This window comes from Ranitomeya variabilis, chromosome 3 (genome assembly GCF_051348905.1).
Source record: "Ranitomeya variabilis isolate aRanVar5 chromosome 3, aRanVar5.hap1, whole genome shotgun sequence".
NCBI lineage: Eukaryota > Metazoa > Chordata > Amphibia > Anura > Dendrobatidae > Ranitomeya > Ranitomeya variabilis.
In genome coordinates this window covers 461,388,783-461,460,871 of record NC_135234.1, presented here as the reverse complement: position 1 = coordinate 461,460,871, position 72,089 = coordinate 461,388,783, and the positions used below count along the sequence as shown (strand labels likewise).

At 43.3% G+C, this 72,089-nt stretch overlaps 1 long non-coding RNA gene across 1 annotated transcript; it reads right to left on the bottom strand.

Annotated features, from left to right (window-relative positions):
• Positions 1-34,560: 34,560 nt before the first annotated feature.
• LOC143818308 (uncharacterized) lies at positions 34,561-43,030 on the bottom strand. Its single transcript, XR_013224449.1, has 3 exons — positions 42,778-43,030; positions 36,995-37,145; positions 34,561-34,636 (listed from the first exon to the last, which is right to left on the bottom strand). It is a non-coding gene; the product is annotated as an uncharacterized LOC143818308 (long non-coding RNA).
• Positions 43,031-72,089: the final 29,059 nt, after the last annotated feature.

Sequence of the window (72,089 nt, the reverse complement as noted above, 5' to 3'; positions counted from 1 at the left end):
TTTCTTCAGCAGGGGCAGGGAAGATGGTTAAAATTGATGGGAAGATGGATGGAACCAAATACAGGACCATTCTTGAAGAAAACCTGTTGGAGTCTGCAAAAGACCTGAGACTGAGACGGAGATTTGTCTTACAACAGGACAATGATCCCAAACATAAAGCAAAATCTACAGTGGAATGGTTCACAAATAAACGTATCCAGGTGTTAGAATGGCCAAGTCAAAGTCTAGACCTCAATCCAATTGAGAATCTGTGGAAAGAGCTGAAAACTGCTGTTCACAAACGATCTCCATCAAACCTCACTGAGCTTGAGCTGTTTGCCAAGGAAGAATGGGCAAGAATTTCAGTCTCTCGATGTACAAAACTGATAGAGACATACCCCAAGCTACTTGCAGCTGTAATCGGAGCAAAACATGGCACAACAAAGTATTAAGTTAAAGGGGCCGAATAATATTGCACGCCCCAGTTTTCAGTTTTTGAATTTCCACAAAAATGTAAAATAACCAATAAATTTCGTTTAACTTCACAATTGTGTTCCACTTGTTGTTGATTCTTCACCAAAAATTTACATTTGGTATCTTTGTTTGAAGCATAATATGTGGGAAAAGGTTGAAAAGTTCAAGGGGGCCGAATACTTTCGCAAGGCACTGTATGGTAGAGCCAAGATGCATATACCGTATATGGGGGGCAGAACAAGTGACCAAGATGCATATACATATATGGGGGCCAGGATGGATATATATTGGGGAGCCAGGATGGGTATATATGGGGGGCCAGGATAGTTACATATGGGGGAGCCATGATAGTTATATATGGCGGCCAGGAGGGCTATATGGGGGAGCCAGGATGCATATATAAGTGGGATCAGAATAGATATATGGGGGGAGCCAGGATGGATTTATGGGGGGGGCCCAGACAATGGACCAGGATGGATATATGGGGGGCAGGACAAGGGACATATGGGGGCCAGTATGGATAACTGGGGGGCAGGATGGATATCTGGGGGCCAGGCTGCACAAGGGACATAGGGGGGCAGGCTGGGACTTATAAAATAAAGGGGACCAGGCTGCGTGAGATTATTAAATAAAGGGGTCCAGGATAAGGGACTTAATTACTATTTGGGGGCCAAAATGAGGAACATGCTATATTAGTTTATGGTGACAAGTGGGGAGCATAATTTCTTTAGGGTCCAATTAGGGACAATATTACTACTGTAATATAATTTACTTTTTAGGAAACCGTTTTTCATGGAGGGCACAAAATGGGGGTCCTGTTACTGTGCAGAGTGGCAATACATCAATTTTTTTCTTCATCAGACATAGTGTAGAAGTCAGGGAAAAAGTAGGGAAAGTGCTCTGGAAGCGATCAGCAATTGATGACTGTGTGTTATTTTTTGCAAAGATGAGTCCTGGCTGGAAGAAGTGATGGCAGTCTGTCCTGGCTGAAGAAAAAAAGGGAAGAAGAAGGACTTCAACTAGAGACGTCACCGGTGAGTCAGTGTATTACATGTACATGCACACTATACACTATATACTGTGTACAGAGTTCCTGTGTATAATGTCAAAGGTGATCACTGTATTACCTGAACACTGCCCCTATATACAGAGCTCTTGTGCATAATGTCAATGGTGATCCCTGTATTACCTGTACACTGACACTATATACAGAGTTCCTGTGTATAATGTCACTGGTGATCAATGTATTACCTGTACACTGACACTATATACAAAGCTCTTGTGCAGAATGTCACTGGTGATTCCTTGTATTACCTGTACACTGACACTATATACAGAGGTCCTGTGTATAATGTCACTGGTGGTCCTTGTATTACCTGTACACTGTCACTATATACAGAGCTCCTGTGTATAATGTCACTGGTGATCCCTGTATGACCTGTACACTGACACTATATGCAGAGCTCCTCTGTATAATGTCACAGGTGATCCCTGTATTACCTATACACTGACACTATATACAGAGCTTCTGTGTATAATGCACCAGTGATCACTGTATTACCTGTACACTGCCACTTTAAACAGAGCTCCTGTGAATAATGTCACTGGTGATCCCTGTATTACATGTACACTAACAGTATATACCGAGCTCTTGTGTATATTGTCACTGGTGGTAATAACACTGTTGTTAGTATTGCGGTTTGTATTCATGATCAGTATTGTAGTATTCAGTCACTATGTGATGGTAATATGTGGTCTGCTCACAGTGTGGTGGTATTTATCTCCTATATGTGGTATTATTCGGTCACTATGCGGTGGTAATTTGTGGTCTAGTCACGTTATGGCGGTATTTATCCCCTGTATCTGGTATTAATATGCGGTCACTATGTGGTGGAATATGTAGTCTAGTTATGGTGTGGCAGTATCTCTCCTTGTAGGTGGTATTATTTGGTGCTTATATGCTGGTAATATGTGGTGTTATTCAGTCACTATGTGGTCTGGTCATGGTGTGGTGGTATTTCTTCCTGTATGTGGTGTTATTGGTCTTGGTATAGTGGATTGTGTTTTGTATGGCGGTCATTTGTTCTCTCTGATATTAATTAGGAGAAGATTCTTTATTTCTATTAGAGATTAGATACTTCGATCACAGTGTCAGAGATGCATTTACAGGGGTTCTCCTGTGAAAAAAGTAATCATCTCTCCACAGGATTAGTGATAACGTATTGATTGGTGGTGGTCTGACTGCTGATACCCAGTCGGCAGAATATGGAATTTTTATCCCCATTAGACTGGAGCTGTATGTCCGACTTGACCACTGATCCATTCAGTCACTCTGTGGCTGCGAGAGCTGCTCTTGTTTTTTTCTGGAAGCCCCAAAGAAAATGAATGGAGTTGCGGTCATACATCTGAACTGCTGCTGCATTTTAAAATGGGGATAAGTGTCCTGTCATGGATAAAACTTCCTCATTCTTCTGATTGGTGTAGTTTCTAATGGTCGGACCTAAACGATCACCTATCCTGTAGAGCCCATGGATCGGTGATAACTTGTTTTGGCCATAGAACCTTTAATGTAAAATACCGTAATACCGCAGTTGTGGGGGCGCACAGTAGATGTGCTGGAGCCCCCTGTGTTTTACAGTCAATGATCCACTATAATGGGGATAACGACTAACAGATATTTGCATATAGGTGTAGGGTGGGCCCCTAGAGTCCATTCCCCTGGTGGGCCCCAGACACCCCAGTCTGACCCTACATTCAAACATAACTTCCTGTCCACAAGCACATTTTGCATTGCAGAAAAAAAAACAACTTTGAATTTTTATACAAATAAAGCTACAAGCTCATTGAATTTGGGACTATTTCTAACTAGTGCATCAAGATTCTGCATTATTCTACAGATAGCACCACCCCTATGAGCTTGACAGACATGTCTCTTCTGCACTCACAGAATCCTAGCGATGCCATCATCTTTGATAAAAATACCTCTTCTATTTTTAAATTATTTTTATTTGATAACATACCATAACACTGGGTAAAAACTAGTCCATCTAGAAATGTACAAATCCAAAAATAAAAACAAAATGAGCAAATAGCCTGCAGTAAATAAATCAATAAATGCAATAATGCATGAAAATAACATAGGGTACTTAGTTAACATAATTTTCATAAACAAAATGTAAAAGCTATCCCACCTTGTCAAGGTGACCCTATTCGGGACTGTCCTAACCCCTAGTATTAAAACGTTACCATATGTAAAGTGACGTTATTGGGAATGGAAGAAGCGCCAAGCAGGACTGTCCCGAATAGGGTCACCTTGACCCAGTGGGATGGCTTTTATGCTTTTTTTAATCAAAATTATGTTAACTAAGTGCCCTATTTTTTTTCAGGCACCATTGCTATTTATTTTTGTATAAATTTACAGCAGGGTATTTGCTTATTTGGTCTTTATCTTTGGTTTTGTCTGTTTAGTGGCCATTGTGAAGTCCCCTGCTGTCTGCTTTGCCTTAGCTGTTTTTTAAAAATGGAGGGACCACCCAAAAAATAACCAGCTAAGGCAAGACACACAGCTGGAGGCTGATATTAATAGGCTGGGAAGGGCCAGCCCCAAAAATGGCGCATTCATTAGAATCTTCAATTCTGGTGCTTAGCCTGACTCTCCCGATTGCTCTGGTGCGATGGCATCATCGATGATCGGGTAATAGTTTTTGGGGTTGATGTCAGCTGTGTAATGTCCACTAACATCAAGTCCACAGGTTAGTAATAGATAGACATCAGACACCCCCATTACTAGACCACTAAGTAAAGAGAAAAAAACACACATAAAAAAATCTTTGAAAAAAAAACCTCTCCTATAATTTCCCTCCTTTACCCATTTATTAAAAAAAGCACACACCAATCCATCATAGTCTAAATGGAGGTCCCATGCCAGTCTGCTGTAGTCCACATGGAGGTTAAGAGAACCAGGCTCCATAGATAATAGCAGCAGTCACTGCTGGGTCTTGCAAAGTTCAGCATGAGAGCCGGAATGACGAGCGGTGACATGACAGCTAGTGACCTGTGGAGCCTCATTCTTGACATAGATGACATTACTGACGTCATCGCCCATGAGACATGACCGTGAGTGACCTCCATAGGTCACTCGCAGTCATGTCATTGTTCATCATTCCTGCTCTCACGCTGTACTTTGCAAGACTCAGAAGTGGCTGCTGCTCCAGTCTTTGGAGCTTCATTCTCACTGGAAGATAGAACAGGGGATCATTGATGGACCTCCATTTGGATTACAGCAGACTGCTGTGGATTTTCTTTTTCAATAAATGAATAAAAGAGGGAAATTGTTGGGGAGTGATTTTTACACATAAAGGACTTTTGTGTGTGTTTATTTCTTTTGACTACTGCGTTAGTAATGGGGTTGTCTGTTAGACGCCTCTCCATTAATAACTTGTGGCCTTGATGTCAGCGGACATTAGACAGCTGATATCAACCCTACAATCCCATTAAACTGATTGCCACTGTATCAGGGCAATCAGGAAAATCCGAGGCTAAGCTAGTGGATGTGCTATTTCTAGGGCAGTTAAGGGCTGGTGTTATTAGGCTGTGAAGGGGCCAATACCTATGATCCTTCTCAGGCTAATAATATCAGCCCCCCAGCTGTCTGCTTTGCCTTAGCTAGTTATTAAAATTAGGGGTGAATACAGGTCATTTTTTAAAATGATTTAATTTACACTGTCCTTCACCCGAGCAGCATTACCACCCATGATCCGATGGTTATTCAGGGCGGGTCACGAGTGGCATGGCTATGATGGCTCAAGAAGTTCCCAAAGTTTAAAAGCTTTGTTCATTGGCTGCGCTTCTGCCTTTTAACAAGCTTTATTAAGCATCTGAACTCAGACTTCTGGGGAGAAGTCCGTGTTTGGAGTTCAGCACCGCAAGTCAAGTATCCAGTACGAACCCTGAACTTTACAGTTTGGTTCACCCATCCCTACACCTTATGTTATTTTCATGTACTGTTGCTATTTATTTATTTATTTTCTGCAGGGTATTTGCTCATTTTGTTTTTATCTTTGGCTTTGTCTGTTTAATGGCCAGTGTGAACATGCGCCTACACGTTGCATGCATACCAACTTATATTACAGTTCATTTCTGTGGGTTTTTGTCTAAAATGTATTCTTAAAGAGGTTGTCTATTGAACTGAGTGAGAGCTGAGCTGCCATGCCAGAGAACTGCCACTACACAGAGTACAAAAATATGGTGTGCAATGTTTACTTTCTGCCTCTGTGGGGCAAGCACATCGGTGGAGAAACTGAGCGTTAAGGCCCCGTCTCACTAAGCGATTTACCAACGATCACGACCAGCGATACGACCTGGCCGTGATCGTTGGTAAGTCGCTGTGTGGTCGCTGGGGAGCTGTCACACAGACAGCTCTCTCCAGCGACCAACGATCAGGGGAACGACTTCGGCATCGTTGAAACTGTCTTCAACGATGCCGGTCCCCCTGCAGCACCCGGGTAACCAGGGTAAACATCGGGTTACTAAGCGCAGGGCCGCGCTTAGTAACCCGATGTTTACCCTGGTTACCAGCGTAAATGTAAAAAAAAAACAAACACTACATACTCGCCTTTCGGTGTCCAGGTCCCTTGCCGTCTGCTTCCTGCTCTGACTGAGATCCGGCCGTACAGTGAGAAGTGAGAGCAGCAGTGACGTCACCGCTGTGCTCTCACTTCTCACTGTACGGCGGCTCAGTCAGAGCAGGAAGCAGACGGCAAGGGACCTGGACACCGAAAGGCGAGTATGTAGTGTTTGTTTTTTTTGGTAACCAGGGTAAACATCGGGTTACTAAGCGCGGCCCTGCGCTTAGTAACCCGATGTTTACCCTGGTTACCAGTGAAGACATCGCTGGATCGGTGTCACACACACCGATTCAGCGATGTCAGCGGGGCCTCAACGACCAAAAAAAGGTCCAGGCCATTCCGACACGACCAGCGATCTCGCAGCAGGGGCCTGATCGCTGGTACGTGTCACACATAGCGAGATCGCTATGGAGGTCGCTGTTGCGTCACAAAACTTGTGACTCAGCAGCGATCTCGCTAGCGATCTCGCTATGTGAGACGGGGCCTTTAGACCCTAACCTGTCTAATATTGATGACCTATCCTGAGGATAGATTACAATATCTAAATCGTGTGTAACAACTGTCATGACAATGGTGAAATCGACAATTCACCCAGTACTATATCAGTTCCAAAGTCATTCCTTCTTAAGTCTTTATCATAGCTATGATAAATCTCTTCTAATAACATATTCATACAGTAATAAAATGTTGGTGAATACAAGATATGACAGACCCGGTACCAAAAGCATGTAATCTGTGATTGCTTTGACATCTTTCATTGTACCACACAGCAATCACAATATTTGAAGAGACAATAAAGTTGAGGACTGCAAGGGATGAACTTGAGAATATTTAATTGAAAAGTGTATTTAGAACATGGGTACAGAACCTTTTATGGTCTGAAGGCTATATTGTCACACTGAGCTACTTTTATGGGACAGAATAAAACTGAATGGTGTATTTCCTTTTGATAGGTTTATGGGGCAACACCTTTGCTCAGTGGTTAATACTGTTTCTTTACAGCACTGGTTTAAATCCACCAAAGAGAATATCTACAAGGAGTTTGTATTGTAAGATGTCTGCCGGACTAGTCCTTGAGGGGAGATATGTGTCATCGCCGCTATTAGCTGCGGTGATGTGAGCTTGGAAGCATGTCCCAGCACACGTAGTGCTGAGAGAGCTATCAGGCCATTCCAGGGCTGGATTTTACAAGCAATCATAAAAGATGGGTGGGAATGACTGCTCACATATCCCAACCCCAGGGGCATGGTTTGACAGATAAAATGGAGGCTGAATGTCTCATTCAGTGTCTGGGGCTGGAGATATGTGGATCTCCTGTTTGTTGGTATGTGCAGAGGCCTAAAGAGCTAGACACTATCCTGAGGGGGCTGACCCACTATATGTTGTATAGAGTTATTACTTTATGTTTTCACTTTGTGCCGGAAAAGGCTGTTCTTTTGTTTTGCCATCCTGAGCAGTTGTTGAACTTTGCATAAACTTGCCTGGACATTGCAGCAATACCGCTTCCTGTGCCTACCTCAACCGCAGCCGTGTGAGTACAAACCTCTACAATTGCTGGCGAATGCGGGCACGAATCCCAAGGGGCAGTGTGACTGCTGCACAGATATCGTATGTACTGGATGGAAGTGGCTGCAGGAGCGAAATCTCACAACATGGAAGAGTTGATAAAGCTACTTGTGCAGGCTATTCTCCAGCAGCAAGAGATATAGCAGCAGCAACATCGACAACAGCAGCAGTGGCAACAGCAGCAGCAGCACAGGCAGCAGATGAAACTGTAGCCGAGGCAATCCAAGGCAGGGCAACCGGTCCAACCCCAAATCCAAGTGATGACTCTCACATGAGGAAGACGGTAAGAAGATCATTGCAAAAGATGATCCCGGGTGATGATGTCATGGCGTTCCTGGCGGTGTTTGAATGAGTGGCGGAGCAGGAGAAATTGCCTCCGGAGCAGTGGGCAGAGGTTCTGGCACCATACTGTACTTAACAGGGGAACCGCAGAAGGCTTATTATGACTTAGCATTGCAGGATGCAAAAGAGTACCCCAAGTTAAAAACTGAGATCTTTGCTCGCTTAGGAGTGACTCTGACTGTCAGGGCACCATGGGTGCACTAGTGGACCTATCACAGTGACAAACTTCCCCGGTCTTAAATGTTTGACCTTCTACCTCTGGTCCAAAAATGGTTACAAGCTGAATCCTCCTTCCCAGCACAGATGGTGGAGAATGTTGTCATGGACAGGTTAATACACTCCCTACCAAGGCAAGTGCAATCCTGGGTTGCCCAGGGAGATCCCACTAATGGCGATAACCTAGTGAGCCTGGTGGAGAGGTACCAGGAGGTTCCCAAAGGGGGGCAGACACCCAAAAGAGTGGGGACGTCCATGAGCCCAGGAGGCATCTGAATCAATGGCCCCATCCAATAGTGTAATTTGTTGGAGTTGTCATACCCCAGCTCACATAGCCGCCCGTTACCCCATGACCACTGGACTGCAATGCCAATGGACTGCAGCATAGGATGGCACTGCTCATATTTTTGCATAACCCGCATGCAGTGCTATCCCTCAACCAGGTGAGGGACCGCAGGCATGCCCCGTGACAGTGGTACAGAGGTACAAATGACTGGTTTGTAGGATTCGGGGAGTTTGGTATCCCTAGTGAGGGCCACAATTCCCCATCCACTGATTCATGAAAAGAGGGTAGGCGTCCACTGTGTCCATGGCGACGCTACAAAGTACCCCGTGGCCCAAGTGGTCATAAACAAACTGTGGCACCAAGTCCCATGAGGTCGGTGTGGTCAAGGACCTATTGCACCCTATTATAATAGGGTGGAACTTTGCATTATTTTGGGACTTGTGGGGGAAGGGAGGACATCTGGTTGTCCAGACAACAGCCAGGTTGCTCCTAAAGAAACCTCATTGCAGGCTGCAGATCACAGTTTTCCGTTTTGTGTGCTTGTTGGCGATGAGGGTGAGGATGAGGATGAGGGTGAGGCAGCTTCCACTGAGGCCAACGTCCGTGAGCTGGAGGTGTCCGTGGAAACTTTGGAACCGCCCAACTCAGGGATTAACTCTAAACGGGCATTTGATAATGTACTAAATGGTATTGCTCAAAATATTGCCGGGGACTGACACCTGATACTCATATTTTGCCATGAATGGGGAGTTAATATATCGGGTCACCAAGCTGAGAGGGGAGGTAATTGAGCAGTTACTGGTTCCATGGCCGTACAGAAGCAGAGTGTTTGACATTGCCCATACACATGTGTTAGGTGGTCACCTGGGCATAGAAAAAACTCAGGAACGTATCTTCCAGAGGTTCTACTAGCCCGGATGTCACTGTGATATTGAAAAATATTTAGAATTGAGAGTCCTCTGTGATATTGTAAATTTCTGTAGGTCCTCTCCCACCTGCCAGCTGACTTTCGCAGTGGCCCATTTTCATAGCCCCTTAGTGCCATTGCCCATTATTGAGGTGCCATTTGATCGCATAGCCATGGATCTAGTGGGACACCTAGTCAAGTCCGCCAGAGGACATCAGTATATCTTGGTGGTACTGGACCATGCTAAGCGATACATGGAGGCCATTCCACTAAGTAACTCTTCCGAAAAGTGTATCTCCCGAGAGTTGGTCCATGTCTTCTCTAGAATGGGGTTGCCTAAAGAGATCCTAATGGATAAAGGGACCCCGTTTATGTCAATAGTGATGACAGAGTTGTGCAAAACCCTGCAAATCACACAACTTCGGACCTCAGTCTACCATCCACAGATGGATGACTTGGTCGAAAGATTCAATAAAACCTTGAAGGCCATGTTGAAAAAAGTTGTAGAGAAGGACGGCTGGGACTGGGACTGTCTACTACTGTACCTTCTATTATTGATCAGAGAAGTTCAACTGGCCTCTACTGGGTTCTCCCTGTTTAAAATCTTGTATGGCTGACACCCCCATGGGCTGCAAAAGAGACATGGGAGACAGAGTCTACACCCTAATGGATTGTGATCGACCATATGGCCCAGATGCAAGAGAGGATTGCCAAGGTGATTCCCCTCATGAGAGAACACCTCCTCAAAGCACAAGAGGCACAGTCAAGGGTGTACAATAGGTTGGCAAGGGTGAGACAGTTGAAACCTGGGGATCGAGTACTGGTACTGATACCTACTGTCGAGAGCAAATTCCTGACCAAGTTGCAGGGCTCCTTTGAAATAGTTGAAAAGTTGTAGATGTCAACTATAAACCAGGGAGAAGGAAGCCCAACCAGGTATATCACGTCAATCTGATTAAGCCATGGCGAGATAGGGAGCCCATGGAAGCTCCGTGATTGGTGGTTAAACCTGAAGTGAATGTGGAGGAAGTTAAGGTGGCAGGGACACTGTCACATGCCCAAAAGCAACAGTGCTGAGAGTTGCTACAGTGGAACAGGGACCTGTTCTCGGAGCTGCCAGGTTGTACACAGGTCATAGAGCATGAGGTCCTGATGGAGCCTCATGTCCGGGTCAACTTAAAGCAATATCAGATTCCCAAAGCCCGCTGAGAGATGATTTCAAAGAAGGTGAAGCAGATGCTGAGCCTGGGAGTCATTGAGGAATCCAAGAGTGGCTGGTCCAGTCCAGATGGAGAATGGCAGTTTTGCAATGACTATAGGAAGCTAAACAAGGTTTCTAAGTTCAATGCATACCCGATGACCCAGGTTGATTAATTTATTGAGAGGCTAGGGCTGGCTCGGTACATTGCGACCCCTTGATCTCACAAAAGGGTGTTGGCAAATCCCCATGTCCCAAGACGCAAAAGAGAAGACTGCCTTTTCAATGCCAGATGGATGCTTCCAATACACAAGGATGCCGTTTGGGTTACAAGGCGTTCCAGCAACATTCCAGAGAGCCATGGACCAGATTCCAGCTCCCCACAAGAGGTACGCAGCTACCTACCTGTACGATATTGTGATCTTCAGCCAGGATTGGGGAAGCCATCTGAGCAAGGTCCAGGCAATATTTGATGCTTCCTCCATTCCCCAAAAAATGTGCCTTGGGAATGGAGGAAGCTAAATACTTGGGCTATGTTGTAGGCAGGGGTGAAATAAAGCCCCAGATAAAAAAAGTTGAGGCGATCCAGGGCTGGCCACAACCTCTCTCAAAGAAGCAGGTCAGGGCATTCCTGGGCATTGTGGGCTATTACCGCCGATTTATCCCAAACTTCATCATGGTAGCTGCCTTTCTGACAGATCTCCTTAAAGGGACAAAGTCGGCTATGGCTAAGTGGTCTCCGGAAGCTGAGACGGCCTTCCAGGAGCTGAAGCTGGCCCTATGTAAACAGCTAGTGATGGTAGCACCCGATTTCTCAAAGAAGTTTGTGGTCTAGACGGATGCATTGGATGTTGAGTTGGGCACTGTCTTATCTCAAGAGGTGTATGGGGAAGAGCACCCCATAATGTATCTTAGCTGGAAGTTGTCATCCTGCGAGAAAAATTATTCTATAGTAGAGAAGGAATGTTTAGCCATTAAATGGGCGTTGGACACTCAAAGGTACCACCTCTTAGGCAGGAAGTTCAGAACAGTGTCAGACCATGCCCCACTGAAGTGGATGAGGGAGAAGAAAAGGAACAATGTCTGAGTGACCTGGTGGGTCCTAGCACGTCAGTATTTTAACTTACATGTGGAGCATAGGCCAGGGAAACTGCATGGTAATACTGATTCTTTGTCGAGAGTCCACTGTTTATTGGCAGAAGGTGCCAAGCTCCCCAAATTTGGGCAGAGTGGGGGTATGTAAGATGGCCGCCGAACGAGTCCTTGATGGGAGATATGTGTCATCGTGGCTATTAGCTGCAGTGATGTGAGCTCGGAAGCAAGTCTCAGCACATATAGTGCTGAGAGTTATCAAGCCATTCCAGGGCCGGATTTTGCAAACAGTCATGAGAGATGGGTGGGAATGACTGTTCACATATCCCAACCCCAGGGGCGTGGTTTGGCAGATAAAATGGAGGCCTAATGTCTCATTCAGTGTCTGGACCCAGAGATGTGTGGATCTCCTGTGTGTTTGTGCTGAGGCCTAAAGAGCTGGACACTATCCTGAGCGGGAGGACCCACTATATGTTGTATGGACTTATTACTTTATGTTTTCACTTTGTGCCAGAAAAGGCTGTGCTTTTGTTTTGCCATACTGAGTGGTTTATGAACTTTGAATAAACTTGTCTAGACATTGCAGCAATACCGCTTCCTGTGCCTACCTCAACCGCACCCTGTGTGAGTACAACCCTCTACAGCAGGGGTGTCAAACTGCATTCCTCGAGGGCCGCAAACAGGTCATGTTTTCAGGATTTCCTTGTATTGCACATGTGATAATTTAACCACCTGCACAGATAATGATTCCTGCACCTTGTGCAATGCTAAGGAAATCTTGAAAACACGTATGGTTTGAAGCCCTCGAGGAATGCAGTTTGACACCACTGCTCTACAGTATGTTCTCCCCATGTTTGCATTTGTTTCCTCCTGGTACTTCGGTTTACTGCCACATGTCAAAGACAGACTAATAGGTAATTTATTTTGAGCCCCAGTGGGGACGGCAATGATAATGTACAGTACAGACCAAAAGTTTGGACACACCTTCTCATTTAAAGATTTATCTGTATTTTCATGACTATGAAAATTGTACATTCACACTGAAGGCTTCAAAACTATGAATTAACACATGTGGAATTATATATTTAACAAAAAAGTGTGAAACAACTGAAATTATGTCTTATATTCTAGGTTCTTCAAAGTAGCCACATTTTGCTTTGATGACTGCTTTGCACACTCTTGGCATTCTCTTGATGAGCTTCAAGAGGTAGTCACCGGGAATGGTCTTCCAACAATCTTGAAGGAGTTCCCAGAGATGCTTAGCACTTGTTGGCCCTTTTGCCTTCGCTCTGCGGTCCAGCTCACCCCAAACCATCTCGATTGGGTTCAGGTCTGGTGTCTGTTTAGGCCAGGTCATTTGGCTTAGCACCCAATCACTCTCCTTGTTGGTCAAATAGCCCTTACACAGCCTGAAGGTGTGTTTCGGGTCATTGTCCTGTTGAAAAAGAAATGATGATCCAACTAAACGCAAACCGGATGGAATAACATGCCGCTGCAAGATGCTGTGGTAGCCATGCTGGTTCAGTATGCCTTCAATTTTGAATAAATCCCCAACAGTGTCACCAGCAAAGCACCCCCACACCATCACACTTCCTCCTCCATGCTTCATGGTGGGAACCAGGCATGTAGAGTCCATCAGTTCACCTTTTCTGCATTGCACAAAGACATGGTGGTTGGAACCAAAGATCTCAAATTTGGACTCATCAAACCAAAGCACAGATTTCCCCTCGTCTAATGTCCATTCCTTGTGTTCTTTAGCACAAACAAGTCTCTTCTGCTAGTTGCAGTGGTTTCCTGCAGCTATTTTACCATGAAGGCCTGATGCACAAAGTCTCCTCTTAACAGTTGTTGTAGAGATGTGTCTGCTGCTAGAACTCTGTGTGGCATTGACCTGGTCTCTAATCTGAGCTGCTGTTAACCTGCGATTTCTGAGACTGGTGACTCGGATAAACTTATCCTCAGAAGCAGAGGTGACTCTTGGTCTTGCTTTCCTGGGGCGGGCCTCATGTGAGCCAATTTCTTTGTAGCACTTGATGGTTTTTGCCACTGCACTTGGGGACACTTTCAAAGTTTTCCCAATTTTACGGACTGACTGACCTTCATTTTTTCAAGTAATGATGGCCACTCGTTTTTCTTTACTTAGTTGCTTTTTTCTTGCCATAATACAAATACCAGACTTCTGCACAGCACAACTGATGGTCCCAACCCCATTTATAAGGCAAGAAATCCCACTTATTAAACCTGACAGGGCACACCTGTGAATTGAAAACCATTCCCGGTGACTACCTCTTGAAGCTCATCAAGAGAATGCTAAGAGTGTGCAAAGCAGTCATCAAAGCAAAAGGTGGCGACTTGAAGAACCTAGAATATAAGACATAATTTCAGTTGTTTCACACTTTTTTGTTAAGTATATAATTCCACATGTGTTAATTCATAGTTTTGATGCCTTCAGTGTGAATGTAGAATTTTCATAGTCATGAAAATACAGAAAAATCTTTAAATGAGAAGGTGTGTCCAAACTTTTGCTCTGTACTGTATGTAAAGTGCTGAGGAAAATGATGGTGTTATATAAGCAAAGCATAGTAAATAAATAAACAATGGCAAAATAAAAGTATATGCCGTAATTGTCTAAGAGATGCAGGTTTCACTAACAGGTCTCCCGCATATCTGGAAAATGGTTGTCCTAGGCAGGAGGAGATCTTATACACCTTTATGTTTCTACATTCAAGATTATGTATGTTCTGCTAACTGACTGCATTTTACAATTCCCATAAATTAAAATGCTGAGAGTTGCATGCATAGTCAACCCGCTAACTCCCATATGCTTTTCTGGAGTGCAAAACAAGGGTTTAAGAAACCCCAATCTCTTAATGTATGGGAAACAGATATGGTTATGCAGTGCTCTGTTCTTATTCGTCCATTCCTGGTACTGAGCAGAGTGTTACGTTTCTTCCCTCTAAAATACAAAATGTTTGATATAGAATGTTGGAAGCCAACAAAATGGCATAACAGGTTGCGCACACATTTTCTATAAGACTTGGTATGTGAGAAATCTGTTTCTTTCTTCCCACATTCTGATTGTCGACTATGGAGACACGGGAGGGGGGGGGGCAGTGGGTGCTTTTGTCCACTGACCTGAGACCGCGTGGACCAGGCCTCAAACTACTGAACACCTGCTCTCCCTTCCTGTGGGCAGAATAGTACTCAGGCTACACAGGATAAGAGTGAAACAGCGTGGAAATATTTTATTGAATCACCAAATAGACAATAACATATTGAATAGTCCCAGCAAAATACCAAGATGGTGCAAAACTACAGAGTCTCACCCTTCAGCTGACTCACTGGGATTAGAGCATCTGCAAGTTTGGGGCTTCTAGGGCCGACTACCCCGACCTGTGGCACCCTGCTTTTGGCAGGCACCCACAAAAGGAGGTAACTGTTATGATCCGGTGACCTTGGAGCCGCATAAGAGACTCTCTCAGGAGTAGGTGGTACCTGTACTGACCGCAAACCCTAAACTAACACCGCAACTAGAAGTAGCCGTGGGATGTACCTAACACGTCCTAGACACCTCGACACAGCCGGAGGACTAAATACCCCTATAGATGGAAATGGGAATTCTATCTTGCCTCAGAGCAGAACCCCAGAGGATAGGCAGCCCCCCACAAATATTGACTGTGAGTATAAGAGGAAAAACACACGCAGGCAGAAAAACAGGATTTAGCAAAAGAGGCACTTCTAGCTAAACAGAAAAGGATAGGACAGAATTCTAAGCGGTCAGTGTTAAAATCCTAAAAATATCCACAGCAGATAATACAAATATACTACATCTAACTAAAGACATAGAAAGTATATCTGCATCTCCTGAGAATCCAGCATGACTGAAAAATCCAAACAAAGTCTAAGCTGGACAAAAACACAATGAATTGCACTGAATTGCAAAGCACACTGCATGTGTGCACAGAGACAAAAAACCAGACACTTATCTTAGCTGAATTGGCAGCAGGGCTTTAGGAGCCAGAGAGAGATGCAATCCCTCCAAGTACAATGGACAACTGGCGAGGACTCATGGATCCTGCACACCTAAATACCTAATAGAGCTGAAATCAGCAGAAACACCTGCCCAGGATTACAACCCCAAGACAACTGCACTACCACCAACAACCACCGGAGGGAGCCCAAGAGCAGAATTCACAACAGAGGTAACTACAAGCCTAGGAAACTGACAGTCCAATGAAGCACATGGCCAGGCGACTGGAGGATCACAGTCTGGCTTCTCCGAATGTTTCCATGGGGCCAGGTGAACAGAGGGTCCCAATCCTGTCTCCTCTGAACATCTCCATGAGGCCAGGTGACTGTTGTGTCCCAATCCTGGCTTCTCTAAACACATCCATGGGTTCTGTGATGGTCAATGGAGCAGAGCTGTATTCCTCCAGCTACTGTAGGCCTGAGGTACCTTTAGCTGGAATCATGTAGAATGTCAAATCTGTGTTCCTCTTGTTGGTGCCATGGTGCCTTTAGTGTAGCTCTGTAGTTAGAGTCTCTTTTTGGAACCATGATGTCCTGCCTGTGTTTTTGCAGTGTCTTTTTCCTTTTTCTTTGCAGAAGACTAGAACTCCCATTTTATAACCACATATGTGGTTCAGGTCATCATCCACAAGTCCGGGTGATATGAGTTTAACTCTTATTGTTTGAGTATTTAATCACACTACTTAGTTCGTCCTTCACTGTTTTGCATTTCAACACGCTACATGGCCTGGTACAATGGGTAATCAGCATATTAGCAGACATCATTTGTTCATTGACCCTGCGTCCCTGTGCTCCAAATATAACCACACAATAAACTGTAGGAGCTGATATAAGAGGTAAACAGCAGCCATTCATCAATTTCAATAGTCAACTTTAAGACTCATATGACAACAGTCTGGGGTTCTTCACACACTAAAGAAAAAAACAAATTCAATAGTCAACGTTCAGACAATAGCCTGGGCTGTTGAAAATAGACATATTTTTGTTTTGAAACCAAGTGTAGGTGATATAAAGATTTAGTCACATAACTCAATCTGTCACGAGACTACGCTGTCCTGTTAAAGGTTATTATCCCAAACAGCTCTACACTCTACAGGGTCAATGATTGTCAGTCCTCCACATAATGAGGTAAGCTTTGTCATCTTAGCATCTGCATATGCAAAGTGCAGTAGCAGATGACAAACTCATCTCCACTTCTGAGCTCTGCATAAGTCACAAATGAGATGACAGAAGGTGAGCAGCTAATGAAGAACAAAGAAGATATTGATGCATGTGCAATACACATGTGCTGCCTTATTCTCTCCTTCATCTATCTGCCTATCAATTCAATTTGTAATTTTGTGAGAGAAGAGAAAGATACTTGCCAGGAGAGCTATGCCATTTTTTTAAAGTGTCCTCTTAGAAACAAAGCATTAAGATTATTATAAATTTTAAATGTTTGCACACCGTTTTTAACGCTAAGGTAATTGTTGGGTCTAGGAAGAGGGCAAGGATAATAAAAAAAAAATTAATAAAAACTAAAACATAAAAATTGTAGTAAAAATATACAAAGTAAAAAAAATTATTATAACAATGTATAACTTCTTATTTTTCAAGTTTTATTACGACTTCACCAAAAAAGCAGAAAAGAAAAAACAAAAGGGCCAAGCTATAATTTAATCACTATTTTTTTTTATACAATACGTGTGCTAGTGGAATACAGGGGTTCAATAATGAACTAGTGGAAGGGACTCAGGAAGTGCCAATGGGTAGAGATGGGCAAACCCGAACAATAAAGTTCGGCGTCCGTACTGAACACCTACTGTTCAGGCATGGACATCGAACACGGACTTCACCAGGAAGTCCATGTTAGGCCGGAGTCACACTCAACGTATGAAAAAAATCGGTCCCATATTGACCTCTGAGAATTGCACCTATGTTCTCCGTATGGTGATCCGTATGTAATCCATTTGCAGTGCGATGATGCCATTTCCTCACATCTAGTATCCGTATCACATCCGTATGCAATCCGTATTCAATGCGATTTTAACATTCATTGACACATCATTATATGTATGTATATATATATATATATATATATATATATATATATATATATATATATATATATATATTGTAACAACTCTGCTGGCATTATGGCATGGCCTCTCATCTCTCACAGTATCTTATCCACTGCTCCAGGTCATGATGTGGTTTCTGTTTCTTGCCAGCTCCATATTCTGTGCCTCTGCTCTCTGCATGCTTCCTGGCTGTGTGCATAGGGGGGCGGTGCCTGAACTCTCTGGTTCTTATAGGAATCAGGTGCACCTGTCTAATCTGTTCCTGACTAATTACCAAGAGACCTCCAGTATTTAGTGCAGCTCCACCCAGTGGACTGGGCCTGTGCAATGTGTTAGCTCAGTTTGTGTTTAGCTTCTGAGTTTGCCAGGCCTTGCTCTGTGTTACTCCCTCTCTAGAGGCTTTTCTCAGTGTTCTTGCCTTGATCTTGTTGTCCGCCCTCCAGGAGGCAGAATATCCTGGTCCCTGTGTCTTTGTTCTTGTTCCTTGTCTTGTTCCATTACCTTGTCTGAACTTAGTCTTATCTCAGACTCCTTGTCTGTGGCTTCCTTCCCTGCTGTGTCTTTCCTTGTGTTCTCAGTCTGCTTATGCGCCGCACTCTTGCGGCTCTGCCTGCTCTTAACCCTTGTGACTTTGCCTGGGCTCCGCTCTTTTGCAGCTTTGCCTCTGCTCCGCACTCCTGCGGTTCTGCTCCGTTCTGCTCTGCTGCTGCAGAGACCTATTGCTGCAGCTCCTCTCCGCATTCCTTGCAGTTCTGCTCTGCTTAGCTTTTGCTGCTGCAGAATCCTCTTGCTGCAGCTCCTCTCCGCATTCCTTGCGGTTCTGCTCTGCTTAGCTTCTGTTGTTGCTCCATCTCCTGCTGCTCTACCATTCCTATCCGCAGCCTTGCGGTTCTCTTCCTGTATGAACAGGTCCCAACCTTTTCCTTCCCACTCCATTCCTTCCTCCTTGTTTCCGTACCTGCATCTCCTGTGTGAACAGGTTCCAACCTGTTCCTTCCCACTCCATTCCTTCCTGCTTGTTTCCGTACCTGCATCTCCTGTGTGAACAGGTCCCAACCTGTTCCTTCACACTCCATTCCTTCCTGCTTGTTTCCGTACCTGCATCTTCTGTGTGAACAGGTCCCTACCTGTTCCTTCATACACCACACCTTCATACACCGTGCCTGCCTGCCCTGTGTTCTCTGCCATGCCTGCCAGCCCTGTGTTCTCTGCCGTGCCTGCCAGCCCTGTGTTCTCTGCCATGCCTGCCAGCCCTGTGTTCTCTGCCGTGCCTGCCAGCCCTGTGTCCTCTGCCATGCCTGCCTGCCTACTCGTCCAAGTTTCAGCAGTGCTCATCTGCCAGTCGCCCACACCTGTCCTAGTGTTCCTGTCTCGCAAGTGGGATCAGCAGCCACAGCCAGACATCACCCTGGAGTAGCACCTGGCAGATGCCAGCTGCAAAAGCCTGACCTCACCATCAGAGGCTCCACCGAAAACCCAGGCAACTGTCATAATCAGTCCAGTAATTTGCATACGCACTGTACTAATTGTATTTGTCACTGACATCTATATATCTCTTCTATCCTGTCGGCTCCTGCAGTGATTTTACAGAAGCCAACAAATTAATTACTGGCTTTTCTTCTATCTTTCTGTGCAATATCAATAGTTACTGACGTGTAATATATATATATATATATATATATATATATATATATATATATATATATATATATATATATATGTATGTATTCTATGTGTATTTTTCTATTCTATTTTATTCTCACCTGCCAGTGTGATTTTACTGTACACCGCACATGAATTACTGGATTTTTAAAGGGCACAGATGCATAAAAATCGGACAAAACTTGCATGGTGCGAGTGCTGTGTGATTTTTTTCTTGCACCCATTGACTTGCATTGGCGAGACTCAGGCAATATACGCAGCAAATCGCAGCATGCTGCGATTTCACTCGCACGTATAATACGGCCGAGAAAAATAACATTGATGGGAGCTGCCCCATAGATAAACAGCGGTCTGAGTGCTATGCAATTTTTTCTCTCATAGCATTCGTCCGTATTCAACGCTATTGTTACTCTGGCCTTACTGTTAGGGTTCAGCTGCCCAAGCCCTCAGTGTTTGATACGCTGTCATGTGCATGGCAGCGCGGCAAACACTGCTTCTGATTGGTGGTAAAATCATCACCGCCGGTCAGAGAACCGCGGTTCCCAGGTTGTCAAAAAACAGCGTGAGCGTTCAGCTGTGATTGGGGTTATAAAGTTTACCTCCAGTCACTGGTGTCAGCTGATGGGACTACTGCTCCCATTATCCGAACCTGCTGCCGCTAATAACAGCGAGAGCAGGAGCAGCTGATGGGAGGATTCATCACACGGCTACTGCGCTGGAAATAAATAATAATAAAAAAAATGGCATGGGTTCCCCTGTATTCTTGATAAGCAGTAAGGCAAAACTCACAGCTGGGAGCTCCAACCATTCAGCAAGGCTGTTTATCAAGAATAGAGGGGTCCGCACGCCGTATTTTTTAATTATTTAAAAAAATATTTAAAAAAACGATGTGGGGTCTCCCCCATTTTTGACAACCAGCTTTGAGAGAGCTGGAGGCTGGTATTCTCAGGCTGGTAAGGGGCCATGGATATTGCCCCCCCCAGTCTAAAAATAGCAGCCCGCAGCCTCCCAGCAAAGTCATATCTATTAAATGTGCCAATTCTGGTGCTTTGCCTGGCTCTTCCCACTTGCACCGTATCGGTGGCAAGTGGGGTTAATGTTTGCGGAGTTGATGTCTCCTTTGTATTGTCCGGTGACATCAAACTCACAGATTAGTAATGGAGAGGCGTCTATGAGGGTATGTGCACACGTTGCTGATTTTACTGCTGATCCGCAGCGGATTGGCCGCTGCAGATTCACAGCAGTTTTCCCTGAGTTTACAGTACCATGTAAACCTATGGAAAACAAAATCCGCAGTGCACATGCAGCAGAAAAAAACACGCAAAAATGTAGTGTTGTTTATTCCGTAGCATGTCAATTCTTTGTGCGGATTCCGCAGCGGTTTACACCTGCTCCATAATAGGAATCCGCAGGTGTAAAACCGCAGGTGGAATCTGCACAAAATCCGCAAAGAAATCGCGGTAAATCCACTGTAATTCCGCAGGAAATCCGCAGTGCGGTTTACCTGCAGATTTACCAAAATCAGTCTGGAAAAATCCTCAGAATAATCCGCAGCGTGTGTACATACCCTAAGACACCTGTCCATTACTAATCCTATAGTTGTATGGTAAATAAACACAAAGCCAGAATAAAGTATTTTATTTGAAATAAAACAAAACACACTTTTACTTTTATTTAAAAATAACGAACAGTTATGCTCACTTAACCCAAATTCCTTCCTGTAAGAAAACAAAAATGAAAAGCAACAATATCCCTCACCTATCCATCTTTCTGTCCCTCACCGTAAGGCCGGGATCACACATACGTGAGATACGGCCGAGTTTCGCAGGTGAAATCCCTCCTCTGGCGCCAGCACTAGGGGTGGAGCGTGCAGCTCCATGTATTGCTGTGTGGCTGCACGCTCTGCTCCGGAGTGCCGGCGCCAGAGCTGGGTTTTCACCTGCGAGACTCGGCCATATCTCGCGTATGTGTGATCCCGGCCTAATCCATGTTTTCAACCTGGACAAGATGCGACCGTCCAGGCTGAGAACCACTGGTGACTGAACTACTGCGAGCACAGCCTCCGTGAACGGCGGTGACGTAATCGAGGTTACCTCCAGTCATTGAGACTGTGTTCCCAGCCAAGCTGAGCTGCCATTACAACTTTTTGGAACTGTTCAGCCGAACCCGAACACCCAGGTGTCTGCCCATCTCTACCAATGGTAGGGGGCATAAAATATTTGCTTTGCTGAGGGTGTTGGCAACTCAGACTACACCATCGGCGGAATGCAATATTCTTTCTTAGCAGCTATTTACCAGAGAGCAAAATATATTTTTTTTCACCTACATTTTCCTAGCTGACCTGTTAGGCCGGGATCACACACAGCGAGATACAGCCGAGTCTCGCAGGTTAAAATGAAGCTCTGGCACTGGCACTCCAGAGCGGAAAATGCGGCCGCACAGCAATACATGGAGCCACACGCTCCGCTCCGGAGTGCCGGTGCCAGAGCTTGTTTTTAAACTGCGAGACTCAGCCGTATATCGCTGTAGTGTGACTCCGGCCTTACTCTTATAAGCTACCCTTATGAAAGATCAACCTATTATGGTAATAGAGCTACTTTAACCACTAAGTGACTGAGCCAATTTTGACCTTAATGACCATGCCAATTTTTACAATTCTGACCACTGTCATTTTATGAGGTAATATCTCTGGAATGCCTCAATGGATCCCACTGGTTCTGAGATTGTTTATTTCATGACATATTGTACTTCATGGTAATGGTAACATTTTTTAGATATGACTTGCGTTTATTTCTGAAAAAAATGGAAATTTGGCAACATTTTTGAAAATTTTGCAATTTTCAAACTTTTAATTTTTGTGCCCTTAAATCAGAGAGTTATATCACACAAAATAGTTACTAAATAACATTTACCACATGTCTACTTTACATCAGCACAATTTTTGAAACAAACTTTTTTGTTAGGACATTATAATGGTTAAAAGTTGACCAGCGATTTCTCATTTTACCAACAAAACTATCTTTTTAAGGGACCACATCACATTTGAAGTGACTTTGAGGGGTCAATATGTCTGAAAGTTCCCAAAAGTGATATCATTCTAAATACTCCACCCCTCATGGTTCTCAAAACCACATTCAGGAAGTTTACTAACCCTTCAGGTGCTTCACCAACTGAAGCAATGTGGAAGGAAAAAAAATAACATTTAACTTTGTTCACAAAATTTACTTGAGACCCAAACTTTTTTATTTTCACAAAGGTAACAAGAGAAAATAGACTACAAAATTTGTTGTGCAACTTCACCTGAGTACATTGATACCCTATATGTGGGGGAAGTCCACTGTTTGGGGGCATGGCAGGGCTCAGAAGGGAGGGAGCACCGTTTGACATTTGAACGCAAAATTGTTTGGAATCGATTGCGGACACTATGTCGCATTTGGATACCCCCTGATGTGCCTAAACAGTGAAATACCCCCACAAGTGACCCCAATTTGGAAACCACAACCCTCAAAGATTTTATCCAGGGGTATGGTGAGCATTTTGAATGTACGTCACAGAATTTGATAACATTAGGTCGTCATATTGAATATGTCGTCATTGGTGGTGAGCGCAATTGCTCGCCACTCCAGTTTGCACTGGCTTCATGGGTGATCGAGTGACATGCTCAGGTCCCTGCCTCGCATGCTGCGTGACTGTTAGACACCATAAAAACACATGCGGAGATCTGCGATACTCGTTCCTTAAGGGGTTAAATGAGTTGTTCACTACAGCACCTTTTTAATAACATAGTTGTACTGTGCTGCACTAAATAAAAAAAACTGTAAACTGACACACTTACCTCCTAGACCAGTATCATTCCTTCGCTCTCTGTGCTGTCTCTCCCAGCCATCTTGTGACCTCCACAGGCTTCCAATCTGACAGAATAATGAAGGGAGTGAAGGCTACAGTCGATTAGCTGCTGCTATTTGGCTTCAGTAGTCATGTAACATTATTTATGTCACATCACGGCTGGGAGACACAATGCAGAGAACGAAGGAATGGTGCTGGTCTGGGAGGTGAGTGCAGTTTTACTTTATGCAGCACAGTGGAACATTTAACCCCTTAAGGATTGAGGAAGGTAGAAGAAACCCAGCATCCAGAACTTCAAAAAAATAGTGTTTATTTAACAGATATAAATTTAGGGGATTATATATACTGTGTGTATATATATATATATATATATATATATATATATATATATATATATATAAAGTGAAAAAATTGGAACAGCATCAAATTACTACCTTACAAGGCATGCAGAGCTCTTCCGACCAGCAATCCAATGGTCAAAAAGTAATAAACTCAAAAAAAAGGAAAAGCAGCTGCTTTTCCTTTTTTTGAGTGTGTATATATATATATATATATACATATATATATATATATATATATATATATATATATATATATACACTCACCGGCCACTTTATTAGGTACACCATGCTAGTAACGGGTTGGACCCCTTTTGCCTTCAGAACTGCCTCAATTCTTCGTGGCATAGATTCAACAAGGTGCTGGAAGCATTCCTCAGAGATTTTGGTCCATATTGACATGATGGCATCACACAGTTGCCGCAGATTTGTCGGCTGCACATCCCAAAGATGCTCCATACAAGGCAGGATGGATCCATGCTTTCATGTTGTTTACGCCAAATTCTGACCCTACCATCCGAATGTCGCAGCAGAAATCGAGACTCATCAGACCAAGCAACGTTTTTTCAATCTTCTACTGTCCAATTTCGATGAGCTTGTACAAATTGTAGCCTCAGTTTCCTGTTCTTAGCTGAAAGGAGTGGTACCCGGTGTGGTCTTCTGCTGCTGTAGCCCATCTGCCTCAAAGTTCGACGCACTGTGCGTTCAGAGATGCTCTTAGGCCTACCTTGGTTGTAACGGGTGGCGATTTGAGTCACTGTTGCCTTTCTATCAGCTCAAACCAGTCTGCGCATTCTCCTTTGACCTCTGGCATCAACAAGGCATTTCCGCCCAGAGAACTGCCGCTCACTGGATTTTATTTCTTTTTCGGACCATTCTCTGTAAACCCTAGAGATGGTTGTGCGTGAAAATCCCAGTAGATCAGCAGTTTCTGAAATACTCAGACCAGCCCTTCTGGCACCAACAACCATGCCACGTTCAAAGGCACTCAAATCACCTTTCTTCCCCATACTGATGCTCGGTTTGAACTGCAGGATTGTCTTGACCATGTCTACATGCCTAAATGCACTGAGTTGCCGCCATGTGATTGGCTGATTAGAAATTAAGTGTTAACAAGAAGTTGGACAGGTGTACCTAATAAAGTGGCCAGTGAGTGTATATATATATATATATATATATATATATATATGTATATATATATATACAGTACAGACCAAAAGTTTGGACACACTTCTCATTTAAAGATTTTTTTTGTATTTTCATGACTATGAAAATTGTAAATTCACACTGAAGGCATCAAAACTATGAATTAACACATGTGGAACTATATACTTAACAAAAAAGTGTGAAACAACTGAAATTATGTCTTATATTCTAGGTTCTTCAAAGTTGCCACCTTTTGCTTTGATGACTGCTTTGCACACTCTTGGCATTCTCTTGATGAGCTTCAAGAGGTAGTCACCGGGAATGGTTTTCACTTCACAGGTGTGCCCTGCCAGGATTAATAAGTGGGATTTCTTGCCTTATAAATGGGGCTGGGACCATCAGTTGTGTTGTGTAGAAGTCTGGTGGATACACAGCTGATAGTCCTACTGAATAGACTGTTAGCATTTGTATTATGGCAAGAAAAAAGCAGCTAAGTAAAGAAAAACGAGTGGCCATCATTACTTTAAGAAATGAAGGTCAGTCAGTCCAAAAAATTGGGAAAACTTTGAAAGTGTCTCCAAGTGCAGTGGAAAAAACCATCAAGCGCTACAAAGAAATTGGCTCACATGAGGACCGCCCCAGGAAAGGAAGACCAAGAGTCACTTCTGCTTCTGAGGATAGGTTTATTGGAGTCACCAGCCTCAGAAATCACAGGTTAACAGCAGCTCAGATTAGAGACCAGGTCAATGCCACACAGAGTTCTAGCAGCAGGCACATCTCTACAACAACTGTTAAGAGGAGACTTTGTGCAGCAGGCCTTCATGGTAAAATAGCTGCTAGGAAACCACTGCTAAGGACAGGCAACAAGCAGAAGAGACTTGTTTGGGCTAAAGAACACAAGGAATGGACATTAGACCAGTGGAAATCTGTGCTTTGGTCTGATGTGTCCAAATTTGAGATCTTTGGTTCCAACCACCGTGTCTTTGTGCGATGCAGAAATGGTGAACTGATGGACTCTACATGCCTGGTTCCCACCATGAAGCATGGAGGAGGAAGTGTGATGGTGTGGGGGTGCTTTGCTGGTGACACTGTTGGGGATTTATTCAAAATTGAAGGCATACTGAACCAGCATGGCTACCACAGCATCTTGCAGCGGCATGCTATTCCATCCGGTTTGCGTTTATTTGGACCATCATTTCTTTTTCAACAGGACAATGACCCGAAACACACCTTCAGGCTGTGTAAGGGCTATTTGACCAAGAAGGAGAGTGATGGGGTGCTACGCCAGATGACCTTGCCTCCACAGTCACCAGACATGAACCCAGTCGAGATGGTTTGGGGTGAGCTGGACCACAGAGTGAAGGCAAAAGGGCCAGCAAGTGCTAAGCAACATGGGAACTCCTTCATGTTTGTTCGAAGACCATTCCCGGTGACTACCTCTTGAAGCTCATCAAGAGAATGCCAAGAGTGTGCAAAGCAGTCATCAAAGCAAAAGGTGGCTACTTTGAAGAACCTAAAATATAAGACATAATTTCAGTTGTTTCACACTTTTTTGTTAAGTATATAATTCCACGTGTTAATTCATAGTTTTGATGCCTTCAGTGTGAATTTACAATTTTCATAGTCATGAAAATACAGAAAAATCTTTAAATGAGAAGGCGTGTCCAAACTTTTGGTCTGTACTGCATATATAAAGCTGAATATGTGTGTGTGTGTGTGTGTGTATGTCCGGGATTGGCATCTGCACCGTCACAGCTACAGCCACAAAATTTTGCACAGTCACACGTCTGGACCCCGAGAGCGTCATAGGCTGTATTGTGAAGCAAAATTTTAACCCCGCGCTTTCCAATTCACCAAACAATTTTGCCCCTATCTACATAATGGGGAAAAAGTGAAAGGAAAAGTGTTGGAGGCAAATTGACAGCTGCCAGATGTGAACAAGGGGGACTTAAAGAATGAGAGCGATGGCGCCAACGAGTATATACCATACAGTTGCTAAGTTGGGGCCCCGACATGGGATACTCACCACACACGGCAGGAGCTGGCTGGCAAATTTTAGCCTGGGGGGGCAAGCACACAGCAGTGGCCCATGAGTAGCGGCCCATCCTTAAAGTGGTTGTCGGATCTTATGCTACATGTCTACAGTCACTATGTGTGAATCCTCATATCGTGCGCACTGTGCGCTGAGAAGATTCTCTGGTGCCGGCGCCGGGAACAAGTGGTCTTGTGACCACAAGCATGCGATATATATATATTCCCAGCCACATTCCGACTAGACTGCTTCTGGCCTTGTTCAATACAGTTGCATTAGGCCATGCAAGTCTATTCAGCATGTGACCGCATGTATGCAAATCACAAACTTGCAGTCACACACCTGCTGAATAAGCACAGCACTGCGAGTAATGTGAGGATTCACAAGTCTGCAGTCACATAGAATGGCACAGAGTGAATGCACCAGTGGCACAAGCACAGCTCCACTGTATAATGACACACACACACAGCCCCACTGTATAATGACACACACACACACCACAGTCCTTGATATGCGCTAGCAGTAAAACACTTTGTCCAATACTCCCTTCCCTCCTCTCCCCTTGTCAGGCCATGTAATCTTCAGCTCATATGTGGATCACTGCTCACCATTCCCGCTGTTCGCCGCCCAAACAGTACCTCCATAACGGCACCATACAAAACCTCCATAACATCACCATAGAGTACCTTCTTAACATCACCATACAGAACTTTCAAACAGGGCTGCCACTAGAAATTTTGGGGCCCCATACTGGACAAATTTTGGGAGCCCATTGAGATTCTGCCCAGGCTCCAACCCCAGCCTCGCCACCACCCCTCGAACTGTCCACAGTCCCACCGCTCTCTCATGGAAAAACTCCACTTCTCACCAATCACACATGAAGGGTATATGCACACGTAGATGGAACCTCTGCGGATTTTTCAGCACCTGTTTTGAGAAATCCGCAGGTAAAAAGCACGTTTTTTTTCAGCAGCATGTGTACTGCGGATTTTGTTTTCCATAGGTTTACATGGTACTGTAAACTCAGGGAAAACTGCTGCGAATCCGCAGCATCAAAACCGCTGCGGATCCGCAGCAAAATCTGCAGCGTGTGCACATACCCTAACCGTTCCCATCACCAGATCACACATATAGCCAGCAGCTTTTGTTTTGGCTAAAAGATTTTTTTAATCTGCCACCACGACAAGGTAGACTCATTTGGCCGGGCCCTACTCTATGCAAACCTATTAAAAATTTGTTAAAATATGCAATACAATTTAGGTATATTTTTATTTATTTTTCAATTTTTTAAATGACCAATAATGTCACTTCCAAAGGGACAAATGCCACCGTACCATGACCAGACACCATATTACCACCACAGTGATCCAACAATATCACATACAAGAGACAAATACAACCGCACCATGTCCAGACCACATATTACCGCCACATGGTGACCAATAATACCACATACAAAGAACAAATATCAGCACAACATGACCAGACCACATATTACCACCACATAGTGACCTATAATACCACATACAAGGAACATATACTTCCACACGAGGTCCAGATCACAAGGGACAAACACCATTGCACCATATCAAGATCACATATTACCACCACATGTGACCAATAATACCACATACAGGGAAAAAATACCGCCTCACCATTACCAGTCCACATATTACCACCACAGTTACCGAATAATAGCACATACAAGAGACAAATACTGCAACACCATGACCGGACCACATATTGCCACCACATAGTGACTAAATACTACAATACTGATCATTAATAAAAAATACAGTGATCTCTGGTGATATTATACACAGGAGCTCTGTATACAGTGTCAGTGTACAGGTAATACAGTGGTCACCAGTGACAATATACACAGGAGCTCTGAATATAGTGTCAGTGTAAATGTCATACAGTGATCACTGGTGACATTGTACACAGGACCTCTGTATATACTGCCAGTGTACAGGTAATACAGTGATCACTGGTGATATTGTACACAGGAACTCTGTATATAGTGTATAGTGTCAGTGTACAGATAACACACTGACTCACCAGTGACGTCTCTAGGTGAAGTCCTTCAGCTTCGCTTTTCATCCTCAAGCAGCACAGACCGCCATCATATCTTCCAGCCAGGATGGGTCTCTGCAGGAAATAACAGTTATCTAGAGCTCCGCTTGCAGAACACATTACTTAATTTTTTCCCAACTTCTACACTGCACCAGATGAAGAAAAAAGGGCGACATAATGTCGCTCTGCACAGTAACAGGACCGCCCCCTCATTTAAAACAGTATCCTCAAAAAATAAAATAAATACATCACTGCAGTAATAATATCTCTTAATTAGCCCCTATGGTAATAATATCCCCCATCCTGGCCCCAGCCTTATGTTCTCCCATTCTGCCCTCATTAGGATCCATTCTGCCCCATATGATCGCCCCATCTGTCCCATGATCCTGCCCCATCTGTCCCATGATCCTGCCCCATCTGTCCCATCCGTCCCATCCTACCACCCCATCTGTCTCCATCGTATCCATCTTGCCCCATGATCCTGCACCATGTGTCTCCATCCTGCACCATCTGTCTCCATATTCCTGCCCTATTTGTCTCCATCCTGCCCCCATGTCTCCCATGCCCCCGTGTCTCACATTCTGCCCCCTGTGTCTCCATCCTGCCCCGTGTTGTTTCCATTCCTGCCCCCTGTGTTGTTTCCATGCCTGCCCCGTGTTGTTTCCATTCCTGCCCCGTGTTGTTTCCATTCTTGCCCCCTGTGTTGTTTCCATTCCTGCCCCCTGTGTTGTCTTCATCCTGCCCCATGTTGTTTCCATTCCTGCCCCCTATGTTGTTTCCATGCCTGCCCCCTGTGTTGTTTCCATTCCTGCCCCATGTTGTTTCCATTCTTGCCCCCTGTGTTGTTTCCATTCCTGCCCCCTGTGTTGTCTTCATCCTGCCCCATGTTGTTTCCATTCCTGCCCCCTGTGTTGTTTCCATGCCTGCCCCCTGTGTTGTTTCCATGCCTGCCCCCTGTGTTGTTTCCATGCCTGCCCCCTGTGTTGCTTCCATTCCTGCCCCGTGTTGTTTCCATTCTTGTCCCGTGTTGTTTCCATTCCTGCCCCTGTGCTGTTTCCATGCCTGCCCCCTGTGTTGTTTCCATTCCTGCCCCGTGTTGTTTCCATTCTTGCCCCCTGTATTGTTTCCATTCCTGCCCCCTGTGTTGTTTCCATTCCTGCCCCCTGTGTTGTTTCCATTACTGCCCCGTGTTGTTTCTATTACTGCCCCCTGTGTTGTTTCCATTCCTGCCCCGTGTCTCCATTCCTGCCCCTGTGTTGTTTCCATTCCTGCCCCCTGTGTTGTTTCCATTCCTGCCCCGTGTTGTTTCCACTCTTGCCCCCTGTGTTGTTTTCATTACTGCCCCCTGTGTTGTTTCCATTCCTGCCCCCTGTATTGTTTCCATTCCTGCCCCCTGTGTTGTCTCCATTCCTGCCCCGTGTTGTTTCCATTCCTGCCCCCTGTGTTGTTTCCATTCCTGCCCCCTGTGTTGTCTCCATTCCTGCCCCCTGTGTTGTCTCCATTCCTGCCCCCGTGTCTCCATTCCTGCCCCCGTGTTGTTTCCATTCATGCCCCCGTGTCTCCATTCTGCCCTAGACTTGCAGCATTCAATAAAAATATAAAAAACACCTTTCTCCTTACCTGGCCACGGTCCAGCGCCGACGTCCATCCCTTGTATTTCAGCGCGGACTCGCCGGTGAATAACAATGATGTCATACGTTGGCGACGTGCGCGCTGATGTCAGCTGCCAGCCTGTGATTGGCTTGCGGCTTTAACTGCTGCCTTGTGGGCACACGCACACACTCAGAAAAAACACACACACACACACCCCAACCAACACTCAGGAAAACACACACTCAGGAAAACACACGCACCCACAAACTCAGGAAAACACACACTCATACATACACACACGCACACACTCAGGAAAACACACACACACTTAGGAAAACACACACACACACCCATTTAAGAAAACACACACCCACTCAGGAAAACACACCCACACACCCACTCAGGAAAACACACACACACACATTCAGGAAAACACACACACTCTGACCTGCCATGTTTAATTTGTTAAATGCCCCCTCCCCCTGCCACTTAGCACAGCAAGCGTTGGGATGAGCAGCTGGAGAGGTTACCTGGCATGTGCTGGACAGTGGGCACACAGCAGCTTCCTCTCATCTTGTCTGTGTCCTGCCGTCCTTTGCTACTGCTCTAGTCTGCACACTGTAGCTCCTCCCCCTCCAGGCCTGGCTGAGCAGACATCGGAGACAGATCTGCACACAGAAGAGGAGGAGGCTGCGTGCGATCACTATGGAAGTAACGTACACTCCTCCTCTTGTGTGCAAGGAGCTGCCCCCTCTCACCGCAGCCTGCACATTACTGAAGCCGGCCATAGCTCCAGCCACAAGTGCACGCTGCGTGTCCCGCCCTCCTGTTCCTGCTCAACACAGGTCCTCCAGCCGCCCTGGGCAGTGGCTTAGGCACCGGCCTGGGGGTAAATGCATTCCTGCCACCCGGCCCAGTCCACCCCTGACACACGGGGATATGAACACACACACAAAATGCGCCACACACTACCACGTGCTTGAACATATATACCACCCTCACCACACATGCACCAACCTCACCACATAAAAGTCAAAACACAAAAGTCACCGCTCAAAACTCGCCATGCGCAAAATTTGCCACATGCAAAACTAGGCACACGCAAAATTAGCCACACGTGCAAAACTCACCTCATGGAAAACTCGCCACCTGCAAAACTTGCACACGCGGAAAAATTGCCACATGCACAAAAGTTGCAACACATGCAAAAGTTGCCTCACACAAAACTTGCACCTACTCAAAACGCACTACACATAAAACTCGCCACACGCAAAACTTGCCATGCGCAAAACTTGCTGCACACAACTTGATACACTAACCTGTCACATGCAACTCGACGCACAAAAAGTTGCTACACGCATGTCGCCACACAAAACTCATCTTACAAAAGTCGCTAAATGCATGTCGCCACACGCAACTCAACACACACAACTTGACACTTGAAACTCGCCCTAAAACACACACAAGTCTGGTATTATCCTTCAAAAATAAAAATCTGATTAATAAGCAGACAAACTACAAGAGCAACATATGTACCATGTAGGAAATACGGCAGCTGTCAGTCACATGACCTGTCTATTATGTGTATGTGTGAGCTAATATATACTGCCAGGGGGGAGGGCTTCGTGTTGGCTGGGGATTTATCAGGCTGCCAATTTAGCTTACAAATACTGAGGTAAAAACACTGACCAAATAACGTGTGAACGAGGTCTAATACAGGAGGAGATGACACACAAATATATACTATATATAGGAGGAGATGACATACAGGTACATACTATATACAGGGGAGATGACACACAGGTATATACTATATACAGGAGGAGATGACTTACAGGTATATACTATATACAGGAGGAGATGACATACAGGTATATACTATGTATAGGAGGAAATGACATACAGGTATATACTATACACAGGAGGAGATGACACACGAATATACTATATACAGGAGGAGATGACATACAGGTATATACTATATAAAGAGGAGATGACACATAGGTATATACAGGAGGAGATGAGGGCAGGTATATACTATATATAGGGGAGATGACATACAGGTATATACTATATACAGGAGATGACATACAGGTATATACTATATATAGGAGGAGATGACATACAGGTACATACTATATACGGAAGAGATGACATACAGGTATATACTATACTATTTCCCCTTGATAAAGCTAAAGCACCCGCGCTAGCAAAACGCGCGTCGGGGGTCCCGCTGGACTGAATCCCACCCGGTACACGCCACCTCTGTATTTTGTCGGTAAGCGCCTGTTTGGTTGCCAGTATTCTTAGTGTGGGGGATGATTTTGTGTCTCCCAGGGCTCACTTTATACTTATGGGCGGCTGCCTCTATATTACTATTAGATAAGTTACACTGTTCAGGTGGTGGCTTATACTGGTAGGGACTCACTCTACCCTTACCATCCTTTTTACATTGCTATTATACTTGTATGTATTAACTTTTATATGATTAAATAAATTATTTGCAGTATTTGCTTTCTCCGTTTTACTCCTTTTTTTCTATTATTCTTATGGAGTTTCTTTGTCCTTGGGACTCTGGGTTTTTCTGGCACGATTCAGTGTTCTAAATCTCCCAGATAATATGTTGCCTAGTTCTGTTCTAATATACTATATATAAGGGAGATGACAAACATGTATATACTAAGGGGAAAATGAGAGGTGTGAGGTGAAAATGAGAGGTGTGAGGTGAAAATGAAAAGGTGTGAGTTCCAAATATGAGGAGTGAGGGAAAATAGTGTAGTGATTGGAAAATGACAGATGTGAGGTCGAAATAACAAGTGTTAGGGGGGAATGAGAGGAGTGAGGGGGGAATGAGAGGAGTGAGGGAGAAAATGAGAGATGTGAGGGGCAAAATGAAAGATGTGAGGGGGAAAATGAGAGGCGTGATGGGAAAATAAGTGAGGTGCTATAACTAACCACAGATATTTACTATGCCCAGGCAACGCCGGACTCTTCAGCTAGTATATATATACAACATATATATATATATATATATATATATATATATATATATATATATATATATATATATATATATATATATATTCAGAAAAAGCAGGCAGCACTCCGGTTTTCAAGAAAATATGCAGGACTTTAATGAACCCACATGTCTCAGCAACGTTTCGGCTCAACTGAGCCTTTCTCAAGCAGTGAGTGTTACATCTTAGTGCATATATATAGAGATTTTTTCATCATCCAATTAAGGTGCCATAATACAGTTATGTTAATATATATTGTTACATAAAGTGCTACTGTGCTGTTAAAGTGTCCAGTGTTTATACTACTATTAGTGAATTACTGTTCTTTACCATGGTTATTCCTGCTTACCCACGAGGAGACATGCTGGCAATGGGGGATATCGGCGTTCTAACTTGCATACTGCGCATATCCCAGCATTTCCTCATACATCACGGCCATGTGAGCGGCTAACGACCAATCAAATGCCAGGGGCGGTGTTTTGTATCCGGCGCATGCGCTGTAGCGCCTAATAGCGCCATTTTGTGTGTGGCAACTCCATATACCTTAATTATCACCATCTTAGTTGTGGAACATCCTATCTTTAGATGTTACCGCTTTATAGAGCTACGGACAACAAAACTATCATATATATCTGCGCTTTTACATAGCGCCTGTTAATGAAATAATCAGCCTATTATTATATTGTTTTGTAAGGAATCACTTACTCAAACTACACATATGCCGCACGGACTTTCTTGTGCCTCATCTCGCCTTGGCCATCAGAGCTGACCTTATTACAGACCATCCTCCAGTGGCCACACAGTGTCAAAAGGGTGCATTAAGCCTGTTCTGGCAAACTTGCCTCACCTCAAGACTTCTGTATAGCGTTAGCCATATAGTCCCGGCTACCATTCATACCACACCTATACGCTCAGGCATGTCATTATTCTCTTAGAAAATCAATATAATAATGCCAGATAAATTATTAATATGTATTTTTATTTAATTGATACATTAGCCTTGCATCACTATACAAATATGGCTCATAGTATTTTAATGTAATCAGAGGTATATTTTTTGATATTTTTTAACAGAACGCCTCAATATCTCCCCATCCTCGCATATCTCCTATGGCAAGATCTTGTAGCCAATCATAGGCAGCAGAACGACCTAGGCAAAAATACATACATAAAATTAGGAACACAGCCTAACAAATCAATTCTAAAATATAAAAACATGCTGTCAAGCCTTCAACATCACTGTGCTAGATTGAAAAACTATTTTTTATATAATTGCATGCATTTTAAAATCTGCATTTAATCCTGAATGTCTAAGTGTATTCAGTTTATAGATCCACATTAATTCCCTTTTCTTCAACGCTTGTTCTCTATCACCACCTCTCCTATTCAATGGCACCCTATCTATAATTTTAAACCTTAGATCTCTTTCAAAGTGGTTACAATCAATAAAGTGCTTTGGTACAGGGAGATCAGTTCTCTTCTTTCTAATGGTATACCGGTGTTGGTTCATCCGGACTTTAAACTCGCAAGTTGTTTCCCCGATATACCATAGATTACAGGGACAGCTCAAGAGATAAATGACATAGTCCGAGTTACATGTCAGATAATGTTTGATTGTATATATCTTTCTCGTTACGGGGTGCTCAAAGGTATCCCCCTTGTCCATATGTGTACAATTCACACAGCTAAGGCAAGGGAAACAACCGTTTTTACGTGAACCTGTTAGGAACATTTGTCTACTCATCATATTGGGACCTATATCTGATTTTATCAAATAGTCCTTTATATTTTTGTTCCTTTTATATGAGTATAAAGGTGGCAGTCTCAACTCTTTTATATCCGGCAAGCATTTCCCCAACATCCCCCAATGTTTAGTTATTACATTCGCCACCAATTTACTCTCCTCTCCATATGTGGTGACGAATGGAATACGTCTTTTTGTGTTCTTATCCTTCTCTCGTACATCCTTTTGTATAAGTTCAATTCTGCTTTTTTGTAATACCTTCTTTTTAGTCGATTACAGCAATTTTTTAGGGTAACCCCTGTTCATAAATTTTTCTATCATTGAGTCTACTGCCACATCTAAATATTCTTCCTTTTTAACAATATGTCTTACTCTCAACATCTGACTTAACGGAATTGATCTCGTCATAGACCGTGGGTGTTGACTGTCAAATAATAGTAAATTGTTTTTATCTGTATTTTTTACAAAAATTGTAGTACTCAATTCTCCCTTATCTAGACTGACAAGTACATTAAGAAACTGAATGCTCTCTCTAGACATAACCAATGTGAATTTAATGGTATCATTAATAGTATTCAGATACTCATGAAAGTTTTCCAATTCACTCTGAGACCCTGTCCATAGGAGGAAGACATCATCTATGTACCTCCACCACACCAAAACATGCCGGAAGTGGTGGGATACATAGATGAGGTCCTCCTCCAGGACTTCCATGACCAAATTTGCGTACGCGGGGGCCATATTGGCCCCCATAGCGGTTCCACGTTTTTGCATATAAAACGCATCACCAAACATAAAGTAATTCTGTTTCAAAATAATTTCAAGGATCTTAAGCAGAAACGTTTTTCCTTCCAGTGTGCACTTTGACACATTTAGCTTATTATCCACTGCTCTCAAACCCTGTTCGTGGTCAATGGATGTATAAAGAGACACCACATCGAAGGATGCGAGTATCACATCTCCTTCCAAATGTAGTGCCTCCAGTTTGTTCAAAAAGTCAGTCGTATCTCTGATGAATGATTTACACTGTCTAGCCATAGGGTTGAGGATTCTGTCAAGAAAGATGCCCATTTTGTTGAAGATGGACCCCACCCCCGACACTATAGGTCGTCCTGGTGGGTTGACCAATGTTTTATGAATTTTCGGATTTATATAAAGCACCGGAGTGCGTGGATTATTTTCAAATAGATAGTCATGTAAATCCTGGTCTATCACACCACCCTCCAAAGCTTCTTTCAAACATTTTTTAATCGCCTTATTGATCTCAAACTTTGGGTCACCCCCTAATCTCTGGTACACACTCTCATCATTTAATTGCCTTAAAATCTCAGCAACATACATTTCCTTGTCCATGACGACGACTGCTCCCCCCTTATCGGCGGGTTTCACCACAATGTCGCCGTCATGGACAAGTTCCTGCAGTGCTTCATATTCCTCCTTCAGTATGTTTGAGTGTGCATATTCTTTCACTGTCTTATTTTTTATTTGTTCAATATCAGTTTTCATTGCCACCTCAAAGGCCTCAATTACTGCTGAATATGACGGTGGAACAAATGTGCTATTTTTCTTTAATTGTACAGAGTTTAAATCGAACTCACTAGTTCTCATCTTAGTACTCACATCCTTACCACTAAACCATACCCTTAATTTGATCTGTCTAAGAAAACGCTCAATATCAAGTTGCAACTCGAACCAGTCTATATGTGCACATGGGCTAAAACTCAGCCCTTTGATTAATACTGAAATCTGCATGTCCGTTAGTACCTTTTTGGAAATGTTCACTATGAGGTCTGTTCTCTTTTCCTGAGGTTTATTGTTTTCTGGGGTTGCCCTTTGGATTTCTCTGGCTTCTTTTTGCCTCCGGTGCTGACGTCTGCCACCCCGCCTTTTTCTTCTTCTGTTGTTTTGGTCATATCTATGGGGAATAAAGTCATCATTAAGACATTTATAACTACTATTATCAGTGTTAGTTCTTCCCGTTCTCACAGGACCTCTGCTCTTCCATGACATTTTTGTACTGTCCATTTGCCAAGTATAGATCCGACCAGTCTCATAGTCCCCAACATCTCTGCTCCATTTTTTTCTTTTATTTTCCTCCAATTCTCCCCGAAACTTGCAAATATCTCTATCCACTTTCTCTTTAAATGCTGTCCAATCATCTTTATTCAAGAGTTCCTGTATTTTTTCCTCCAACTCCCCTGTGCTCTGTTGCAATTTTTTAACTTCATCTTGCAAGAACTCGACATTTAATAGCATTATGTCCATAGCATATTTATTTGATATTTTCATGAATCTATTACAGAATGCCATATTTCCAAGAAACAGGTTTGAGCGGATATTGGATCTCAAACCTCTTGGTATTTTGCGCTCCTTTAAATAATGTCCCAGTGTTGTTAGATGTAACTGTGAACTATTCAGGCGCTTCATATCGTTCATATATTTATGTTTTAACCCCTTAATCCCGTATGACGTACTATCCCGTCAAGGTGACCTGGGACTTAATTCCGGGTGACGGGATAGTACGTCATACGCGATCGGCCGCGCTCACGGGGGGAGCGCGGCCGATCGCGGCCGGGTGTCAGCTGCCTATCGCAGCTGACATCCGGCACTATGTGCCAGGAGCGGTCACGGACCGCCCCCGGCACATAAACCCCCGGCACACCGCGATCAAACATGATCGCAGTGTACCGGCGGTAAAGGGAAGCATCGCGCATGGAGGGGGCTCCCTGCGGGCTTCCCTGAGACCCCCGGAGCAACGCGATGTGATCGCGTTGCTCCGAGGGTCTCCTACCTCCTTCCTCCCTGCAGGTCCCGGATCCAAGATGGTCGCGGCATCCGGGTCCTGCAGGGAGAAAGGTGGCTTACCGAGTGTCTGCTCAGAGCAGATGCTGGTAAGCCTGCACCGATGTAAGTGAGATCGGTGATCTGACAGTGCTGTGCACACTATCAGATCATCGATCTGTGATGTCCCCCCTGGGACAAAGTAAAAAAGTAAAAAAAAAATTTTTCCACATGTGTAAAAAAAAATAAAAAAAATTCCTAAATAAATGATAAAAAAAAAATATATATATTATTCCCATAAATACATTTCTTTATCTAAATAAAAAAACAAAACAAAAAAACTACACATATTTAGTATCGCCGCGTCCGTAACGACCCAACCTATAAAACTGTCCCACTAGTTAACCCCTTCAGTAAACACCGTAAGAAAAAAAAAAAAAAAACGAGGCAAAAAACAACGCTTTATTACCATACCGCCGAACAAAAAGTGGAATAACACACGATCAAAAAGACTGATATAAATAATCATGGTACCGCTGAAAACACCATCTTGTCCCGCAAAAAACAAGCCACCATACAGCGTCATCAGCAGAAAAATAAAAAAGTTATAGTCCTGAGAATAAAGCGATACTAAAATAATTATTTTTTCTATAAAATAGTTTTTATCGTATAAAAGCGCCAAAACATAAAAAAATGATATAAATGAGATATCGCTGTAATCGTACTGACCCGTCGAATAAAACTGCTTTATCAATTTTACCAAACGCGGAACGGTATAAACGCCTCTCCCAAAAGAAATTCATGAATAGCAGGTTTTTGCTCATTCTGCCTCACAAAAATCGGAATAAAAAGTGATCAAAAATGGTCACGTGTCCGAAAATGTTACCAATAAAAACGTCAACTCGTCCTGCAAAAAACAAGACCTCTAATGACTCTGTGGAGCAAAATGTGGAAAAATTATAGGTCTCAAAATGTGGAGACTCAAAAACTTTTTTGGTATAAAAAGCGTCTTTTAGTGTGTGACAGCTGCCAATCATAAAAATCTGATATAAAAAATGCTATAAAAGTAAATCAAACCCTCCTTCATCACCCCCTTAGTTAGGGAAAAATAATAAAATTAAAAAAATGTATTTATTGTCATTTTCCCATTAGGGCTAGGGTTAGGGTTAGGGCTAGAGTTAGGGTTAGGGCTAGGGTTCGGGTTGGGGCTAAAGTTAGGGTTAGGGCTAGGGTTAGGGTTAGGGCTAGGGTTGGAGGTAAAGTTAGGGTTAGGGTTGGGGCTAAAGTTAGGGTTAGGGTTGGGGCTAAAGTTAGGGTTAGGGTTTGAATTACATTTACGGTTTGGATTAGGGTTGGGATTAGAATTATGGGTGTGTCAGGGCTAGGGGTGTGGTTAGGGTTACCGTTGGGATTAGGGTTAGGGGTGTGTTTGGGTTAGGGTTTCAGGTAGAATTGGGGAGTTTCCACTGTCCAGGCACATCAGGGGCTCTCCAAACGCGACATGGCGTCCAATCTCAATTCCAGCCAATTCTGCGTTGAAAAAGTAAAACAGTGCTCCTTCCCTTCCGAGCTCTCCCGTGCGCCCAAAAAGGGGTTTACCCCAACATATGGGTTATCAGCGTACTCGGGACAAATTGAACAACAACTTCTGTGGTCCAAGTTCTCTTATTATCCTTGGGAAAATTAAAAATTTGGGGGGCTAAAAAACGTTTGTGAGAAAAAAAAAGATGTTTTATTTTCACGGCTCTGCGTTATAAACTGTAGTGAAACACATGGGGGTTCAAAGTTCTCACAACACATCTAGATAAGTTCCTTGGGAGGTCTAGTTTCCAATATGGGGTCACTTGTGGGGGGTTTGTACTGTTTGGGTACATCAGGGGCTCTGCAAATGCAACGTGACGCCTGCAGACCAATCCATTTAAGTCTGCATTGCAAATGGCGCTCCTTCCCTTCCGTGCTCTGTCATGTGCCCAAACAGTGGTTCCCCCCCACATATGGGGTATCAGCGTACTCAGGACAAATTGGACAACAACTTTTGGGGTCTAATTTATCCTGTTACCCTTGTGAAAATACAAAACTGGGGGCTAAAAAATCATTTTTGTGAAAAAAAAAATATATATATTTTCACGGCTCTGCGTTATAAACTGTAGTGAAACACTTGGAGGTTCAAAGCTCTCAAAACACATCTAGATAAGTTCCTTAGGGGGTCTACTTTCCAAAATGGTGTCACTTGTGGGGGGTTTCAATGTTTAGGCACATCAGGGGCTCTCCAAACGCAACATGGCGTCCCATCTCAATTCCAGTCAATTTTGCATTGAAAAGTCAAATGGCGCTCCTTCCCTTCCAAGCTCTTCCATGCGCCCAAACAATGGTTTACACCCACATATGGGGTATCAGCGTACTCAGGACAAATTGCACAACATTTTTTGGGGTCCAATTTCTTCTCTTACCCTTGGGAAAATAAAAAAATGGGGGCGAAAAGATCATTTTTGTGAAAAAATATGATTTTTTATTTTTACGACTCTGCATTATAAACTTCTGTGAAGCACTTGGTGGGTCAAAGTGCTCACCACACATCTAGATAAGTTCCTTAGGGGGTCTACTTTCCAAAATGGTGTCACTTGTAGGGGGTTTCAATGTTTAGGCACATCAGGGGCTCTCCAAACGCAACATGGCGTCCCATCTCAATTCCAGTCAATTTTGCATTGAAAAGTCAAATGGCGCTCCTTTCCTTCCGAGCTCTGCCATGCGCCCAAACAGTGGTTTACCCCCACATATGGGGTATCAGCGTACTCAGGACAAATTGTATAACAACTTTGGGGGTCCATTTTCTCCTGTTACCCTTGGTAAAATAAAACAAATTGGAGCTGAAATAAATTTTGTGTGAAAAAAAGTTAAATGTTCATTTTTATTTAAACATTCCAAAAATTCCTGTGAAACACTTGAAGGGTTAATAAACTTCTTCAATGTGGTTTTGAGCACCTTGAGGGGTGCAGTTTTTAGAATGGTGTCACACTCGGGTATTTTCTATCATATAGACCCCTCAAAATGACTTCAAATGAGATGTGGTCCCTAAAAAATATAAGTATAAAGGTGGCAGTCTCAACTCTTTTATATCCGGCAAGCATTTCCCCAACATCCCCCAATGTTTAGTTATTACATTCGCCACCAATTTACTCTCCTCTCCATATGTGGTGACGAATGGAATACGTATTTTTGTGTTCTTATCCTTCTCTCGTACATCCTTTTGTATAAGTTCAATTCTGCTTTTTTGTAATACCTTCTTTTTAGTCGATTCCAGCAATTTTTTAGGGTAACCCCTGTTCATAAATTTTTCTATCATTGAGTCTACTGCCACATCTAAATTTTCTTACTCTCAACATCTGACTTAACGGAATTGATCTCGTCATAGACCGTGGGTGTTGACTGTCAAATAATAGTAAATTGTTTTTATCTGTATTTTTTACAAAAATTGTAGTACTCAATTCTCCCTTATCTAGACTGACAAGTACATCAAGAAACTGAATGCTCTCTCTAGACATAACCAATGTGAATTTAATGGTATCATTAATAGTATTCAGATACTCATGAAAGTTTTCCAATTCACTCTGAGACCCTGTCCATAGGAGGAAGACATCATCTATGTACCTCCACCACACCAAAACATGCCGGAAGTGGTGGGATACATAGATGAGGTCCTCCTCCAGGACTTCCATGACCAAATTTGTGTACGCGGGGGCCATATTGGCCCCCATAGCGGTTACTCGTTTTTGCATATAAAACGCATCACCAAACATAAAGTAATTTTGTTTCAAAATAATTTCAAGGATCTTAAGCAAAAACGTTTTTCCTTCCAGTGTGCACTTTGACACATTTAGCTTATTATCCACTGCTCTCAAACCCTGTTCGTGGTCAATGGATGTATAAAGAGACACCACATCGAAGGATGCGAGTATCACATCTCCTTCCAAATGTAGTGCCTCCAGTTTGTTCAAAAAGTCAGTCGTATCTCTGATGAATGATTTACACTGTCTAGCCATAGGGTTGAGGATTCTGTCAAGAAAGATGCCCATTTTGTTGAAGATGGACCCCACCCCCGACACTATAGGTCGTCCTGGTGGGTTGACCAATGTTTTATGAATTTTCGGATTTATATAAAGCACCGGAGTGCGTGGATTATTTTCAAATAGATAGTCATGTAAATCCTGGTCTATCACACCACCCTCCAAAGCTTCTTTCAAACATTTTTTAATCGCCTTATTGATCTCAAACTTTGGGTCACCCCCTAATCTCTGGTACACATTCTCATCATTTAATTGCCTTAAAATCTCAGCAACATACATTTCCTTGTCCATGACGACGACTGCTACCCCCTTATCGGCGGGTTTCACCACAATGTCGCCGTCATGGACAAGTTCCTGCAGTGCTTCATATTCCTCCTTCAGTATGTTTGGGTGTGCATATTCTTTCACTGTCTTATTTTTTATTTGTTCAATATCAGTTTTCACTGCCACCTCAAAGGCCTCAATTACTGCTGAATATGACGGTGGAACAAATGTGCTATTTTTCTTTAATTGTACAGAGTTTAAATCGAACTCACTAGTTCTCATCTTAGTACTCACATCCTTACCACTAAACCATTCCCTTAATTTGATCTGTCTAAGAAAACGCTCAATATCAAGTTGCAACTCGAACCAGTCTATATGTGCACATGGGCTAAAACTCAGCCCTTTGATTAATACTGAAATCTGCATGTCCGTTAGTACCTTTTTGGAAATGTTCACTATGAGGTCTGTTCTCTTTTCCTGAGGTTTATTGTTTTCTGGGGTTGCCCTTTGGATTTCTCTGGCTTCTTTTTGCCTCCGGTGCTGACGTCTGCCACCCCGCCTTTTTCTTCTTCTGTTGTTTTGGTCATATCTATGGGGAATAAAGTCATCATTAAGACATTTATAACTACTATTATCAGTGTTAGTTCTTCCCGTTCTCACAGGACCTCTGCTCTTCCATGACATTTTTGTACTGTCCATTTGCCAAGTATAGATCCGACCAGTCTCATAGTCCCCATCATCTCTGCTCCATTTTTTTCTTTTATTTTCCTCCAATTCTCCCCGAAACTTGCAAATATCTCTATCCACTTTCTCTTTAAATGCTGTCCAATCATCTTTATTCAAGAGTTCCTGTATTTTTTCCTCCAACTCCCCTGTACTCTGTTGCAATTTTGTAACTTCATCTTGCAAGAACTCGACATTTAATAGCATTATGTCCATAGCATATTTATTTTATATTTTCATGAATCTATTACAGAATGCCATATTTCCAAGAAACAGGTTTGGGCGGATATTGGATCGCAAACCTCTTGGTATTTTGCGCTCCCTTAAATAATGTCCCAGTGTTGTTAGATGTAACTGTGAACTATTCAGGCGCTTCATATCGTTCATATATTTATGTTTTAATTCCATATGTGAGGGAGTTTTCAAAAAAGCTGCATCCCCCTCTATGTTACTTAATATACGTTCTTCATCTTCCACAGTATAGTTGAAGACACCTGGTTCCATGGTGTGTAATTCCATGTCTCCAAAAAATGACTTAAGGATGTTGAAAAAAATAAAAATAAGAAAAAATCTATATGTGCAAAAATTTCCAGACCACAACATAATACCCAAAAATTGGAACAGCACAACTCCTATACTTAGCTTCAGGTGCAATGCCCATAGACCACCCGTCCACCGGTCGTCTCCAATCAATATTCAGAAAAAGCAGGCAGCACTCCGGTTTTCAAGAAAATATGCAGGACTTTAATGAACCCACATGTCTCAGCGACGTTTCGGCTCAACTGAGCCTTTCTCAAGCAGTGAGTGTTACATCTTAGTGCATATATATAGAGATTTTTTCATCATCCAATTAAGGTGCCATAATACAGTTATGTTAATATATATTGTTACATAAAGTGCTACTGTGCTGTTAAAGTGTCCAGTGTTTATACTACTATTAGTGAATTACTGTTCTTTACCATGGTTATTCCTGCTTACCCACGAGGAGACATGCTGGCAATGGGGGATATCGGCGTTCTAACTTGCATACTGCGCATATCCCAGCATTTCCTCATACATCACGGCCATGTGAGCGGCTAACGACCAATCAAATGCCAGGGGCGGTGTTTTGTATCCGGCGCATGCGCTGTAGCGCCTAATAGTGCCATTTTGTGTGTGGCAACTCCATATACCTTAATTATCACCATCTTAGTTGTGGAACATCCTATCTTTAGATGTTACCGCTTTATAGAGCTACGGACAACATAACTATCATTCCTTACAAAACAATATAATAATAGGCTGATTATTTCATTAACAGGCGCTATGTAAAAGCGCAGATATACACTCACCGGCCACTTTATTAGGTACACCATGCTAGTAACGGGTTGGACCCCCTTTTGCCTTCAGAACTGCCTCAATTCTTCGTGGCATAGATTCAACAAGGTGCTGGAAGCATTCCTCAGAGATTTTGGTCCATATTGACATGATGGCATCACACAGTTGCAGCAGATTTGTCGGCTGCACATCCCAAAGATGCTCCATACAAGGCAGGATGGATCCATGCTTTCATGTTGTTTACGCCAAATTCTGACCCTACCATCCGAATGTCGCAGCAGAAATCGAGACTCATCAGACCAAGCAACGTTTTTCCAATCTTCTACTGTCCAATTTCGATGAGCTTGTACAAATTGTAGCCTCAGTTTCCTGTTCTTAGCTGAAAGGAGTGGTACCCGGTGTGGTCTTCTGCTGCTGTAGCCCATCTGCCTCAAAGTTCGACGCACTGTGCGTTCAGAGATGCTCTTAGGCCTACCTTGGTTGTAACGGGTGGCGATTTGAGTCACTGTTGCCTTTCTATCAGCTCGAACCAGTCTGCCCATTCTCCTCTGACCTCTGGCATCAACAAGGCATTTCCGCCCACAGAACTGCCGCTCACTGGATTTTTTTTCTTTTTCGGACCATTCTCAGTAAACCCTAGAGATGGTTGTGCGTGAAAATCCCAGTAGATCAGCAGTTTCTGAAATACTCAGACCAGCCCTTCTGGCACCAACAACCATGCCACGTTCAAAGGCACTCAAATCACCTTTCTTCCCCATACTGATGCTCGGTTTGAACTGCAGGAGATTGTCTTGACCATGTCTACATGCCTAAATGCACTGAGTTGCCGCCATGTGATTGGCTGATTAGAAATTAAGTGTTAACAAGAAGTTGGACAGGTGTACCTAATAAAGTGGCCAGTGAGTGTATATGATAGTTTTGTTGTCCGTAGCTCTATAAAGCGGTAACATCTAAAGATAGCCCCTGGCATTTGATTGGTCGTTAGCCGCTCACATGGCTGTGATGTATGAGGAAATGCTGGGATATGCGCAGTATGCAAGTTAGAACGCCGATTTCCTCCATTGCCAGCATGTCTCCTCGTGGGTAAGCAGGAATAACCATGGTAAAGAACAGTAATTCACTAATAGTAGTATAAACACTGGACACTTTAACAGCACAGTAGCACTTTATGTAACAATATATATTAACATAACTGTATTATGGCACCTTAATTGGATGATGAACAAATCTCTATATATATGCACTAAGATGTAACACTCACTGCTTGAGAAAGGCTCAGTTGAGCCGAAACGTTGCTGAGACATGTGGGTTCATTAAAGTCCTGCATATTTTCTTGAAAACCGGAGTGCTGCCTGCTTTTTCTGAATATTGATTGGAGACGACCAGTGGATGGGTGGTCTATGGGCATTGCACCTGAAGCTAAGTATAGGAGTTGTGCTGTTCCAATTTTTGGGTATTATATATATATATATATATATATATATATATATATATATATATATATATATATATATATATATATATATATATATATATACACTGTGTTCCAAATTATTATGCACAAAGAGTTTAGGAGTGATAAGGTTAGAATTTGTTTGTTTGTCATTTAAACTCATTGATGGTGATGTGTGTCAGGGCTCTTTATATCACTGACAGCAATTGCAGATACCTGTGCAAATTAGTTTGGTAGGTGTGTCCAAATAAAGGCAAGACTACTTAAGAAGGCTGTTCCACATTATTAAGCAGCCTACATTTTTTGCCAAAATGGGAAAGAAATAGGATGTGTCGGCTGCTGAGAAGCAACAAATTGTGGAGTATTTAGGTCAAGGCATGGCTACAATCAACATTGCCAAGACACTTCATCGTGATCATCGCACAATCAAGAAGTATGTAGCTGATTCCCAGCACACACGTGTGCGTGCTGATAAGGAAAAATTGAGGACTCTTTCCAACAGGCAATTACGTAAGGTTAAAAGAGCAGCTGCAAAAATGCCTTGTCATAGCAGCAGACAAGTTTTTGAAACTGCTGATGCCTCCAACGTCCCCAGAACAAGATGCAGGGTCCTTCAGAGGTGCGTAAGCCATCCTGTCGACCACTTCTATCCACTGCACACAAGCAGAAACGGCTCCAGTGGGCCAAACGATACATGAAGACTGACTTCCAAACTGTTTTGTTCACCGATGAGTGCCGTGCAACGCTCGATGGTCCAGATGGATGAAGTGGAGGATGGCTTGTTGATGGACACCCCATGAAAACACGGCTAAGGCACCAACAAGGAGGAGGTGGAGTAATGTTTTGGGCTGGAATCATGGGGAGAGAGATTGTCGGCCCCTTTATGATCCCTGAAGGGGTAAAGATGAACTCCATAATCTATTTGGAGTTTCTAAAACAACACTTCCTGCCATGGTTCAAGAGGAAGAACCGTGCTTTCCACAGCAAGATCATTTTCATGCATGATAATGCACCGTCTCATGCTGCAAAAAACACATCTGCATCTCTGGCTGCTATGGGCATAAAAGAGGACAAACTTATGGTGTGGCCACCATCTTCCCCTGAACTCAACCCCATTGAGAACCTCTGGAGCATCATCAAAAGGAGTGTCTATGATGGCGGGAGGCAGTCCACATCTAAGCAACAGCTCTGGGAGGGTATTCTGTCCACATGCAAAACAATTGAAGCAGAAACCATCCAAAAACTGACAAATTCAATGGACGAGAGAGTTCAGAAGCTTCTTTTGAACAAGGTGTCCTATGTGCAAATGTAACATCACCTAGAATAAAGTTTTCACTTGAAAACTGTTTGATTTCATTTTGTAATAAGCTGATAATGCTTATAACTTCACAATTGACCATTTTTTTGTTCAAAATAAAAAAAAAAGGTTGAAAACTCTGCTGTGCATAATAATTTGGAACATGCATTTTGACTGTTTATTTTTTTTTTAAATATACTGTTTTCATAGGCAGTTTGTTCCAAAACATTGCAATTATACTAGAATAGTAGATGACTGGAAAATAACAATGACTGCAATTCAGATAGGTAATTTAGAGAAAATATGAGGAAATGTTATTTGCATAATAATTTGGAACACAGTGTATATTAAAAAAAAAAAACAGGAAGGGTGTCCACCACTAGGAAGAGTGTCCACCACTAGGATGGAGGGGGCAAACATGTTTCAGAAAGAATTTCTCAATCATTGCAATGATTAAGAAATTCTTATACCTATTAAATAAACACTATTTTTATGAAGTTTAGGATGCTGGATTTCTTCTACCTTCCTGCATGAATCCTGTGGCATTGCCAGTCTCCAGACATTGGACTTCTGAGATGGATGAGCTGATGCTTTTTTCCTTAAGGATTGAGCCTCATTTTAAAAAATCTGACCAGCATCACTTTATGGCCGGCGTCACACTTAACGTATTAAAAATCGGTCCGATTCTCTTGGCTGAGAGTCGCACAAGTGTTCTCCTTATGGTCATCCATGTGTAATCCGTTTGCAATGCGATTAAGTGATTTCCTCACACCTATGTATCTGTATGGCATCTGTATGACATCCTTATGCACTGCGATTGGTAACCGATTGCAATGCGATTTTAACATGAGCTTTTACATACAGCAATTCTCTATCATTTACACATTGTTTTCAAAGGAAATATTTGCCAAAGCACACACATATGTATATGTATATATATACAGTATATATTAGATAGATAGATAGATAGATAGATAGATAGATAGATAGATAGATAGATAGATAGATAGATAGAAGAAAAGCCGGCAAATCATGAGCGTGTACAGTAAAATCACAGAGTGACAAGATAGAATAGATAGAACAGATATATACACATAAAATAGATGTATTTATATATGTCAGTGACACACACACATATATATATACTGTATATACTTATAAAAAGATTAATTTTTTTAGGAGGGTCCCCCGTTTTAATAGCCAGTAAAGGCTAAATATACAGCTGTGAGCTGATATTAGTAGCCTGGGAAGCTCTATGGGTATTACCCCCTTCCCAGGCTATAAACATCTGCCCCCAGTCGTCGGCTTTCCCTCTGCTGGTTACGAAAATTGCGCGGGAGCCCACATCATTTTTTTCTGAAAAATAATCTTTTATTAATTAAATACATGTGCAGTAAGCTGCACACGCACTGTACTAATTGTATTTATCACTACATCTATATATCTACCTATTCTATATAGCAGCATAGTGGCTCAGTGGATAACACTGCAGCCTTGCAGCGCTGGAGTCCTGGGTTCAAATCCCACCAAGGATAACATCTGCAAGGAGTTTGTATGTTCTCCCTGCGTCTGTGTGGGTTTCTTCTGGGTATTCCGGCTTCCTCCCACATTCCAAAGACATACAGGTAGGGATTCTAGATTGTGAGCCCTGTCGGAGACAGTGATGATAATGTGTGCAAACTGTAAAGCGCTGTGCAATATGTTAGTGCTATATAAATATAAAGTTGATTATAAAAATAAAGATTATTATTTACTGAATGTAATCCATGTCTTTTATCCTGTCGGCTCCTGCAGTGATTTTACAGAACACAGCAGATGATTTGCCGGTTTTTCTTCTATCTTTCTGTGCAATATAAATAAATATATGTGTGTTACTGACATGTGTATATATATGTATTCTATGTGTATTTCTCTATTCTATTCTAACCTGTCAGCGTGATTTTACTGTACGCACACAGGAATTGACGGCTTTTAATCTATCAATCTATAGATATGTGTGTGTTACTGACATGTGTGTGTATATATATATATATATATATATATATATATATATATATATATTCTATGTGTATATTTCTATTCTATTGTAACCTATCAGTGTGATTTTACTGTATGCGCACAGGAATTACCGGCTTTTCAAAGGACACTGTTGCGTCAAAAACGGACAGCACTCGCATGGTGTGAGTGTTGTGCGTTTTTCTCTCGCACCCACAGACTTGCATTGGCGAGACTCAGCCGATATATGCATAAAATCGCAGCATGCTGCAATTTTACTCGCACATAAAATACACCTGAGAAAAAAATGGTGATGCGAGCTTCCCCATATATTAATATTGGTCCGAGTGCTATGCGATATTTTCTCGCATAGCACTCGTCCATATTATACGCTAGTGTGACTCTGGCCTATGAGTTAATAACTCTGGAACACTTTAAAATATCCCAGTGATTCTAAGATTGTCTTTTCATGACTTGTACTTATTGTTAGTGGTCAATTTTGGTTGATATGATTTGTATTTATTATAATATCAAATATTTGAAAAAAAAATAGAAAATGTAGCAGTTTTTAAACTTTATACCACACAAAACAATTAATAAAAAACATTTCTACCTTACATCATCATCATTTTTTAAACATATTTTTTTTGTTAGACTCTTGACCCTTCCAACTTCCTATCAGCAATTTTTCATTGTTTTAATAACATTTAATAACATTTACAAAACCTATTTTTTTAGGGCCATATCACATTTGAAGTGACTTTGAGGGACTATATAACAGAAAATACCCAAAAGTGACACCATTTTAAAAGAACTGCACCCGTTAAGTTGCTCAAAGCCATATTCAACAAATATATTAACCATTTAGGTGCATCACAGGAATTAAAACAATGTGGAAAGAAGAAATTAACTTTTTTTATTTTTCCCTCAAAAAATGTTGTTTTAACCCCAAAGTTTTCATTTTCACATGGGTAACAGGAGAAAATGGACCATAATATTTTCTGTGAATTTTGTCAGGTGTACCCCATATGTGGTCAAACTCCTGTTTTTGGGCACATGACAGGTCTTGGAGGGAAAGCATTAATTGATTTTTGGAGTTCAAAATTGTGTTTAATAGATTGCAGACTCTGTTGCATTTGGAGCACCGCCAAGGTTTCAAAATGGCAGAAACCCCCACAAGTGACCCCATTTTGGAAACTACCTCTTGAAGAAATCATCTAAGGCCGGTTTCACACGTCAGTGTCTCCAGTACGTGAGGTGACAGTTTCCTCACGTACCGGAGACACTGACACACGTGGACCCATTAAAATCAATGCATCTGTTCAGATGTCATTGATTTTTTGCTGACCGTGTCTCCGTGTGCCAAACACGGAGACATGTCAGTGTTCATGGGAGCACACGTATTACACGGACCCATTAAAGTCAATGGGTCCGTGTAAAACATGGACCGCACACGGTCCTTCTCCGTTTGCAGTCCGTGTGCCGTGCAGGGGACAGCGCTACAGTAAGCGCTGTCCCCCCCACTGGTGCTGAATCCGCGATTCATATGTTCCTTGCAGCAGCGTTTGCTGCAGAGAAAATATGAATAATAGTGTTTAAAATAAAGATGTATGTGTCCACCGCCCTCCCACCCCGTGTGCCCCCCCGCTGTTCTGAAAATACTCACCCGCCTCCCTCTCAGTGTTCTGTGCTGGCCGCCCCTTCTACTGTATGCGGTCACGTGGGGCCGACGATTAGAGTCAGAATATGTGGCTCCACCTCCCATAGGGGTGGAGCCGCCTATTCATGACTGTAAATGAGCGGCCCCACGTGACCGCATACAGTAGAAGGGGCGGCCAGCACAGGAAGCATCGACAGCCAATGAGGGACGCGGGTGAGTATTTTCAGAACAGCGGGGGGGCGCACAGGGGGTGGGAGGGCGGCGGACACATAGATCTTTCTTTTAAACACTATTATTCATATCTTCTATGGACACGGATAACTCCGGTACCGATTTTTTCCAGTACCGGAATTATCTGGACGTGTGGGACAGCCCTAAGGTGTAGTGAGCATTTTAAATCCACAGGTATTTCACAGAATTGTATACCACTGAGATGTGAAAATTAAAGGTTAGTTTTTTTTCACTAAATTGTTATTTTAGCCCCATGTTTTTAATTTTCAAAAAGGTTAGTAGGTGAAAATGGACCACAACATTTGTTACGCAATGTCTCTTGAGCATTTGCCTATACCCCATATGTGGCCAAAACCTACTTTTTTAGGCACAGTGCAAAATTCAGAAGGGAAAAGGAGTTATAGTGCAGATTTGCCTGAAATGGTTTGCGGGTGTCATGTCAAATTGGCAGAGCGTCTGAGGTGTCAGGTCCCATAAGTGACTCCATTTTACAAACTGTGATCATATTGACACTACATGTGTTTCACAAAATATTATACCATTGAGCAGTGAAGAAAAAAATACATATTTTTACCACTATAATGAATAGTTTGCAGATTCCATATACAGAGCCACTAAGTGCCAAAAGAGCAGAAACCTCCCTAAATTGAGCCCAATTTGGAAATTACACTCTTCTGGGAATTCATCTACATCTGAAGCTTTTATTGGTGGCATTTTGAGCTTCAGGACATTTTGGACCACTTCACATTTATCCTGTTCTCTACGCTGAGCAATATAAAAATTTATGATTTTGATGAAACCCTCAGGGAATCCATTCACTTATGAGGCAGCACAGATTCTCTGGACTCTGGCTTCTGTTCGGCGTTCTCCGGCTTTTAAGACGTGCACAAAACTGTGGCCGACAGTGCTTTTATGCATGATTTAAAAGATGGGCATGGCCATATCAGCTTTGCATATAGACTTCCCTGCTCTTTGCTTTCATATGATATGTTCATCCAGCTCTCCTATGAAGTGCACATAATACATCACCCAGCTTTGCACATAGACTTCCCTGCTCTTTGCCTTCATATGGTATGTTCATCCAGCTCTCCTATGAAGCGCACATAATACATCACCCAGCTTTGCACATAGACTTCCCTGCTCTTTGCTTTCATATGGTATGCCTTTCAGCTAACCCCAGCTTGCCCTGTGTTATTTATGACATTGTTTACTTAGACTTGATTGTATGCATCTGGTCCACCCTTAATTCTCTGACCAAGATGAGCAGAGACCACTCCTCTCTGCTCCACACCTGAACGCACTTAGTTTTCCATATATTGCATAGCACAAGTCTGCATGACTTCAGTCTGCAGTGTGATTTCTAGAAGTGTGTTCTAAAAGTGTGGATTACATTAGAATTAAAACCTGAATTGAACCTGAAGGGAACTGAAGGTAACTGGCCAGTCACTGCAAACAATGTTTGTTTGTTGTCACTTTTACCCCTATAATCTTTCACTTCCTGCTACCTCCCCCACTCCCCACACCAAGTAAGGAACTGTTCATCTCCTCTTCAATCCTCCCCATCCATCTCACCTCCTCCTCAGAACTGTTCCTTAACATACAATCCTCTGTCTCAAAGCACAGGCAGCCCCCTCACGCTCTCTCCTGTTCCCACCTGATAACACTATCTCTGCTCCTTCTCACTGCTGGTGATATCCAAATCCTGGTCCTCCTCACCACATTCCCACAGTCATTTCTACCTCCCATCCACGCTCCATCACAAACTTCCGTAACCTCTCTAATCTTATACCCATTCGCCCAGCCCCCGCTTCCCCAGTCCCACTAACAGGAGCTCTGTGGAACGCTCGCTCTGTCTGTAACAAGCTTTCCTACATCCATGATCTTTTTGTTACTACCAAACTTTCCTTCCTCGCCATCACCGAAACCTGGCTCACCCCTTCTGACACAGCCTCTCCTGCTGCACTCTCTTACGGTGGCTTCCACCTTTCTCACACACCCCGCCCCAGCAGCAAGCATGGGGGAGGAGTTGGTTTTCTCCTGTCAGATAACTGCTCCTTCACCCCAATTCCACTGCCACCCTCTGTTACCCTCCCTTCCTTTGAGGTGCACTCTGTGCGCATCTACTCCCCCTCCAACCTCCAACTGGCTGTCATTTACCGCCCCCCAGGGCCAGCCACCATCTTCTTTGACCACTTCACCACCTGGCTACTTCATTTCCTTTCTGCAGACATCCCCACTATCATCATGGGCGATTTCAACATCCCCTTCCCTCTCAGCTGCCACTAAACTTCTATCTCTCTCTTCCTCCTTCGGCCTCACTCAATGGTCTTCTGCAGCCACTCACAAAGATGGTCACACATTGGACCTCATCTTCACCCGCCTCTGCTCCCTATCTAACCTCTCTAACTCACCTCTTCCTCTCTCTGACCACAACCTTCTCACATTCTCATCTCTCTCCACTCCATGTCTAGAGTCCCCACTCCACAAACTTTCACACCCTCGCAGAAATCTTAAACATCTTGACCTACATTCATTCTCTGAATCCCTCCTCCCTCTCACAGACATAAGTTCCATACACAATGCGGATGACGCTGCCGCTCTATATAACACCACAATAGCTGTAGCTTTGGAATCTGCTGCCCCACTTACACATACCAAAGCTCGCAAAATCAACAGACAGCCCTGGCACACCAGCCTGACCAAAGAACTGAGGCAAGCTTCCAGGGCTGCTGAGCGCAGATGGAAAAGATCCCACTCCAATGACCACTTAATCGCATTCAAACAGTCCCTCACTACTTTCAAGACCGCACTCGCCACAGCTAAACAAACCTACTTCTCATCTCTCATATCCTCCCTGTCTTACAACCCTAAACAGTTATTCAACACCTTCAATTCTCTCCTCCGTCCCCCAGCACCTCCTCCCTCCTCACTTATCTCTGCTGAAGACTTTGCCTCATTCTTCAAGCAGAAGATTGATAACATCAGAGACAGTTTTGGTCAACAAGCCCCAGAGCCCTTCCTCCCAACTTCCCTACCCTCCACCTCCAAAACCAACTACTCCACCATTACAGAAGATCAACTCGCCACTCTACTCTCAAGATCGCATCTCACCATCTGTGCACTTGACCCGCTCCCATCCCACCTCATCCCAAACCTCACCACAATCTTCATCCCAACCCTAACCCATCTCTTCAACCCATCACTAACAACTGGTGTTTTCCCCTCAAGCTTTAAACATGCCTCCATCACACCTATCCTCAAAAAGCCCTCTCTTGACCCATCCTCTGTATCTAGCTATCGCCCTATATCACTTCTCCCTTATGCCTCAAAACTACTGGAACAACACGTCTACCTTGAACTGTCCTCCCATCTCTCTTCTTGCTCCCTCTTTGACTGCTTACAATCTGGCTTCCGGTCACACCATTCCACTGAAACTGCGCTAACTAAGGTCACCAATGACCTCTTAACCGCCAAGAGCAAGCGACACTACTCTGTTCTCCTCCTCCTCGACCTGTCGGCTGCCTTTGACACAGTGGACCATTCCCTATTATTACAGACCCTCTCATCCCTTGGCATCACAGACTTGGCCCTATCCTGGATCTCATCATACCAAACAGACCGGACATTCAGCGTCTCCCACTCACACACCATCTCCTCACCTCGCCCCCTATCTGTCGGAGTCCCACAAGGTTCAGTCCTTGGGCCCCTGCTCTTCTCCATTTACACCTTTGGCCTGGGACAGCTCATAGAATCTCATGGCTTTCAGTATCACCTCTATGCTGATGACACACAGATCTACATCTCTGGACCAGATATCACCACCCTACTAACCAGAATCCCTCAATGTCTGTCCACTATTTCATCCTTCTTCTCCGCTAGATTTCTGAAACTTAACATGGACAAAACAGAATTCATCATCTTTCCCCCATCTCACGTGACCCCCCCAACGAACCTATTCATTACAGTAAATGGCTGCCCACTCTCCCCAGTCCCACAAGCTCGCTGCCTCGGGGTTATCCTTGATGCTGATCTCTCCTTCAAACCACATATCCAAGCCCTTTCCACTTCCTGCCGACTTCAACTCAAAAATATTGCACGAATCCGTTCATTCCTCAACCAAGAATCTGCAAAAACCCTAGTCCATGCCCTCATCATCTCTCGCCTTGACTGCTGCAACCTCCTGCTCTGTGGCCTCCCTTCAAACACTCTCGCACCCCTCCAATCTATTCTAAACTCTGCTGCCCGACTAATCCACCTGTCCCCCCGCTATTCTCCGGCCTCTCCCCTCTGTCAATCCCTTCACTGGCTCCCCATTGCCCAGAGACTCCAGTACAAAACCCTAACCATGACGTACAAAGCCATCCACAACCTGTCTCCTCCTTACATCTGTGACCTCATCTCCCAGTACTTTCCTACACGCAACCTCCGATCCTCACAAGATCTCCTTCTCTACTCCCCTCTTATCTCCTCTTCCCACAATCGTATACAAGATTTCTCTCGCGTATCACCCCTACTCTGGAACCCTCTACCACAACACATCAGACTCTCGCCCACCATCGAAACCTTCAAAAAGAATCTGAAGACCCACCTCTTCCGACAAGCCTACAACCTGCAGTAACCACCGATCGACCAAACCGCTGCATGACCAGCTCTACCCTCACCTACTGTATTCTCACCCATCCCTTGTAGATTGTGAGCCTTCGCGGGCAGGGTCCTCTCTCCTACTATACCAGTTATGACTTGTATTGTTCAAGATTATTGTACTTGTTTTTATTATGTATACCCCTCCTCACTTGTAAAGCGCCATGGAATAAATGGCGCTATAACAATAAATAAATAATAATAATAATAATAATATCAAAGGCCAGACGGTGTCCACAGTGTCACCATCTGTCTCATAATAGGGAATCTGCTAAGGGAGGTTCCGTCTGAATCATTGAATCATGAATTTCAAAGATTTACACGGAAACTCCCGTTGCACAGAACAAATGTGAGCCGAGGGTTACTCCAGTTTTTGGAGAACAGAACAAGAAATCAACAGCAGGTGAAAAATTTGTTTAATTTATTTTTTATGCCATTCTTTGTGTAGAATAAGTGATTAAACAACTTTATTCTTTGGTGTGATTACAACGATACCAGATTTATATAGTTTGTTTTGCTACTATCCCATGCTAAAAAACCTTTTTTTTTTACAAATAAATATAGAACTTTTTTTCTATATATCTGCAGACAGAGACATTGAGGGCTTTGTTTTTTGCGGGACGAGTTGACGTTTTTTCTGGCATCATTTTTAGGCATATAATAATTTTTGATCATTGTTAGGCCGGCGTCACACTAGCGAGTTTTACGGACGTATGAGAGGTGCAAAAAATACGGATTGCATACGGTACAATGATTCTCTATGTCCCAGCTCCTATCTGCCTTATTTTACTGATCCGTATTATACGGTCTTGTACGGCCGTAGAAAATCGCAGCATGCTGCGTTTGTCACCGTATTGCGAAAAAAAAATCGCCAATGAAAGTCTATGGGGGCGAGAAAAATACGGATTACACACGGACCAGCAGTGTGAAAAATTCCCACTTTCGAGTTCATATGAGGACATACAGCAGAGGGTGCATCACCGCGACTCAAGGTAACTACAGGACATTCCCCTGCATTACATTCATTCACAACATTTTACAGACAGGAGCGACTGCATTAGCACAGCTCCTGGCTGTAAAATGAATTAACCCCCTTCAGATGGATTTACATCGTGGGACTGACAGAACGACGGAAGGTATGGGATCTTGTTGATTTTTTATTTTACCCTTTTGACAGGACGAGGGTCTTCAGGTGGATTACCAGTATAATAAAATATTACACCCTGTGTCTTTATTTCATTAAAATACTTTTTAATAATGTGTGTGTGTTTTATTAACCATTTCGTACTATTGGATTAATAATGGATAGGTGTCATAATTGACGCCTCTCCATTATTAATCTGGCTTAAAGTCACCTTACAATAGCGGCCAAGTGCCAGAATAGGCGCATCTTCCAGATGTGCCTTTTCTGGGGTGGCTGGGGGCAGATGTTTTTAGCCAGGGGGGCCAATAACCATGGACCTTCTCTAGGCTATTAATATCTGCCCTCAGTCACTGGCTTTTTTCCGCAATTTAACCCTTTATTTTACAAGCTACAGCGCCCAAATTTTGCACATACACACTACTAACATTATTAGTGTGGAATATGCAAAAAAAAGGGATATTAGATGGTTTACTGTATGTAAACCATGTCTCATATTCTGTCGGGTTTGTGAAGGAGAAAGAAAAAGCCGGCAATTGAATTACCGGCTTTTCACATATCTCGCGCTGAATTAAATATAAATACAGTATATATATATATATATATATATATATATATATATATATATATATATATATATATGTCTCAATGACATATATATATATATATATATATATATACTGTATATATGTTTTAACGAACATTTGAGCACATAAATCCATTAGATGTCGGTTTTGCAAGCCTGCGAGAAAATATCGCAGTACAGATGCCATACGGATTACATACGGAGGATGCAATGCGCAAAATACGCTGCCACACCCTGCCTACGGATGACATACGGATCACTATTTTGGGAACATTTCAGCGTATTACGGCCGTAAAAAACGGACCGTATTTTCATACTGGGATACGCTGAGTGTGACACCGGCCTTATTCTGATTTTTGGGAGGAAAATGAAAAAACAGCCAATCAGGGACCGTGTTTCTTTATGTTGCTGACCGTGTGGTAAAAGAGCTTGAGGCTCTGTGCACATAATGCGGATTTTGCTGCGGATCCGCAGCAGTTTCCCATGAGTTTACAGTACAATGTAAACCTATGGGAAACCGAAAACGCTGTGCACATGCTACGGAAAAAAACGTGCGGAAACGCAGCGGTTTTACACCTGCTCCATAATAGAAAACCGCAGGTGTAAAACCACAGTGGAATCCGCACAAAAACCGTGGTAAATCCACTATAAATCTGCAGGAAAAATGCTGTGTTTTTGCCCTGCGGATTTATCAAATCCGCTGCGGAAAAATCCGCAGTGGACCATTCTACGTGTGCACATACCCTTATTCTTAGAGTCCGTAAAATTACAGTGATACCACATTTATAAAATTTTCTTTATGTTTTGTCTCTTCTACACAATAAAAGCAATTTTATGCAAAATTTTTGCTTTTGCATCGCTGTATTCTGAGAGCTATATATTTTTTTATTTTTCCACTAATGGAGCTAATTGGTAACTTATTTTTGCAGGATGTTTTCAGCAATACCATTTTTGTTTATGTTCTTCTTTTTGATCCCGTTTTATTCCACTTTTTTCCCAGAGTTATGATGAGTTTTTGCCATGTTTTTATTTTATTTCACTGTAAGGCTATGTTCACACGTTCAGGATTTCCATCCTTTTTTTTTCCTGACTGAATCTGCAGGTCTCTGCAGAAAACGCAGGTGCGTTTTTTGGTGCGTTTTTGGTGCGTTTTTGGTGCGTTTTTTGGTGCGTTTTTTAGTGCGGTTTTTTGTGCGTTTTGTATGCAGTTTTCTCTGCAAATTGTCTGTGTTTGACACAAATAAAGCTTTAACTGCAGTGGGGGAAAAAAAAAAAGAAATGATGTCATTTCCTTGGCCAACCCTTTTCTTCTTCCATCCTCCATTTTGGGACTAAACACCAAAATGAGTGGACGTGTTTTGAATGACAGCGCTCCGCGTTTTGCGCCGCATGCGTCACTGCAGCGCACGCATCCGGGCGCAGAGGACGCAGCAAGTTGCATTTTTGCTGCGTCCAAAATCAATCAAAAAAAGGACGCATGCGGCGCAAAACGCAGCGTTGTGCATGCGTTTTGCTGCGTTTTACTTTGCGTTGTGTGTTGCGGCGCCGACGCTGCGGCGCACAACGCAAATGTGAACATAGCCTAAGTGCCACGTATTTCAGTGCCACGTGCCACGTATTTAAGTGCCACGTATTTAAGTGCCACGTGCCACGTATTTCAGTGCCACGTATTTCAGTGCCACGTATTTCAGTGCCACGTATCACGTATTTAAGTGCCACGTGCCACGTATTTTAGTGCCACGTGCCACGTATTTAAGTGCCACGTGCCACGTATCTCAGTGCCACGTGCCACGTATTTAAGTGCCACGTGCCACATATTTAAGTGCCACGTGCCACGTATTTCAGTGCCACATGCCACGTATTTCAGTGCCACGTGCCACGTATTTAAGTGCCACGTGCCACATATTTCAGTGCCACGTGCCACGTATTTCAGTGCCACGTGCCACGTATTTAAGTGCCACGTGCCACGTATCTCAGTGCCTCGTGCCACGTATTTAAGTGCCACGTGCCACATATTTAAGTGCCACGTGCCACGTATTTCAGTGCCACGTGCCACGTATTTCAGTGCCACGTGCCACGTATTTAAGTGCCACGTGCCACATATTTCAGTGCCACGTGCCACGTATTTCAGTGCCACGTGCCACGTATTTAAGTGCCACGTATCACGTATTACAGTGCCACGTATTTAAGTGCCACGTGCCACGTATTTAAGTGACACGTATCATGTATTTAAGTGACACGTATCACGTATAAGTGACACGTGTCACGTATTTAAGTGACACGTATAAGTGACACGTGTCACGTATTTAAGTGCCACGTATTTAAGTGCCACGTATCCCACGAAGATTTTCCATGGAGAACAGACACATCCAGAGATATGTCTGCTCTCCACGGATGCAGCAACACACTGACAGGAGCCATAGTTCCTGTCGGTGTGTCACTGCGCATGCGCGAGCGAGTTTACCGGCGGTCATTGACCCCGGCACTCTCGCTTAACGGCAGTGCTGCGTGGGAAAGTTCAACGCAGCTGTACTGCTGTTAACCGAGACGCCGGAGTCATTGAACTCCGGAACAGTACGCGATACACTGCTAGGAGCTTCGCTCCTGGCAGTGTATCGCCGGAGAGCAGCCGATCGGCGTGGGACACTCGTTTTATGGATTCTGCGGACAGGGAGTATGGATTTGGTTTATTATTTTGCGATTTTTTCCTGGAGGATCGAGGGCTTCGCCTACAAGTGTGCTGTTGGTGAGTATATACTGTGTTATGTGTTGTATGTACTGTACTGTGTGTCATGTATGTGTATTGTGTGTAGGTGTTTGGTGTAACTTTACCATTGTGCTAAGTCGCCGGACACAGGGACAACTCTCCCATCCTAATACCGGATGGGAGTAGTAGTCCATACGGCGACTTAGCACAATGGTGGCACTAGCGTCGCATGGGGACACGCACACACACACGCATACACACACACATACACATACACACACACACACAGACACACACACACACATACACACACACACAGACACACATACCAAATCAATCAAACGGCCGACACGATCCCCATGCGCCGGTATGCCTCCATGTCTCTCCGCCCACGCACTTCCGGCCCCGCACTTCCGCCGGCTTCCCCGCACTTCCGGCTGCAGCGGTTCTGCACAACAAACCGCAGTAAAACCCGCAGATATATTTTTGATCTGCGGGTTTTACTGCGATTTTGACCTCACAATGGAGGTCTATGGGTGCAGAACCGCTGCGGTTCAGGAAGAAGAATTGACATGCTCCTTCTTTTTTCCGGGAGCTATTCAGCACGGCTTTTTTTTTAAATTTCCGGACCATGTGCACAGTGTGTCCTGTTTTCCATAGGGTACAGTGTACTGTACCCTGCATGGAAAACAGCTGCGGAACCGCAGCGGCAAAACCGCCGCGGTTCCGCGGTAAAAAACGCACTGTGTGAACATGGCCTAAGGGTTACAGTTTTATAGATTAGGTCATTCCGCATGTGGCAATACCAAGTACTGTTTTGTTTATTTTTGTTTTTACATAAATAAGTGTATTTATTGGTGTAATATGTTTTTGTTCTTTTTTTTAACTTTTTTAATAATTTTTTTCAATCTTCTTAATATTTTTTATTTTTTACTTAGTTCCTCTATTGAACACTAACAGTTGCGTTTAACGTAAATGATAGCACTGCACTTGAACACCAGTCTCTGCGATGCAATTTGGTTTACCATAGTATTGGAGACTGCTGAAAGCACTCATTGCTGCTATCCTTATTCTTCTTAAGGCTGCCGTCACACTAGCAGTATTTGGTCAGTATTTTTCATCAGTATTTGTAAGCCAAAACCAGGAGTGGAACAAATAGAGGAAAAGTATAATAGAAACATATGCTCCACTTCTGCATTTATCACCCACTCCTGGTTTTGGCTACAAATACTGATGTAAAATACTGACCAAATACTGCTAGTGTGACGGCAGCCTTAAAGTTCAGATTTTTTTTTAAGCCACTAATTTTTACTAGACAATAAACACCTCAAAGGGAAGGTGCCGCAATTATTATTATTGTATTAATAATTATTGATTATATAATCATTTATTTTCCATAACAAAATTAAATTCATTTTTTAAATGTTTGTTTTTTCATTACTTTTTATTCAACCACTGAGGGCTGCCATTTGCTTTTACTGGTGTGTAACAACGCTTAAAAATATGGCAGCCCCTGTACATAAGAGTCTGTGGTCACTGTCGGACCACATTCTCTGTATAGTGGCTGCCTCCTGCTGTAACCTGGGCATGCCTCCTGGGCTGTCCAGGTCAAAGCTGTGGGAATAGATCAGAGACATTTTTGTAAAGACCACAGCGTATGCTGTGGTCTACACTTTCCCCATGTCATCGCTCAGTGCAAGCCGAGTGGTGACAGGAGCTGCCAGGCAGGGAGTGCTGACAGTAGATGCTTGGAGCAGAGGTCCGGGATGATGTGAGTATTGGCGGCAGGGAAGGGGTGATTGCAGCCTGACATCAGCAGTATAAGACAAGGCTGCAGATCACTGCTCACCGCCATGTTCACAGCACATGTGGGGCCTGTAGGGTACATTATACCGTGGAGCACTATGTGGGTCACATTATACTACACTACTGCTCCCATAGAAGTGGATGGAGCAGGGTCACACATTACACTACTACTCCCTTAGAAATGTGTGACCCTGCTCTGTACACTTCTATGGGAGCAGTAGTGTAATGCATGACCCAGCTCCATCCACTTTTATGGAGCAGGGGTGTAATGTATGACCTGCTTCCTCCACTTCTATGGGATAGGGGTGTAATGCATGAGTCTGCTCCCTCCACTTCTGTGGGGCAGTAGTGTAATGAGTGACCCCGCTCCATACACTTTAATCGAACAGGTGATGGAATGAGTGACCCTACTCTTTCCACTTCTATGGGACCAGTGGTGTAAAGCATGTCCCCTCTCCATTCACTTCTATGGAGCCAGTAGTGTAATATTTGACTTTGCTCTTCCCACTTCTATGGTATCAATGGTATATGGCGTGACCCAAATTCGTCCACTTCTATGGGAGAAGTGGTGTAATGTGTGACCCCCCCATGTCTACTTCGCGGTTACACCTTACACCACTGCTCTCATAGAAGTGGATGGAACAGGGTCACACATTACATACATTAGATACTATGTACTGTGCTGAGCCCTGTATCTAATCATAGCATGTGATAAACTCCATGTATCTAACCTCAGCTTTAAAACAACAACAAAAAGCAATGGATGAATTGCAACGTTTTAACCAATTTATCCTACTTGGAATTTCTCTCCTATTTTGTCCGGTAAAATGAGTAATGTCAATCAAAATTACATCTTGTACTGCAAAAAACAAGCCCTTACAGGTGCTTCTCACAAAATTAGCATATTATTAGTGATGAGCGAGTGTACTCGTTGCTCGGGTTTTCAGCTGCCGTGATGAAAACGAAATCTCCGAGCAGTCATATATACTCGGAGGTCACCCGAGCAACTACATATCATCAAAAAGTTAATTTATTTCAGTTCTTCAATACAAAAAGTGAAACTCATATATTATATAGAGTCTTTACAAACAGAGTGATCTATTTCAAGTGTTTATGTTAATGTTGATGATTATGGCTTACAGAAAATGAAAACCCAAAAGTCATTATCTCAGTAAATTAGAATAATTAACAAAAAACACCTGCAAAGGCTTCCTAAGCATTTAAAAAGGTCCCTTAGTCTGTTTCAGTAGGTTCCACAAACATGGGGAAGATTGCTGACTTGACAGATGCCCAGAAGGCAGTCATTGACACACTCCACAAGGAGGGAAAGCCACAAAAGGTCATTGCTAAAGAAGATGGCTGTTCACATAGTGCTGTATTCAAGCATATTAATGGAGAGTTGAGTGGAAGGAAAAAATATGGTAGAAAAAGGTGCACAAGCAACCGTGATAACCGCAGCCTTGAAAGGATTGTTAAGAAAAGGCTATTAAAAAAATTGGGGGAGATTCACAAGGAGTGGACTGCTGCTGGAGTCATTGCTTCAAGAGCCACCACACACAGACGTATCCAGGACATGGGCTACAAGTGTTGCATTCCTTGTGTCCAGCCACTCGTGACCAATAGACAATGCCAGAAGTGTCTTACCTGGGCCAAGGAAAAAAGAACCTGACTGTTGCTCAGTGGTCCAAGGTGTTGTTTTCAGATGAAAGTACATTTTGCATTTAATTTGGAAATGAAGGTCCCAAAGTCTGGAGGAAGAGTGGAGAGGCACACAATCCAAGCTACGTGAGGTCTAGTGTGATGTTTCCACAATCAGTGATGGTCTGGGAAGCCATGTCATCTGCTGGTGTAGGTCCACTGTATTTTATCAAGACCAAAGTCAGCGCAGCAGTCTACCATCAAATTTTAGAGCACTTCATGCTTCCCTCTGCTGACAAGCTTTTTGGAGATGGACCTTTCCTTCTACAGGAGGACTTGGCACCTATCCACAATGCCAAAAGTACCAATACCTGGTTTAAAAACAACAGTATCACTGTGCTTGATTGGCCGAGAAACCGAACCTGACCTTAACCCCATAGAGAATCTCTGGGGTATTGTCAAGAGGAAAATGAGAGACACCATAACCAACATTGCAGATGAGTATGCTACTAATTGATACCGCGCTTGGGTGATACAGATAATACACTTGAGTGCACTGTTACTTGGTAGACACCACGCGCTGTGGACAGTGATAAAATCAATTGTAGGCTGATGAACCGCCGCACAACCAGCTCTACCCTCTCCTAGTGTATCATCACCCATCCCCTGCAGACTGTGAGCCCTCGCGGGCAGGGTCCTCCCTCCTTATGTACCCGTGCGCCTTGTTTTTGCTCATGTTTAATGTGTTTGTCTATATTTGCCCCGTACTTCACATGTAAAGCGCCATGGAATAAATGGCGCTATAAAAATGAATAATAATAATAAATAATAATAATGTGCTGGCTGTCCAACTTCCTGATAGTAGCGCTATGTCTTTTATATAGGTATCGCGGACACTATGGTCACCCACAAAACAATAAAAGCAAACGCTATCAGAGCCTCAAAACAAATGCTGTATACAGCTCTTACCATATGTTATACTCTGTGACCTCTACGCTGCTCCTGGTGCGAGTGTACAAAGTCCCGCGAATACCAGTGGCACGTACAGGGGCGAGGCTGGACACTAGAGAGTGGCGGATGGGTAGGCGAGTGTACACTGATCAACCGCGACCAGTGTATGGTATAGATGCTAAGTGCAGCGCCAGGAAACGTCCCGGCCGGAGGCGTCCCTGGTTGCACTTCGAAAAAATGGCCGCCGCTGACAAGCAGCGTGTGACGTCACGGGCCTACGGAGTCTCACTGAGACCAAAATGGCTGACCGACGCGTTTCGAAGGTTAAGCGCCCTGAGGAAACGCCACTCTCTAGTGTCCAGCCTCGCCCCTGTACGTGCCACTGGTATTCGCGGGACTTTGTACACTCACACCACAATATTTTTTTATGTGTTTTTTGCACTTTTTTTCGGGGTGCAGTTGGGCCCATTTTTCTCTTGTAAACTGTGGTGTCTGTTCACATGGGGTGCATTTGGATAGCGCTGGGCAGGCCCGCCTGATCTAATAGAAGGGTGTCACTACTAGGCCTGCCTGGATGCTGTGCATCTCCATTGTGTGAACAGCGCCACATACAAGTTTTTTATGTGCAGCAATGTGCCAAGCAGCCACCCCCTCCATTAGTTTGGTAGGCCGTGAGTGGCTGCCTCATCGGTTATGCTGCACCTGTGTTTTTTTCATCTTGACCACATGGGTCCACTGCATCCTGATAGTGCATTTGTTTGGAGGCCTAGGCAGGTAAGCATCTCTGCCTTGTTTTGCTGTTTTTTCTCATTTTTGGAGGATCTCTGAATCCTCTTTTTGTGCTTTTAGCTATTTTAGAGTTAGGACTCATGAGCGTGGGGACCCTTGACGTGGGTCATGAGCTTCTTTATTTTGGCCAAAATATCAACTAATACCTCACATAAAAATATATTTTTTTATGTGTTTTTTGCACTTTTTTTCGGGGTGCAGTTGGGCCCATTTTTCTCTTGTAAACTGTGGTGTCTGTTCACATGGGGTGCATTTGGATAGCGCTGGGCAGGCCCGCCTGATCTAATAGAAGGGTGTCACTACTAGGCCTGCCTGGATGCTGTGCATCTCCATTGTGTGAACAGCGCCACATACAAGTTTTTTATGTGCAGCAATGTGCCAAGCAGCCACCCCCTCCATTAGTTTGGTAGGCCGTGAGTGGCTGCCTCATCGGTTATGCTGCACCTGTGTTTTTTTCATCTTGACCACATGGGTCCACTGCATCCTGATAGTGCATTTGTTTGGAGGCCTAGGCAGGTAAGCATCTCTGCCTTGTTTTGCTGTTTTTTCTCATTTTTGGAGGATCTCTGAATCCTCTTTTTGTGCTTTTAGCTATTTTAGAGTTAGGACTCATGAGCGTGGGGACCCTTGACGTGGGTCATGAGCTTCTTTATTTTGGCCAAAATATCAACTAATACCTCACATAAAAATATATTTTTTTATGTGTTTTTTGCACTTTTTTTCGGGGTGCAGTTGGGCCCATTTTTCTCTTGTAAACTGTGGTGTCTGTTCACATGGGGTGCATTTGGATAGCGCTGGGCAGGCCCGCCTGATCTAATAGAAGGGTGTCACTACTAGGCCTGCCTGGATGCTGTGCATCTCCATTGTGTGAACAGCGCCACATACAAGTTTTTTATGTGCAGCAATGTGCCAAGCAGCCACCCCCTCCATTAGTTTGGTAGGCCGTGAGTGGCTGCCTCATCGGTTATGCTGCACCTGTGTTTTTTTCATCTTGACCACATGGGTCCACTGCATCCTGATAGTGCATTTGTTTGGAGGCCTAGGCAGGTAAGCATCTCTGCCTTGTTTTGCTGTTTTTACACTCACACCAGGAGCAGCGTAGCGGTCACAGAGTATAACATATGGTAAGAGCTGTATACAGCATTTGTTTTGAGGCTCTGATAGCGTTTGCTTTTATTGTTTTGTGGGTGACCATAGTGTCCGCGGTACCTATATAAAAGACATAGCGCTACTATCAGGAAGTTGGACAGCCAGCACATCAGCCTACAATTGATTTTATCACTGTCCACAGCGCGTGGTGTCTACCAAGTAACAGTGCACTCAAGTGTATTATCTGTATCACCCAAGCGCGGTATCAATTAGTAGCATACTTATTTGGTGGTTTTTACAGAAAGTGGCACATTTCTGAGGATACCAGCAGCTGAGTGATTTTACTAGACAGTCCCACCCACATGGTGGGCTTCAGTGCCGAGCGCCAGTGATATTGATGTATTCCTTTATAACATTGCAGATGAGCTGAAGGCTGCTATCAAAGCAACCTGGGCTTCCATAACACCTCAGCAGTGCCACTGGCTGATCGCCTACGCAGGGTTGATGCAGTAATTGATGCAGAAAGAGCCCCGACCAAGTATTGAGTGCATTTACTGAGCATACATTTCAGTAGGCCAACATTTCAGATTTTAAAATCATTTTTCAAGATGGTGTTATAATAAAGTATTCTAAATTACTGAGATAATGACTCTTGGGTTTTCATTGGCTGTAAGCCATAATCATCAATATTAACAGAAATAAACACTTGAAATAGATCACTCTGTTTGTAATTACTTTATATAATATGAGTCTCACTTTTTGTACTGAAGAACTGAAATAAGTTAACTTTTTGATGATATTGAAGCACCTGTGTAAGTGTGTGTGTGTATGTATATACAGTGGGGAAAAAAAGCGACCAATTGTGCAAATTCTCATACTTAAAAATATGAGAGTGGCCTGTAATTGACATCAAGCACCTTGTCTGATTTGGCAAGATGTGTTTTGCAAATTATGGTGGAAAATAAGTATCGTATAAGCCGAGATTTTCAGCCCATTTCTTTACACTGAAAGTGCCCCTTTCGACTTATACACGAGTCCCAGGGAGTCGACGGGGGAGGGGGAGTGGCAGGAGTCGGTGGCTGTCACATCATAGTCACCCCCTCCTGGGGTGGTATCTGCACTTCCCTGCTTCTCAGATGGGCAGCTCTTCCTGTGTTCAGCAGTCACGTGGTACCACTCATTAAAGTAATGAATATGCACTTGACTCCACTCCCATAGGCGTGGAGTGCATATTCATTACTTTAATGAGCGGTACCATGTGACCGCTCAGCACTGGAAGGAGTCAACAGAGAAGCAGGGAAGTGCACAGACCGCTCCAGGAGGGTGAGTATGACGGGGGAGGGTGAGCCATGGGATATTCACCTGTCCCCATTCCACTGCCGCGCTGTGTCTTCCATGTCCTCTGGCTGTGACGTTCAGGTCAGAGGGCACGATGACGTGGTTAGTGCGCGCCCTCTGCCTGAACAGTCACTGCAGAGAGATGGAAGACACAGCGGAGCGTGGCGGTGGAACAGTGACAGGTGAATATCGCAAGTGTCGGGGGCCTGAGACAGAGACGACACCGGTGACACCGGCACCTAGCCCCCATAGCGCACCGGTGTCCCCGCCTTCTCAGGACAATAGCACCTGGCCCCCCAGTGACGAGAGGTGAGTATGTCTTTTTTTGCTATTTTTTTTTGTAATCGCAGCGGCAGCAGCATATGAGCATATGAGGCAGATTATTCTATGGAGCATCTTATGGGCCATCAACCTTTCTGGAGCATTATATGGGGCATATTCTATGGAGTATCTTATGGGGCCTGTTGTAAATTCCGTTCTTGGGCTCCATCCTGTGGTCATGAATGGTATTTTTGGGAGTTCTGCTCTTGGGCTCCCTCTGGTGGTTCCAAGTGGAACTTAGCAGCTGCTTTCACTATTCGGTGCCCTGGCCTTGTTATTTAACTGGGCTTTAGGCTGTAGATGATGCCAGCTGTCAATGTTTCTTCCTGTGGATTCAGTCCTTTCCTGGAAGTTCTCTGTTGGCCAGTCCATTTCAGCTTAAGATAAGTTCTGCTAGTTTTTGGGTGTTTCCCTGCTTATGACCTTCTGTTCAGTTTAAGTTATGTCTCTTTTGTCCAGCTTGTCATTATGAAGTATTCCGGCTAGCTGGAAGCTCTGGGGTCGCAGATTTGCTCCTCCACACCGTGAGTCGGTGGGGAGGTTATTTTTGTAAACTCTGCGTGGACTTTTAGTTTTTATACTGACCGCACAGTAGCCTTTTCAATCTCTGTCTATTTAGATAGTGTTGGCCTCCTTTGCTAAATCTAAAAACAGATATATATAAAAATAATACCTGCGCTTAGATATATGCACTTGTAAGATACCCCACAATGCAAAAAGTTATTATAAATGATTACCTTTTTTGTTGGTATGCAATAGGCTGGCTGGTGCTGTATATTCAGCCAGGCAATTTCAGGGAAATGTATATAGATTCAACTAAGATGAAAAACAAGGTATTCAATAAATTCCCTTATTAAGCAGAAAGTATGCAAAAATCTCAATTGGAATAAAATTCTACTTTTTGCAGGTGCGTACAAAACTATATATCAAGCACAATAAGTGGAGCCACGGTGGTAGATTTACCTACTAAACCGGTGTAATAAAAATGGCAGGACTTATTAAATCAATAGTACCTGTACTTAAGGTACACGTTGTTTCCAGGAACAAATGTCCTTGTAAAGTAAGGGAATTTGAATGTTACTTATCTCCTTAGTCCTGTATTGACGGCTTGCAGGAGAATTGCTGAGCGCACTGTCCCGGCCGGTGACAGGCGCTCGAGGTGCTTCGCTAGTACTAAGCAGCAGATTGCAGGACCTGCGTGACGTTCGGGTCACGTGACTAGCCCGGTCACGTGGTGCCCCTGTATGCAGTACGGCATGCGAGGAGAGCCAAAAACCAACGCGTTTCGGAATGACAACGGATTCCTTCATCAGGGTTGGCTCCCTCTGCGTCACGGGGCTTTAAATACCCTCAGTGTATCAAGATAATAAGTTATTGAGTTATTAATCAAAAGCGAATAGTTCCACTTCATTATTTAACCCCTTGGGTTTGAGTGTGTCCAGTTCAAAAATCAATCTTGTTTCTTCTCTAGACATCTGTTTTACATAGTCCCCATTTCTCCAATCCTTTTTCACCACCTTTATGCCAGTTACTTTAACCCCTTGCAAGGATCCCCCATGGTAGGCTGCAAAGTGTTTGGACAGGGGGTGTTCATCATATTTATTTTTTATGTTGCGCAAATGCTCGTTAATTCTTCTGCACAGGGGGCGTTTAGTGCGCCCTACATATAATTTTCTACAGGGGCATTCGATCGCGTATATAACCCCCTGTGTGGTGCACGTAATGAAATCTGTGATCTGTATTTGAATATTATTCTGGGATGATACAGACTTTTGCTTTAATAAATGCAGGGACTTACACATTTTGCACTTCCGGCAGGGAAAAAAACCTTTTATAGATTGTTTAAAATATCCCGCATTCATATTTGGTTGTGCAAAATTCCGTGTTGTAGGAGCAATAATTGTGCTTAGATTACGTGCTTTCCGAAAAACGAAGCTAGGGTGGTCTGATAATTTTTCCCCAATTACTTTATCATCCTTTAGTAAGGGCCAATGTTTATTAACAATTTTTTTAAGGATTTTTATATTAGAATTATATTGGGTGATAATTGGGATAGACATTGGATTCGTTTTTTGTCTTTTATACTTCTTATCGAGTCCTGGAGGAGTTGTTCTCTGGGGATATCTTGAACTATTCCCTGTGTTGTCAATAAATGCTGATGATTGTAACCGTTATTTAAAAATTTGTCAATAAGGGTATTAGTTTCCCTGACATAATCTGCATTATTAGAGCAATTCCGATTTGACCTCATAAACTGACTACGCGGGACATTAAGCAGCCATCTTGGTAGATGGCAGCTGCCCATTGAAATGAAACTATTAGAATCAGTTGGTTTAATGAACGTAGATGTATGAATATTGCCCTCATCAATAAAAACATTAAGATCCAAAAAATGTATGTTAGTTTTGCTGGTAGTAGCCGAAAATTGCAGATAAAAATCATTTTTATTTATATCGATTAAAAACTGGTTTAATGAATCTTCATCATTTTCCCATATAAAAAATACATCATCAATAAAACGCAGCCATAGGGCCAGACCCGCGCGCAGGGAACCCCCCGGGTAGATATGGAGATCCTCCCACCTACCCACATAGAGGTTCGCATAACTGGGCGCGAATCTGGTCCCCATGGCCGTGCCCCACTGCTGGGCATAGTAGTCCGCCTTATATTTAAAAAAGTTGTGTGTAAGTATAAATAGTGCACATTCTTTTAAAAATTCCACTTTTCCTGGAGAGAGTTGTTTTGCTGTATTTAAAAAATGACACATAGCTTCTGTGCCTTTCTCATGTCGTATCACTGTATATAAAGAGGATACATCAAGTGTGCCTAATATGTATTTATTCTGCCATTTCAAATTGCCGAGGATTTGTAGAATATGTTTACTATCTTTCAGATAGGCTGGTAGTGTTGGGACCACTTTTTGCAGGAAACAGTCCACATAATGGGACAGATTAGAGGTTAAATTCCCAATGCCCGAAATAATGGGCCGGCCTGGTGGATTAGTCATGTCTTTATGAACTTTCGGGAGATGGCAAAATATGGCCATTCTTGGGTATGGTGTGTATATATACTCATACTCCTGCTTATTTATAAATCCCTCCTCTAGGCCTTGGGTGAGGAGTTTTTTTAAATCATTCGTATATTCTGTTGAGGGGTCATATGACAGTTTCTCATACGTCCTAATGTCGCCCAAAAGGCGTTGGGATTCCCTGTCATAATGTGTTTGGTCCAAAATAACAATACCCCCCCCTTTATCAGCTGGACGGATGACAATGTCCCTTTTTTGTTGTAATTCTTGTATTGCAGAACGTTCTTTATATGAAAGATTATATTTAATTTGAGAACACCTTCTTTCACTTACTTTTTTTATATCGCTAATTACATTTTTTTGAAAAGCCTCAAACGCTTGTGAGTACTCATTTAGAGGGTTAAACTTTGATTTAGGTCATAGATCGGTAAACATATCTCCTGGTGGGTCACCCTGAAGGATATTTGGATTTAAATCAGTAGGGCTTTTTTTAATAAAATACTTTTTTATAGCCAGTTTACGCATAAATTGCTTAATGCCTATAAAGGCCTGAAATGTATTAAATTTCGTGGCCGGAGTGAATTTTAATCCCCTTTGTAGTAAAGATACCTCATTAGCCTTCAGTGAATAATTGCTCAGATTAAAAAATTTTTGGGTCTCATTGTTTATTTCTTTGCGTTTCTTCTTTTTTTGGGAGAGTTTCCCCCCCTACAGCCCTTGTAGTGCCTTTTCTTTGGCCCAATTGAAAAAACGGATTTATTTTACGGCTGTTAGAAGGTTGTTGGTGTCTAGTATTAGTTTTGGTACGAGTACTTATTTGGGGTTCTGGTGGATCATTAGTCATGCATGGTGATTCCGTTATTGTATCTAGCCCTTCAAAGCGATTTTGTATTGGGGTCGGTGTCATAATTGATTGGATTGGGAGGTGGTGTTCGATATTGATTCTCTTACATCTTGTGGACTTAATGGAACTGGTGTAACAATATTCTCTAAAGTAGGATGTATAGAAAACTCTTCCTCCAAGGTAGTTATAGATAAA